Source organism: Gossypium raimondii, chromosome 13 (assembly GCF_025698545.1).
Source record: "Gossypium raimondii isolate GPD5lz chromosome 13, ASM2569854v1, whole genome shotgun sequence".
Taxonomy (NCBI): domain Eukaryota; kingdom Viridiplantae; phylum Streptophyta; class Magnoliopsida; order Malvales; family Malvaceae; genus Gossypium; species Gossypium raimondii.
Genome location: NC_068577.1, coordinates 13,908,447 through 13,980,535, shown reverse-complemented (window position 1 = coordinate 13,980,535; position 72,089 = coordinate 13,908,447). Strand labels below are relative to the sequence as shown.

General features: G+C 34.4%; 4 protein-coding genes across 6 annotated transcripts in view; 2 read left to right on the top strand and 2 right to left on the bottom strand.

Moving 5' to 3' along the window:
• LOC128036136 (uncharacterized mitochondrial protein AtMg00860-like) overlaps positions 1–170 on the bottom strand; it is a 990-nt gene extending 820 nt beyond the window's left edge. The window contains exon 1 of the mRNA XM_052627015.1: positions 48–170. Coding sequence (XP_052482975.1) covers positions 48–170 — 123 coding nt within the window. The remainder of the gene's footprint in view (positions 1–47) is intronic.
• Positions 171–29,593: 29,423 nt separating this feature from the next.
• Positions 29,594–32,065, top strand: LOC105783621 (26S proteasome non-ATPase regulatory subunit 11 homolog). Of its 2 annotated transcripts, none has more exons than XM_012609183.2 (2): positions 29,594–29,757; positions 30,529–32,065. In XM_012609183.2, the coding sequence occupies exon 2, from the start codon at positions 30,543–30,545 to the stop codon at positions 31,809–31,811; it is 1,269 nt and encodes a 422-aa protein (XP_012464637.1). In that variant the 5' UTR covers positions 29,594–29,757; positions 30,529–30,542; the 3' UTR covers positions 31,812–32,065. The 2 variants fall into 2 exon arrangements, with proteins under 2 accessions (XP_012464637.1, XP_012464638.1); XM_012609184.2 differs by having other exon boundaries at positions 29,614–29,784.
• A 695-nt stretch (positions 32,066–32,760) lies between these two features.
• LOC105783944 (integrin-linked protein kinase 1) lies at positions 32,761–37,655 on the top strand. Of its 2 annotated transcripts, none has more exons than XM_012609659.2 (11): positions 32,761–33,279; positions 33,375–33,449; positions 34,072–34,188; positions 35,065–35,159; positions 35,515–35,635; positions 35,738–35,817; positions 36,115–36,174; positions 36,446–36,567; positions 36,646–36,731; positions 36,816–36,931; positions 37,265–37,655. In XM_012609659.2, the coding sequence occupies exons 1-11, from the start codon at positions 32,965–32,967 to the stop codon at positions 37,344–37,346; spliced, it is 1,269 nt and encodes a 422-aa protein (XP_012465113.1). In that variant the 5' UTR covers positions 32,761–32,964; the 3' UTR covers positions 37,347–37,655. The 2 variants fall into 2 exon arrangements, with proteins under 2 accessions (XP_012465113.1, XP_052482306.1); XM_052626346.1 differs by having other exon boundaries at positions 33,144–33,279; positions 33,391–33,449.
• Positions 37,656–38,345: 690 nt separating this feature from the next.
• Positions 38,346–40,528, bottom strand: LOC105783597 (transmembrane emp24 domain-containing protein p24delta9). Its single transcript, XM_012609151.1, has 4 exons — positions 40,220–40,528; positions 39,914–40,123; positions 38,879–38,955; positions 38,346–38,743 (listed from the first exon to the last, which is right to left on the bottom strand). Exons 1-4 carry the CDS (start codon positions 40,424–40,426, stop codon positions 38,599–38,601), a joined length of 639 nt encoding a protein of 212 aa, XP_012464605.1. The 5' UTR covers positions 40,427–40,528; the 3' UTR covers positions 38,346–38,598.
• Between the last annotated feature and the right edge of the window lie 31,561 nt (positions 40,529–72,089).

The following is a 72,089-nucleotide window of genomic DNA, read 5'->3' as shown; positions in this document are numbered from 1 at the left end:
AGTTCCATAAGCCCTTTAGGCATCATGTGGTAGAGAATAATGGACACTGGAGCTGTATCAGGCAATAGATCAATTCCAAATTCAACCTCGTGCTTCTCAGGTAATCCAAGTAACTCTTTTAGAAAGACGTCGACAAATCCATCATTGTACGAATGCTCTCCACAGTTCATTCACTAACATTTGTGTCCAGAATATAAGCCAACTAGGATTCGCATCCCTTACGTACCAACTTTTTGGCCAATAGATTGAAGATCACATTAAATGAGTAATATCTATGCTCTCCAACTATCACTATCTCCTTTCCAACAGAAGTCTTCAAAGTAACCCTCTTTGAAGCGCAGTCCAAACTGAATTGGTGTTCCACCATCTAGTCTATACCAAGAATAAAATCAAATTCTCTGAAGGGTAATTCCATCAAGTCTGCCGGAAATACTTCTCCTTGAATTTCTGGCAGACACCTCTTGTAAATTTTGTTCACGCAAACAGATAATCCTAGGGGATTGAGTATAGTTATGTCACTAACAGTTTCTTCTACCCTAATCCCCAATTTATCAACCATCAAGAAAGAAACATATGTGTGGGTTAAACCAATATCAATCAAAACGAGGTACTGAACATAATTAATCATAAAAGTACCTGCTACGACGTCGGTTACGTCACAGTCCTCCCTACGTCTAGCCGCATAAACAAGTACAGCCTGTCTTGCATCGACTCAATTAGCACCTTGATATAGTGCTCTCTGTCTCTATCTAACATTACCACCTCTATCCAGACCCTGACCTTTCTTAGGTTGCTTTCTAGCTCTCTAGTTCTGAGCTCTGTTCTACTCTTAAGCTTGCATCTGCTCATTACAAAGTCGACAATCCTTGATCTTATGATCCAAAGACCCACATCTCAAGCATGCGCCCAAATTCCTTCAACACTCTCCTAAATTCCTTTTACCACAAATAGTACAGTTTTGAGTTTTGCCTCTATCACCAACTATGTTATTCTATCGAGGTTTATCATCTCTGGCCTACTTATTGGGTCACGGAGCCTGAGCGGTAAGACCAACATCTCTCTTAATAGGAACTTTAGCTTTATCCTTTCTCTTGCATTCTATAAGCTTAACCTCCTCTGTAACACCCTAAGCCCGGTCTAAAGGTTATGGCCGAATCTGGCAATGTCACATTGTAACACCCCTTACCCGTATTCGACACCGGAATAGGGTACGAGGCATTACCAAAACACATACATTTATAAACATATTAAATTGAGTTAAAAAATTTCATACAAATTAAAACTTTCAAATTATTATCTTCGAATCGCTAATTAGGGCTTTCAAGACCCAATATATATACTCATTCGATCCAAGCCTTATAGCTATCACCATTTGTTCATTTCATAGCCATATATGAACTTATAATCCTTCACTTTATCGTCATATGAATTTATCAATTATTACTTGCTTCTCGCGAGTACTTGAATTGATCCGTATCATTTTATATTCTCGTATCATCATATTTTTCCTATTAAACCATTGTAATATATTAAATATTCAATATCTTATAAAGATTCGCTAATCTATCCCATATACTTTCACACAGATTAATTCATAATTCACAAGTCTTATTATTTCAAAGCTTATAAGACACATGTACATATCTATAATAACTCGTATGAGTCTCATACTCATTCATATGCTCAATAAATTAGTTAAATCATTTCAACATCGAAGAATCCACATTATGTCGAAACAATACTAATAACAATCTTAAATCTTTTCATATTAATTTCATATATCACTTCCTGAACTTCAAATATCATTTTATAAATATGTAACTCACTAACACATCTTGCCATATACAATATCCAATTGGTGAAATCACTTAATTAAATTCAACTTCAACAATCACAATAAATCTATCACTTGAGTGTGAGTCCATGTAACACTTACCAACTTTGTCAAATTAGTGAACGTCTTATGGAATTGAGTACTTTATTTTCTCGATGCCATAGTCCAACTATGGTCTTACACGTAATCACATAACATATGCCAATGCCATAGCCCAGCTATGGTTGTACACGGAATTACATATCACTTATTGCTATGGTCCATCCACGGTATTTTTCGTCAATTCGTCTTTATCACTGAACGAAAGTACTCAACCCTGCGTTCTACTCAATTTGAACTTTCTTTCCAATTTATCTATCTTTCTCAACAATCATAATTCAACCATGAATATATATATAGAATAATACATTATTTCATGCATAATACTAACAAATAATTGTTTGGTTTCATCCATATGAATTTACAATTCAATTCATAATAACTAATTGAAATGAAACATTATGTCATTTCTAATTCAACATTTATCAAATATAATCGGCATATGACCAATTTATATACAAATTATTCATATATTTTATTTTTCCTCCTCCTCTTCCTCTCCATTCCACATCCTTAATGTACATAACACTCTTACAAATAACATTTTCTATAATTTTACTATTCAATCACACGTATAAGCAAAGTTGTTTATTCGAGTCAAAGTCACTAAATTATTTTTATCCTAAGCTACAGAGCTCCATATTAAGATCTGTTAATTTTCCCTAAAACTAGATTCACATATCTTCTTACCATAAAATTTTTAGAATTTTTGGCTTAGCCAATAAGTACAGTTTATTTTTTAAAGTTTCCCCTGTTTCACTGCTCGACAGTTCTGACCTCTCTTCACTAAAAATTAATTATCTCTCTGTACAGAATTCGGATGTTACTTACGTTTATTTAACTTGAAAATATACTTATTCAGGGTTCTAAAAATATAAAGTTTAGCCCATAATTATTTTTGTACAATTATTAACAATTTTCCAAATTCAGAATAGGGGATTCCAAACTCATTCTGACCCTATCTCACTAAACTTAAAATATCTCAAAATATATAAGTCTTTTGCTTGCTCTGTTTATTTTATGTAAAAATAGACTAATTAAGCTTTCATTTCATATCTTATTCACTCTCTATTTAGATTTCCACCATTTATGGTGATTTTTGAAATTTACACAACTGTTTCTGTCCAAAACTATTTTGTTTCTAATTCTACTATTTCATAATTTCACTTTTTCACTTTCGATCACTATTCAATTCAATTCCACACATATATTCATCATTCAATTACACTTAATTGTTACATGATCTCATGTATTTTCACTTAGTCAATTTCTCGTTGAACACTCAGAATATACACGGATACGTAGAGAATGAGCACATAAGTGCCACACTGATATGTAGCCGAAGCTACCGTTGATATGTAGCCGTAGCTACCACTAAAATGTAGCCGAAGCTACCACTGAAATGTAGCCGTAGCTACCATTGAAATGTAGCCGAAGCTACCACTGATACGTAGCTGTAGCTACCACTAAAATGTAGCCGTAGCTACCATTGAAATGTAGCTGAAGCTACCACTGATCAATAACACTGGAAATGTCCACGGGCCTGCTCACACAAGCTGTCAGGTATCTACAACACATGCTAGATCACCCAGCACTCGAGACTCACTGTAATATTGTAACACTGTAACACTGGTCTCTAGTGACATGTCACTTGTATCCACTTCTATTCCTAAGTTCAACCGGGAATTTACACTTAACACTTTATTTTAAACACTTTATCACTTGAATAATTCATGAAAAATTTTCCTTCCGCATTCAATATTAATTCACATATCAAATATAATTCACAATTTATAAAAATATATTGCTATTATTTACACGTAACTTACTTTAGTGCAACAATATAAAAATTTAGCAATTTAGTCTTTAATCTTTTCTTTTCTCCGATCAAGGTCGATTCCACTTCTTTCTTGATCTATAATAACACATTTGACTTATTTAATACTCACATTTATCAAAATAGTCCTTGACTAAAACTTTGGCAAAATTACAATTTTGCCCCTAAACTTTTGCATATTTACACTTTTGCCCCAAATCTCGTAAATTAAACTTCATCGATTATTCTTATGTATTATGACATGCTAAACATTTTTCCCTTCTATGTCAACATTGAATTCCCACTCTAACACTTACTTATGAACATTAGGTATTTTTACCGATTATGTATTTTTACTCGTTTTCACTTAAAATCGCTTAGCAAAAGTTGTTTAGCATAATTTCAAGCTTCATATTCTACCATAAAACATCAAAATAAACACATTTCACCTATGATAATTTGTCCAAATATAAATTCTAGGTTAAATTATAGCTAGAATAAGCTAAATCAAGTTACCGAGATTCTAAAAACGTAAAGAACATTAAAAATCGGGATTGGAATCACTTACTATGGAGCTTGGAAGCTTGAAAACTCTAACTATGGCTCCCCCTTGTGAAATTCAGCCAAGGCTTGAAGATGGACAAATTTTTGGCTATTTTGGCATTTTTAATTCTTTTAATTACTAAATAACCAAAATGCCCCCAACTTAAAAATATCCTATTTCACTTATCTCATGTCCAGTTTTGTCCAAAAAGTTAACAAATGGTTTAATTTTCATTTAAGAACCTCTAATTTAAAATTTCATAACAATTGGACACTTTTAACATGTAGAACTCAACTTTTTCACTTTTTACAATTTAGTCCTTTTTACTAAATTGAGTGCCCAAACGTCAAAATTTTCGAACGAAATTTTCAAAAAATCATTCCATGGAACCGTAGACCATAAAAATATAATAAAAACAATTTTTTTACTCTTCAAATTTGTGGTCTCGAAACCACTATTTTGACTAGGCCCGAAATCGGGTTATTACATCCTCGACTATCTTGGTTTATTCCACCAAAGTTTCGAAAACCCTTTTTTGATGAGGGGCTACCATCATCATCAAGTCATACCTCAATTCATTCTCAAACCTAGCGCACTTATCCTACTCTGTCGCGATCATCCCTTGGGTGTAGCGGCTTAGCCTTAAGAATTTGGCCTCCTATTCAACCACGAACCTATCTCCCTATTTAAGCTCAATGAACTCTAACCTTCGAGCCTCGACATACCTGGTATCCACGTACTTATTCTGGAAAGCATATAGAAAGTATTCCCACGTCAGCCTCTCTGTTTGAGTACCTCTCATAACAACCTACCACCAACGTTAAGCCTCATCTCTAAGCAACGATACAACACCTCTTAATTTCTACTTGGGGGTACACTCCAAATCATCCAAGATTCTCTCCATAGCCTGTAACCAATATTCAGCTACCATTGGGGTCGTCCCAGCAATGCCTCTAAATAATTTAGATCTATTAGAATGAAACCTCTCAGCTATAGTTCCTCAACTACTCTTTCCAAAATGAGCTCCAATTACTTGTTGTAGCACCTTATGCATGGGCTGTGATATAGCATCATCAGCAGGCTCATGTTGGTTCTCATCAACAGTAAGTGCATGCTATACATGGGCCATTGGCTCAGGAGTGCGCACTTGCGACGTAGACGAATCGACTTGGGTCTCTTGACTTTGCTCTTCTCGAGCTTTAATACCTCGTATTCGTACACCATGAGTATTCATTGATGTCTAAATTTTATGAATTTATTTGAAAATTTAGAAACAAGTTTTCGTTATTAATATTGAATGTTTCACTCTAATAGTTTAGTCACAGTTTCCTATCTATAGTTTCATAGTCTATAGTTTCACAATCTAAAGTTTCAGTGTATAAGAAACACTTATCTTGGGCTGACTTCAGAGTCTTGGATTTTTGACAAAAACACAACTTTTGTAAAAAGTAGATTTCTAGTTGTGGCATGAATTTTTCCAAAATACCCCTCTATTATATATGCATGCAATCTTTGAAAATAAACCACAGCCCGAGTTTTGAAGCATCCCATGTTCATTGCTCCCTATATATGGACTTATTTTCAAATGATAAATACATATTTATTTAAGATTGAAAACTTGATAAAGATCTCCATAATGTGAAATATTGATAATACATTATATATTAAAAAAGAGATGCTAAATTCAAAAAAAAAAAGGGGAATACTCAAGCAAGTACTTCGAACTGATCATTTTGTGAATGTATGTTATAATTGATTTGATTTAATGATTGTTGTGAAATTATGTGTACATACCAATTCTCATGAATGTGATTTTATGACAATATTGGTTATGCATGATATATATAAATCATGCCACTGTTATAATAATTGAGATATGATTCGCATGTTAAGCATGCCCATTAAAAATACTATTCATATGTCATATCACATACATGGGGTTGGGATGATTATGAAATGAGGAAGACGTTGGCAGTTTTATTGCAATATTAAGTGGTTTGGCCACAACGTTATTGAGTGGCTTTACGACAATGTGCAGCTTCTCTGCGATATTGAGTGGCTTGGCCACAACGTATAGCTTGATTGCAATATAGAGTGGCTTGGACACAACGTGAGGTGTTTTTGGATGGACATGTAACGGGGAACTCTTTATTGGTGTGTAGCGGAGATGGATATGAATGTTTTTGAAAAACTTGCACTGATTTCTGAAAAAGCTCTGGATTGACATTTTCATGCACCTTGCCATATGTGAAATTATGTTGAAATACAAGTGTTACTATATTTATGAAACGTACGACTTAAATACTATTTTCTTTTATGTTAAATTCACACTGGGCTTTAAAAGCTCACCCCTTCAAATTCTTAACTTTTCAGATAACCCACGAGGTTAGGACATGAGCTTGGCTTACGGAGGAGTACTCGCACATTTTTGCATATAAACTTTTATACTTTATTATTTGGTATTTTTAGGACTATTTATTTATTATTTACGGATTGTGGCATTGGAAGTTGATTTTGGATTTTGGATAATATTGCATGATTTGGTTTAAAAACAATTATAAACAAATGGTTTATCAAATCAATACAAAGAACTGGATTTTTCAACATAATTATAATTTCGACCCAATGATTTTATTTCAAACTCAAGAATACATTTTAAAAACTTAAATCTATTTATTCACTTATTCAATAATTAATGATATGTAGCAAATTACGATTTTTTATCAACAAATAAGATTTAGTAAATTTTCTACAGCGACATTTTCAAAGTAAAATATTTTCTTCAAATGTTAAAAACTTGAACTTTTCAAAGCTATTCTGTTTCTAATAATTTCTTTCCAAAGAAAATCAAAGACATTACTTTGGTTTTCTCAAGCAAATTAACACGTTGATTTTAAATGAAAGAGATAACGATTTTTTAAAGAAAATAGCTAAACGTTTTCCGTGACATTATTATGACTAATGTGATCTTCGGGATTCGAACATAACGTCTAGATCAAGTATAGGGGGTTACATATATCTTTTCAATTTATATTTTATCTGTCTTTTAATCTGCTTTTTAATCATTTTTATAATAAAAAAATAAAAGGGGCATGTTCATGTAATTATTTTCAGCTTAATTAATTCCAGAAAATATAAGTAATTGGCCGTAAATACCTTTGCAAAGTACTATCAAATATTACGAATTGCAAAGTACTAGCAAATATTACGAATGGACTCTTAATGGAGACAACTATTTTTGACACAATATTAGGGATGATGGATGGAGTCACGTGTTTATATTTGTGCTTAACAAGAATTTTAACCCTTTATATAAGTCAAAATAAACTTTCCATTTTGTAAATAATATAAAATCATAACATAATATTGATATGGTATATTTTACAATTTGGTTCGCAATTATATAGTATTTTCAACTCCTTTTATTATTACTTTTGTTCAATCTATAAATAAGATAACTTTCTTATATGGGAATACAAAACTAAATCACATTGAAAGTAAAGCATTCTGTTGCGGAATTAATAGAATGATATAATAAGAAAAAGCAAAGGTTTCCAACCTTTACATTTGTTCGTAATTTATTTTTCAATCTCTATTCTCGGCTTTTTCACCTAAATAATATAAAAAAAAATTAATAATTGAAATGGTATGCCCATAAGATTATTTACTAAAATGATATGGTTTTACTGGTGTCACCTGTCAAATTGGCGGCACCGGACTAAAATGTAATGATCTAAAGTATTCAATGACTTAATATGCAATTTTTTCATTTTGAGTGGCAGCTGGAAAAAAAAGTGAAAGGGTGCAGCCTGACAGTGTGGCGACACGAAACCTTAAATGTGGCTAATTGCCTTATAAGCCCTCTTTATTTATTATTTTCTTTTTATTCCCCTTCAACTCACTATATTGTATTTAAACAAGCCCTTAACCTATTTTTGTAGTTAAATAAGCCATTAACTTATGATTTTTACTCATAAAATCCCTTTACTTTAATATTAAAGTAAATATATTTTACCCAAAGTAAAACTATTTAAAAATATAAATTAATTCACATTTTATGCTAATGTGAATTTGATGAGAATAGTCTATTAAATAAAAGAATAAAATTTTAAAATTTCTTGAGAGTGCTTACATACATGATGTTCTTAACTACTCTTTTCAAATTTTGATTACTTTTTAGATTTTATGTTGATGTTAAAGTGTATATAATTTTATTGCATCAACAAAAAAATTAAGATAAGAGCTTGAAATTCAAAATATATTTACTTTAATATTAAAATAAAGAGCTTTTATAACTAAAAATCATAAGTTAAGGACTTACAAAAATAAAATAAAAATAGGTTAAGGGCTTGTTTAAACACAAGATAGTGAGTTGAAGGGGAATAAAAATAAAATAATAAATAATGAGGGCTTACAAGGGAATTAGCCACATTTAAGGTTTGGTGTTGCCACACTGCCAACGACACCCTTTCACTTTTTTTTAGCAGCCACTCAAAATGGAAAATTTGCATCCCAAGTCCTTAAATACTTTAGGTCATTACATTTCAGTCTAGTGCCGCCAATTTGACAGGCGGAACCAATAAAACCATACCATTTTGGTAAATAATCTAATGGGCATGCCGTTTCAATTATTAATTTTATTTTTTTGTATTATTTAGGTAAAAAAAAAGCCTCTATTCTCCTTTCAAGGTTATTTTTTGATATATAAGATTTTTTCTATTTTACAACATTCATTTTTTAATATTAATTTACTCTAAATTAATTTTAATATTTTATTAATATACATCTTTTCTTAATATATTATATAGACTGTTGGAAGGTGGACCACTATTTTGAACAGTAGTTTGATCCTTTATAATTAAATTTAGGCATAATGCCAAAAATAGCGCCTAACGTTTGATCGTTTGGTCACTTTAGCCCTTAATCTTTTTTTTTTTTGAGAACTTTAACCCTTAACGTCTACTTTTTTGTCAAATTGGTCTATTTTTAACGGACATGATGACGTGGTTGTTAGTTGACTAACGACGTTGATGTGAAAAATTTTCTTTGGTGAGTCTCAATCTATCTACAAAACCTCATTATTTCAATGGTGCTAACTATTCCCATTGGAAGACAAGGATGATGTTGTTCATCTAAGAAAATAATCTTGCCGTATAAGACATTATTATGGATGGTCATTCAATTCCATTCAAACAAGAAAGAAAGCTTTTAGTTCCAAAAAATAAGAAGGAATGGAACGAGAAAGATAAGAGAAGCATTGAACTCAATGCCAAGGCAATGCACATTCTATTTTGTGCACTTGGTACGGATGAGTATAGTAGAGTTTTGTCTTGTTCAAACACCAAGAATGTATGAGACAAGATTGAAGTCACCCATGAAGGCATTAACCAAGTGAATAAGTCTAAATTTGAAGTCCTTACACTCAACTACGAAACTTTCAAGATGAAGCTCGAAGAGGATATTAAGGAAATGTCTGATCGGTTCACAATCATCATAAATGGATTGAAGTCTTATAGAAAGATTTATCCAAATGAATAGGTGGTAAGAAAGATGCTTCAAAGCTTACCTAAATCGTAGGAAGCCAAGGTGATTGCAATTAAAGAAGCAAAAAATTTAGAAACATTGACTTTGGATGAGCTTTTCGGTTCTTTACTTACACATAAGATGAGACTCAACTAAGGGGTTGAAGAAGAAAAGGTTGTGAAGAAGAAGGCTGGTATTGCTCTAAAATCCACCAGAAATGAAGATAGTGAATCTAGTGAAGAGGTGGATGAAGACAAAGAGATGGAGATGTTTGCTAGGAGATTCAAGAGGTTCATGAAGTCCAATAAAGGAAGAAGATTCCAAAAGATGGAGGAATTGAAGCTTGAATCTACCAAGGAGAAAGATCATTATTTGTTATGAGTGCAAGAACTTGAACAAATCAAGTTTGATTGTCCTCAATGGAAGAACAATGGATCAAGCAAACAAAAGCTTAAAGCTAATGTGGCTACTTGGAGTGATGAGGATTCCTACGATGATGAAGATCAAGAAGTAGTCAACCTTTGCCTTATGGCTATAGAAGATTTTAAGGTAACTTATAACTCATCTACTTCAAATCCTTATTCTTTTAATGAGTTACAAGATGCCTATGATGAATTAGGCTTGGAGTTTAAATTAATGGTTTCAAAAGAAAAATTATTTCAAAACTAAAAAAATGAAAATAATTCACTCTCCAAAGTCAAGCATGAACTTGAAAGTAAAATAAATGACATGTAAGTTATTATAAATGATTTTGAGAAATAGTTTTGTGACTTGCATAATTTACTTTCTAAAGTTCATGATGATCATCAAAAGCAACTAGAGTTTCTTAAGAGTGAAAAAGCTCACTCTAACAAAGTTTTTGAAAAAGGAGAAAGTTCAAAACAAAACTTTTTTAAAACTAGCATTATTTTCTATAAACATAGAGGTCCTCCAAGTTTTTAAACATTAAAAATTGTTAAAAGTGTATGGGTCCCCAAAGGACTCATAACTACTAAAGATAAGGATATCCTTTCTATACCTAAAGGGACTAGAATCTTGGAAACTAATGCTTATGGACCTAAAAGAAATTGGGAAACAAAAACAAAAATTTAATTCTATATTTTTAATAAAAGGTGCATTGCTTTAAGGAGAACATTACTAATGCATATTCTATATGATTGCAACTTAATGTTTTCTTTGTATGTTAGTTCACTTGTTCCTTATTTTTAATATCTATCTTTGGACTAACCACTTTCTTTTCCTCTTAAGCTTTATTTGATTATTTTTATATAACAAAAAGGGGAGAAGAGAAAGGTAAATTTAATGGTTGATTGATTATGATTAGTTGATTTTATGCCCAATTAGTGACCATTTTTCAAAGTAAAATGAATGTAAAATTTGATCTTATGTCATTTTTAATCCTTCAATTGAAAATGACTTTGATATAGGGGAGCAATTTATTCAAAAACAAATTTACAAACTATTTTGTTACATGAAAAAGGGGGAGATTGTTAAACTAGTTTTATTTGATAATATGTCTATTTGAGCTCAAGTGTATTCTTGTTTATTTTAGCTTTATTGGCAAGCATTTTGATCTTGTAAGGGTTATTTCTTTGTTTGTTTGTTTATATTTCTTTGAGAGGGTTAAATCTTAAGGTTTGGGTAGAAACCGTAAGGGAGCTGCAATCTTAAGATTTTGGGTAAAAATCTTAAGGGATATTGTAAGGTTAAACTTTTTCCTCAAAGGTTATAAAATTAGTGAAATTGGAAAAATCCTTAGTTGTGGAAAGCTAAGGTAGTTGAGTACGCAATTGAGGCTGAACGACTCTAAATTATTGTATTCATTGTTCCATATTCTTTCATTGCTTCCACCATTTTTCTTAAAGGCCAATTCTTCTTCCCTCTTAACAATTTTGAGTTGAATTATCGATCTAACAAGAAGGAAACTTAAAATAATCAATAATGAATCAAATAGGGTTAGAGTTAAATACATTGCATTTAAAAAGTGTAAATGGATAATATTTGCAAGTTACAGTAGCATGTCTAGGTGCCTGCAAATGAAAAATTTCATGATGAGCACAAATGTTGTGTTAGTTTTAGAAACAAAATGGTTAATGTAAAAGTAATTACAGAACATTTTGAAGCTACTATTAGAAACCACCCAAAAATGAATTTGAGGAAGATACAAAGAAAGGTAGGTTCAGAAATGAATGCGAATGTTAATATGACAAGGTGTAGAAGGGTCGAGAAAATGGTAAAGAATAAGTTGGCAGGAAACTTTGTAGAGGAATTTACTATGCTGTGGGATTATGCTGATGAGTTGAGACTAAAGAATCTTAGAAGTACTATAAAGATGGCAGTGAATAGAGTAATACCTGAATCTCCACCACATTTCAAGAAGTTTTATTTATGTTTTGAAGTACTGAAAAGATGTTATAAAGAAGTGTCTAGGCCTATACTATGTTTGGATGGTTGCTTCTTAAAAGGTCCATCTAAGGGTGAGATGTTGTCTACTTGTGAGAGAGATGGAAACAATCAGATGTACCCAATTGCCTGAGCTATTGTTGAGGGGGAATCACTGATTCTTAGTCATGGCATCTTAGTCTTTTGATGGCAAACTTTGGAATGAAAGATGGGTTTGGGTATATCATCATCAGTGACCAACAAAAGGTAAAAAATGCTATGTTATTTGCACCAATTTATTACTGTTGTGAACATGTTTGTTAGATTTTTTTAATTTTGTTTTGTAAATTATTTTTCAGGGTCTTGAGATAGCCATTAAAGACATTTTTCCTAGAGTAGAACATAAAAATTGTGCTAAGCATGTCTTAGAAAACTGGTTTGGAAGGAAGAAAGGAAATGCATATGAATTTTCTTTTTGAAAAACTGTGAAGTCTACAGCAGAAAGTGAGTGGGAACAAAACAAAGAAGAATTGTATAAGATTGATGTAGGTGTTGCAAAGGAATTTTTCTCTAAGAATTCAAAAGCTTAGACCAAGGCCTTCAAGGGTTACACTCGGTGTCAAGTATTGTTGACAGTAACCTTTGTGAAGCATTTAACTCCAGCATCATGGAGTCTAGATTTAAGAGTATAACAACCATGTTAAAGGAAATCAAAGTTAAAATTAGGACCAAAATACTAGATAAGAGGAAGCAATACATTTCATGGAAATACAATTATGGTCCACTAATAAAGAATAAATTTGATTACAGGAAGAAGAAAGGTGTTGATTAGAAGATGATCTAGAAAGCGAAAAATAGATGTGATGTTAAGAAAGGTAGAAAACATTATATAGTAAATGTAGAGGATAGAACCTACAGTTGTTGAAGCTGACAATTATCTGGGATCCCTTGTCCCCATGCCTACTTTGTTATATGACATCTTTAACAAGAACCTTATGACTACTTACATAGGTACTACCACAAGGAGACATATTTGAAAGCATATGCATATGCTTTACAACCCATAAATGGATCACATGAGTGGAGAAAAATTGGTATTGAGCCCGTGCCTCCACCAGTTGAAAAAATAATGTCTGGTAGGCCCAAGAATAATAGAAGGAAGGCAAAAAATGAACAAAAAAAAGTGAGGCCTAGAGAACTTAATAGGGCTGGTTTGATTATGAGATAAGAAAACGTGATGGTGAGGGCTACAAAAGAAGATCATGCAATCAACCTAACACAACTGGACCATAGGTGTAACATAAACACTTTTTCACTGTCAAGTTTCAAAATATTTTAATGTAATTTGGGGTTGTGCATTTTTTTCTCAGTCTGGTATGAGTACAAGAACTAGAAGCCAAAAAAGGATGGCATATAAGGATCTTATCAGCACACAAGAATCCACTGTAGCAAAGAAGATGAAGAAATTAATTGAGATGTTGTTCTGACTAAACTTTTTGTTTGTTTGTTGAAATAGTTGCCTAAGATATGTTTTGTTTGTAACGCCATAAATTTTCTTTAGTATGGAAAGTTAAATTATGATAAGTAATATAATTTGGTTTAGTGGTTATGTGTTTTGTATGTGTGTGTGAGGTCCTAAGTTCAAATTCTACCTCTTGAAATTTTGTTAATTTTTGTCTCTAATCCTATCTCTAGTCTTTTAGACTTAAATGTTATTTCCATTCAAGTTATGATAGAATGAGCTTACTGGTTTGGTGGTAAGATGTTTGTTAGCTTACCCTTTAATCTTGTGTTCAAACCTTGTGGTGCGTAATTTTGATAATATTTTGCTATTTGCCATTTGTTGGAGGTTGAATTCAATTTTGAACTCTAGTAAATCTGATGAGTTAAGATTTAGTTGGAATTAAGGTATTTTGAATATCTTTTATTTTTTAAAAATAATCCCAAATCCCAATTTCCCTCATCCATTAGTCGTCTACCTCTTTCCCCTTTTTGCATGTTTCTACTTTTTGTTTTTTCCTTCCCTTTTCACGTTTCTGGTTCTTTTCTCTTCCTTTCTTCCTTAAGTTCCATTTTTCTTCCTTTTTTTGCTACCTTATTTTTTGCCATTAAGTGGTTGTGGATTGTTTCGTTAATTCTTCGGTGGTATTCGGAAATCCAAGCAACGTGTAAGTTTGTCATTTACTTTTCTACTATTGAATTTAAATTCGTTCTTTGGGGCAAGATAGGTGTTGGTTTGGTGTTCATGTTGATTCTTGTTGTGTTAAGTGTTTTCGTGGTCCTTGGTTAGGCGAAGGAAACGATAACCGTGTCCCACTAGCAAAGTAATTCTCATGTTAGACGCTGTTTTTGAATGGTAAGTACTCAAACTTTACTTTAGGGATTGAAATATTGATTTAAGGAATGTGATTTTTGGTGGTAGTTTGATGATTAATTAGTTTAATTAGATGAACGATTATAGGATTCTTGGGTTCTCGGTTGCGTATTTAATCAGAAATACACCCGAAACATCGATTGAAACTCAAAAAAATTACAAGACATGGGTTGTTTTCAAAATTACCTAGCACCACACAGTTGTGTGGTAGGCCATGTGTCACACTATGTGCACCACAGGGCCATGTGGTACACCGTGTGCTAGGTCGTGTATGATACACGGTCTGGATTGGTAGGCTGTTTGGACTATACGGACTGGCTTGTTAGGCCATGTAGGCCTTTTTGGCCAATTTTGAAGCTCGTTTTAGGGCCGATTTAGGGACTTAAAAATTAGATTCGTGGGCATTTTGGTAGGCCTATAAAAGTGGAAAATTAGGTATGTTGTCCATAAATAAACTTAGGGAGCATGTTATGTAAGTTCGCTTTGTTTATGTTTTGTATCATGTTATGTTCTGTAAATATATGTTTAGACATGTACACTATGTAAGTTACATGATACATATTTGTGTCTGTTAGCATGTTTGTACATATGCTCTAGGGTGGGTTTGATATGTTGGAGGAAGTGTATAAAGTAGTTTTATTGTAATTATGGAAGTTAGACCGCAAATTTCCATTTAGTAGCTCAGCTGCATATTTATGAGTGGCATACCGCCACATATCGGTGTGAATGGATGGATGGACTTGTGTAGTCCTAATGGTGTGATTGGTGGGTTAGAGATGGTATGTAGCGAATGGGGTAGGACATGTTCTGCTATGTTATGTGTTATGTTCTGATAAGTTATATGATATGCTGTAATATGTTACATATTATGACTCTGGTATGATATATGATAAGAAACATCGATTTGGTACAAACTTTATAAGTACAAGCAAAATATGGGTCAAATCACACACTGAGCGTAAAGCTCACTCGTTTGTTTGTCTGTTTCAGGTGATCCTCGGGCTTAGGATTAGACGATGAATCTGGAGCTCAGATTTCACATTATTGGTTCAATATGTTGTGGACTAAAATTTTATGGACTTTTTAGACATTTGGACATTTTTGGTTGGTTGGGACTTTAAAATTTGTTTGATAATTGTTTTGCGAAAATCTCAAATTTTAATCGATGATTTAAACAAGACGACACGCTAAATAATAAACTAAGGGATAAGACTGAATAGTTATAATGAACTTCTGCTGCTAAGTTTTTGACTAAGTTTTCACAATGTTTTTATGCGAATGATTAGGCAAATTTAGGTTTGTTTTAAATAAGTCAATATAACACGATTTGGTCAAAATGCTCACGAAATTTTCGGAATATGTAAGTTTTTAACGTTTAAACCTATTCTGAATCTTTTTAAGATAAAAATGAGTTTTACTTTAGAAATTAAGCTTCAACGATTTCGCGATTGATGTAACCTTCATAATCCGACCGTAATGTTTAGGCTGAGTTTGGGGTGTTACATTTAGTGGTATCAGAGTCATGTTGCAAAACTCAGGCTGTGTATTTTTTGGTCCAAAATGTTTTGGAAAGATAAATTTTTGTTTTAAACAAAAATTTCATGAAAAATTTTTTAATTAATTTTTTATTTTCGAAAACTGAAACTGAGACTCTAATACCGATCTAAGTAAGAAATCTGAACTTTAGTTTTGCTTTAGTTATGCTTTTGTATGTAACGCTTTAGTATAAGCATCTGCCTTTAAAGACTGTAGTGCAATAATCTCTAAATATTGATATGTACTCCGATAAAACATTAAAATTAAGGTTTTAACATTTAAGCTGGTCCATAAAATTTTGAAAATTATAGATAAGATAATAAGTACTCGTGGATTTCGAGGACATGGTATCCATGGGCGCAGTCGGCGCCGACGAGGGGCTCGAGTTGAGTTTTTTTGATGGGTAGTATGCCCCAATTGGATACGAGTGAAACTGCTAGAACTCTGACTACCGAAATTGGGTATGAGGATCAGACTACCGTGGACAATGCACTATCCTAATCAATGTTGAGGGTTTTCGAGAGGATCGTTGGGACCCACACTAGATTTGGGAGCCAAGGGTCAGTAACTGAATGACTCTGGTCTAATGGAGCTGAACTATTTAGGGGTGTCAATGGGTCGTCCCAACTGTGGCTGAGTATTGGTTGGTGGCCACAAAAAGAATTATAAATGATTTAAACTGCACCCTCTAGCAGAAACTGAAGGGTGCAGTATCTTTGCTTTGTTATGATGCGTATGAGTGGTGGTTGAAAATTGAGGAGGGTACTTAGCCTGAGCAGTTAACTTGGGATTACTTTCAGGGTGCCTTCCAAAATAAGTATTTAGGGGCGAGCTATGTTGAGGCCCATAGACGTAAGTTTATGGGGCTAACTTAAAGGGATAGATCGGTGGCCAAGTATAAGGACGAGTTCTTGAGATTGAGTAGATATGCTTGCAGTTTGGTAGCAACTGATTATTGTAAGAGTATCTGGTTCGAGGAGGGTTTGAGGTATGACATAAAGGTTCTGATAGCTTACCAGAAGAAGTGAGTCTTTATAAATTTCGTGGAGAAAGCTAAAATCACTAAGGATATTAAATGCGTTGAGCGTGAGAAAAGGGAGAAAGAGAAAAATTAGAACAAGTTCAAGAGGGATTTGGGTCCTTCTAATTCTTCTCAATGGCCTATGAAACGGCTAGGTTTCAGAGACCTCAGCAAATAGGCTTAATTACTAGAGTTGAGTCGATTCCTAGGGTCGAACAGGTTTTGATTTGTGGGTTCTATAATAGATGCCACCCTAACCGACTGTTAGAGGAGGATTGGGGCTTTATATAGATGTGGGTCCTCTGAGCATAAGATTAGTGAGTGTCCTCGAATGGTTGATTCGGTTCAGGTATCAGTTTAAGGTCAGAATCCTCAAAGGATGGGTCAGTTGCATGTTAGGGGCTACGGTTAGCTAAGGAAAGGTAATGGTGGTGGTTGTGTTCAGAGAGCACTAGGCAGAGGTGCAGTTCAGACTAAGGCTAGACAACTAGCCTTAGTTTTTACAGTGAGGCATTGAGATGACCAGGATGTGGCTTATGTGATTGTCAGCACGTTTGTTATGCATTCTTTAGCTTATTTTGCATTGATTGATTGTGGTTCCACGCACTCTTACATATCTAGCAATATATCGGGAAATTTCGAGATTTTGGCTGAGGACACTTGTTGTGAACTTTTTATGATTAGTCCTTTGGGTCAGTCTGTCTGAGTTAATAAAGTGTTTAGAAGGTTTTCACTTGAGGTTAGGGTCTAATATTCCCAGCTGATTTGATGGAGTAGTTGTTTAGAGAGTTCAATCTGATTTTTGGTATGGATTGGTTGGTGGAGCATCTGGTTGGATTAGATTGTCAATCTAAGAGAGTGACCTTTAAGGTTGGGGATGGAGAAGAGGTTGTGATGGTCGGCGAACGTTAAGATTACCTCTATAATGTGATCTCTGCTCTTGTAGCTGAAAAGTTAGTTCGTAAGGGATGTGATGCATATTTAGCATGTGCATGATAAAAGTATCGTAGGTTCGACTATGAAAGGGATTCGTATTATTAAGGATTTTACTGATGTCTTTCTTGAGGAGTTGTCGGGTTTCCCTTTGGATAGGAAGGCTGAGTTCGGAATTGAAGTTCTGCCAGGGACTGCTTTGGTATCTATAGCCTCATATCAAATGGCATCGAATGAGCAAAATGAGTTAAATTTGTAGCTTCAGGAACTCTTGGATAGGGGGTTCATTTGGCCTAGTGTGTCCCCCTAGGGAGCACCGGTCCTCTTTTTCAAAAAAAAAAGATGGTTCTATGAGAACATGTGTAGATTATCATCAGTTAGACAAATTTATGGTAAAAAAAATGTACCCACTTACGATGATTGATGACTTCTTTGATCAGTTTTGTGGGGCATCTGTATTTTTAAAAATCGATCTTCGTACGGGGTATCATCAATTGAAGGTTAAGGAGGCCGGTGTGTATAATACTACCTTTAGGACTTATTATGGGCATTACGAGTTCCTTATCGTGCCCTTTGGTTTGACTAATGCTCTGGCAGCATTCGTGGATCTTATGAACTGGGTTTTTCATCCATATTTGGATTAGTTCGTCGTATATTTATCGACGACATTTTGGTTTACTCTAAGATCAAGGATGAGCACAATGAGCATCTCGGGGTAGTTTTTCAGATTCTCCGTGAGAAGGAACTCTATGTCAGGTTAAGTAAACGTGAATTCTATTTGAGCAAAGTTATGTTTCTAGGGCATGTGGTTTCGGCTGAGGGGTATTCGAGTAGACCCTGAGAAGATAGAGACTATTCTGGATTGGAAGCAGCCTAGAAATGGGACTGAGCTTTAGAGTTTCTTGGGTCTAGCGGGTTACTATTGGAGGTTTGTTGAGGGTTTTCACTGATAACAACTCTTTTGACTAAGTTGCAACGCAAGAACGTTCCATTTGTTTGGGTTGTTAAGCAGCAATTGAGCTTTGAGAAGCTCAAATCGGTTTTGACTCAAGCACTCGTTCTGATTCAGCCTAAATTTTGGAAGGAGTTCGTTATGTATAGCGATGCATCTCATACTGATGCAAGAAGGTAAGGTGGTAGCGTATGCGTCTAGACAGCTTAAGCAGCATGAGAGCAATTATCCGACGCATGACCTCGAGCTTGTCGTTGTTGTCTTTGCATTTAAGATTTGGAGGCATTATTTGTATGGTGAGAGGTGCATAATTTACATCGATCATCAAAGTCTTAAGTACCTCCTCACTCAAAAGGAGTTGAATCTTAGGCAACATCATTGGATTAAGTTGCTTAAGGATTATGACTCTTCGATAGAGTATCATCTCAGTAAGACCAATGTGGTGGCCGATGCTCTTAGTCGTAGATCTATGTCTGAGTTGAGGGCAATGTTTGCTCACCCAAGTTTGTTTGATAATGGTGGGATTCTGGCTGAGTTGCAAGTTAAACCGTCTTGGTTGGATAAGATTAAGAGTAAACAGCTTCTAGATGAGTCTTTGGTCAGTCGGGTTCAGCAGATTGATGACGGTAAGACTTGAGAATTAGGGTTTAACAGTGATGGTATTTTGTGCTTTCAAGGTCGAATTTGTGTGCCTAGTGATGTGGATTTGAGGCAATCTATTCTGTGGGAGGCATATAGTAGCTCTTATGCTATGTATCTTGGTGGCAATAATATGTATCGTGACCTCTGAGAGTTATACTGATGGTTTGGGCTAAAACATGAGGTAACCGATTTTGTGTCACATTATTTAACGTGTCAGCAAGTTAAGGCTAAGCACAAACTTCCTTCTAGATTACTTCAACCCATTAAGATTCCACTGTGGAAATAGGAACGGGTAACTATTGACTTTGTTAGTGGATTGCCTTTGACACCTACTAAAAAGGACTCGGTTTAGGTTATTGTGGATCGGTTCACTAATTTTGCTCATTTCATTCCTGTTAGGAGCAATTACTCCTTACAAAAGTTAGTGAAGCTATATGTATTTGAGGTTTTTAAACTTTATAGGGTTTTGGTATTGATTATTTCAGGCCGAGATCCTCTGTTTACTTCTCGTTTCTAGAAAAAATTACATGAGGCTCTCGAAACTCGACTAGATTTCAGTACGACATTTCATCCACAGACCGATGGTCATTCTGAGAGGGTAATTTAGATTTTGGGGATATACTTCGGAGTTGTGTTATTGATTTTCGAGATAGTTGGAAGGATTTTTAACTGCTACTTGAATTTTCTTACAATAATAACTTTCAATTTAGCCTTCAGGAGTCCCCTTATGAGGCACTCTATGGTCGAAAATTTCGCACTCCACTATGCTGGAACGAGTTAGGTGAGAGGAAGGTTTTGGGTCATGAGTTAGTGGCTGAGGTTGAGGATAAGTTTCGTTTGATTTGGGATCGACTTAAGGTTGCTTCTGATAGACAGAAGTCTTATGCAAACTTTTAGAGGAGGGATATTGAGTTCGAGGTTGGGGATCGTGTCTTTCTTAAAGTGTCTTGATGGAAGAAAGTTCTTAGATTTAGATGTAAGGGAAAGTTAAGCCCTCGGTTCATTGGGTTGTATCGAGTTTTGAGGTATATTGGGTCGATTGCTTATCAGTTAGATTTGCCTCCGAAATTGGATTGCATTCATGATGTATTTCACATGTCCAAGTTGAGACATTATCGATTAATCGTTCCCATATGGTTCCAGTGTTACACAACACCCCTAGTCCAGCCTAAACGTTATGATTGAATTTGAAAGTGTTACGAGGGAGGGTTTTGAAACCGATGATACTTCGATAAAACCATGTTTAGTTATTTGATAAAGCATTCAAGTATTACATAACATGTTCATTTATTTCGCAGGGGAAGTTTGGAAATCGTTTAAAAAAAAACCAAGCTCGTATTTCTAAAAACCATTTGTTAAAATCATTTTTTTGCGTAATGTATTTTGTCAACGTTGCAGAAAAGAAAGCAAAACGAAATCCAAATCCAAAAGTTAAAACCATACAGTCCAGAGAGTCTCAAACATTTCAAACTCTCAAGAAAACCAGATTTAAAATAAAACCATTATTACTAAGTAAGAACAGATTTCGGTCATGTGGTCACTGCTGAGCCTCCGTCGCACCGACCCACCTAAGCCTGTGGATTACCTGAACAAAATAGATAAACAGATGTGAGTTTTCATAAACTTAATATGCAACCTAACAGAATACAGATATAGAAATATCACGCTTAACATTCTCGCATACAGATAACATATATACTCAAACGGAACAGTCAGACATACATATCAGTGTTCTACTCAGAGCAGACTATCAGAATATTAGATTACATGATTTAGGGTTTGGTTAGCCCTTACTAACCCTACGGAAGGCCCACAGTTGACCGGAACGACCCGTGCGACCATAGGGAAGATTTTAGCATTTTTGGGCCCACATGCCCGTGTAGGTCCACACACCCATGTGGCCTACACGCCCAAATTAACCTTATCCGCTGGCCCACACGGCCTGGCCCAAAACCCACACGCCCAACTTGGCCTAGCCCGTGTGGCTTACATGGCCACATTCACACCGTCACATGACTGTGTCTTGTGCACGGCCATGCCTTCATCAGTCACACGACCATCTCTCGCACACGGCCAACCACACGGCCAGCCACACGCCCATGTGACGTCGACAGACTCCATTTTTTGGCTTTTACTGAAGCTCAATTTTTTGTGTCAGGAGTACACACCTGGTTTGATTTTGATGCGAAAACACTCCCAAGACCACCAGAACCTATAATCGACATGACAAACTTTCAAAATCAGTCTATTTCCCAATTAAACTAAACTAACGAAACCGACAACGGTGAAATTCGAGTGATCAACGCTTACCCGATTTCTCAAACGACTCCAACTACGATTTTGCAAGAGAAGAACTCTGCACCTCTCGGTTCTCTGCTGCCAAAATCACAAATTCAATACCAACGAAAAAGACAACATCGTTCTAAAACGGCTTTAAAGAAAATTCTCCCTAACTCGAGCAAAAATATAATACCACCACTTACCAAAACATATGAAAACAGGGAACCGAAATACCGTAATTTGGAAGAACAATTTTGACAGATCAAGGAAAAAGTAAAAAAAATTTCGTTGGGAAGAAAACACAAAGAAAAAACGTCAGAATTGGAAAAGGGAGAGATTTTTGGAAAATAGAAGAAAAATAAAAAGCTTGACCCAAATCCCACTACATCCACATCCATAACCATCTAACTAACTTAGAATCCTACTACTACTGAACCATTATCAACCATGGAAGTAAAATTATCATCTACGCTCACATAGGAAATCGAATACAGGACCTCCAACAAGCTAACTCCTTACCACCCGAACCAGCAAGCTCATTCTAATATGAGTTTACTACAGATAAAAATAACCCAACCCACCAAGGATAAGGTTAGAACAAAAAATAATACAATTTTCCAAATGTGGGACTTGAACCCAAGACCTCTCAGACATACCCAGAACACTTAGCCACTGAAGTAGGTACATATTTATGTCAAATTTCACAAAAATAGACTTAAATTATTTAAGGCATTACAAGTGGAGAAGGTTGAGTTAAGGACGGACTTGTCTTTTGAGGAGAAGCCAGTACAGATTTTGGATCGTAAAGTTAATGTCTTAAGGAGGAAGACCATTCTGTTAGTTAAGGTTCTGTGGCAAAATCATGGTTCATAGAAGGCCACTTGGGAGCTTGAGGACTCAATTCGTCAGTAGTAACCCTATCTTTTTTAGTCAGGTAAAATTTCAAGGTCGAAATTTCTTAAAGGAGGGAAGAGTTGTAGCGCCTCAAATTTTCTTTAATATGGAAAGTTAAATTATGACAAGTAATTTAATTTGGTTTAGTGGTTATGTGTTCTATATGTGTGTGTGAGGTCTTAAGTTCAAATCCTACCTTTTGAAATTTTGTTAATTTTTGTCTCTAATGTTATCCCTAGTCTTTTAGGCTTAAATGTTATTTCCATTCAAGTTATGATAGAATGAGTCTGTTGGTTTGATGGTAAGGTGTTTGTTAGCTTACTTTTTGGTCTTGCGTTTGAATCTTGTGGTGCGCAATTTCGAAAATATTTTGCTATTTGCCATTTGTTGGAGGTTGAATTCACTTTGAACTCTAGTAAATCTGATGGGTTAGGATTTAGTTGGAATTAAGGTATTTTGAATATATTTTATTTTAAAAAAAATTATCCCAAATCCCTATTTTCCCTTACCCATTGCCGTCCAACTTTTTCCCCTTTTTGCACGTTTCTACTTTTTGGTCTTTCCCTTCCCTTGTCACGTTTATGTTTCTTTTCTCTCCCTTTCTTCTTTGAGTTCCATTTTCCTTCTTCTTTTTTTTGCTACCTTTGTAACACCCTAAACTCGGCCTGGATGTTATGGCTGAATCTGGTGATGTCACATGGTAATGTGTCCGAAATCGTAGGTTGTGTTGGAAAATCGTAACTTTGCTTAAAACAATTTTCACTTAGAAACTTTTAAGTATTACTTATTAATTCTAAAGTCGTGTTAATTAATCAGTTGAAAATTTTTAAAACATTTATTCTATGCGGAAGCTTTTAAAATAATTTGCATGTGCGTGGTATTTTCATAAAACATTCATCTATTTTGAAAACCTGATTTTTACCTATTTCTTGCATATATAACCAGAAAACAGTATAAAATTCAAATTTTAGGTAAAAATCCTTAGAGGCCATTATTACAGAAAAATATCCCAAAATAAAACTTAAAATCGTAAATAAGTATAGCAAAAAGGAGTCGTGTGGCCACCGCTGAGTCCTCCGCCACACCAATCTACCTATATCTAGGGATTACTTGTATAGATTAAACAGAAGGGGTGAGTTTACGAAAACTCAGTGTATAATCCCCATGCAAACTAACAGATAATCTCGGTTTGGGCCTAAGCCCTTTTCAATATCAGTATTAGTATCAGTTTAGACCTTAGCCCATTTCAGTAACAGTAAGCATTAGGGCCATAGCCCATCATAGTACAATAACAGTGACAGTTATGTAGTTACCAAATCCTACCCAACCAGCCTATACACTCCATCTCCGTCCAACCCTACACTCCATGTGGGGATATAATCAACCCACCCATCCCTACACTCTAAATAGTACCGAATGCGGTACTAGACAGTAGTTGCAGCTGAACTGCCAGTAAGTTAGGCTTAAAGCCTTTCAATACACTTCCTCCAATCAATATCAATTCCCAACCTAATGCAATGCATCATACAGACATGTCATTGTATCATGTATAATCAGTATAGTGTATATAGCATGCTCAACATACAGACATACATAGCTATCTTATATAGGCATATAACAATCTTTCAATCATTTCAGTCAATTAGGGATCTAGGTAAACCTATCCACCTTACAGTAGGTTTACAGTCAACTTGGGTGACCCGTGCAACCTTAGTAGTCAAATAGTGAAAATGGGCCCACGACCCATGTTGCATGCCCATGTGGGCCTACACGGCCCAAAATGGCCTTGGCCGTATGGATCTCACGGCCTGGCCCAATATTCCCACACGTCCGTGTGGTTCACCCGTGTGGGGCCCATGTACCTGTGTGGCCCACACGACCCAATTCGGCTCGGCCCATGAATCATACATGGCCAGCCTCGTCGATCGCACGCCCATGTTCGATCACATAGCCTACCACACAAGCGGCCGCACACCCGTGTGGCGTCGACAATCACATTTCTCGACTTTTTGTCGATTTTTGTTTTGAGAGTTGTGTTTACACACCTGATTCATTTGTCACTTAAAAGCACTTCCGATGTCACCAGCACCTTTAAAACTGAGCAACCCCCAACTACGAATCCGAGCAAGATAGGTCACCACTCCCACAATTCGCTGCCGACGATTCTGAAAGACCTAATGTTAACAACAATTCACATCTTTATAATCAAGAGAATAGAAAAACTTCCCCTAATTCACAAAACATAACCACCTTACCTACTAAACGAGTAACAGTGGAACCACACTACTCCAACGCTAATCAAATTGCTCCAGCCCTTAACCTTCAACAAAGAAACGGTTGACAGATTTAACAAGAATCCATAAATCAAAATACACCACAGTTACGAAACTTACCACCAATGTACGAAAGCAAATCGGAGCTGAAAAAATGCGGCAACAAAGATTAAAGAATGAATGGACTAATGGAGAAACTAAAGCAGAGAGAAGAGAAGAAAAAATTCAACAAGCAGTCGGCAGCAAACAAAAAGAAGAAAATGAAAGTCGACAAGAGAGGATTCAAGGAGAATTTCAACAATAGTGAAAGAAAAGAAAAACAAGATTGAAGAGGGAGATTAGAGAATTTCGGCAATGTGCAAAGTGACACATAAAAAAATCAGAATTTGGAATTGGAGAGAGAGAAAACAAATTTTCCAAAAAGAGAGAAAAAAAAGAAAATCTAAATTAAATCAGATAACCCCTCAATCCCTCAATCTGCTCCCACACTCCCTCACAACTACTCAAAAAACTATCCACCACTCTCTCTCCCTATCCAAAATCCCTTAATTTTCTCTCCTCACTTCCCACTACACCTCTACCAGGTATTTCAGTTCTACTCAAACTCTCCAAGACACCACTAGCAAAAATATATCCCCCTTGCTAGGGCAAAGACTTGAACTCCAAACCCCTCACGCACCAACTAACACCTTAGCCACCAAACCAATAAGCCCATTTTGATATATTTTACCAACATATATTTATAAGCCTATTGATTAGAGATAGGGGTTTATTCATTTAAAAACAAAAATTTACCCAAGCTAGGGCTTAAACTTGGGACCTCTCAATCACTTACCAGAACACTTAACCACTGAAGCAAACATACAATTTGTGTGTCACAAAGATACAGAAAAATATATAAGATATTTTGGAGCGTTACAACCTTATTTGTTCCCATTAAGTGGTTGTAGATTGTTTCGTTGATTCTTCAGTGGTATTCGTAAATCCAAGCAAAATGTAAGTTATGTCGTTTATTTTTCTACTATTGAATTTAAATTCGTTCTTTGGGGAAAGATAAGTGTTGGTTTAGTGTTTATGTTGATTCTTGTTGTGTTAAGCATTTTCGTGGTCCTTGGTTAGGTGAAGGAAATGATAATTGTGTCCCACCAGCGGAGTAATTCTCATGTTGGATGTTGTTTTTGAGTGGTAAGTACTCGAGCTTCGCTTTAGGGATTGAAATGTTGATTTAAGGAATGTGATTTTGGGTGGTAGTTTGATGATTAATCGGTTTAATTGGATGAATGATTATAGGATTCTTGGGTTCCCGGTTGCGTGGTTAATAGAAAATACTGTCAGGTGTAAGAAACTAACCCGAAACATCAATCAAAACTCAAAAAACTTACAAAATAGGGTCTGGTTTCAAATGTCACACGGTCGTGTGGCAGGCCGTGCAGAAGACTGTGTGCATCATACAACCGTGTGGTAGGCCGTGTGTGATTACATGGCCTGGATTGGTAGACCGTATGGACCACACAAGTTCACTTGTTGGGCCATGTAGCATTCTATTGTTTGGCAACTTTTCCATTTTAAAATATGATAAAAATATGATGCTCTACCTTCAAAAGACTTAAAAAAAATCTTTATAACATAATTTTATTTCTATTTGAATTAAATTACATAAATTAATATTTGCACATATATACTTCAATTACAATACCACTCTTTAGTTAAAAGACCCACTATTAAAAGAAAACTTCATTGCAGGTAATCCATTGAAACATACCATCTATGAATATCAACATATCGTCCCAATAAAATTGGAGACAAGTTTCTCTAAAAAAGGAGTTGGTGGGATCATTTTCTTCAAAACCTTGAACTTCGATGAAGAACCCAACCTTCACACATTCCATGTAAACATGAATTAGGATAATCTCCACCATATGATCATGAAACTCAAAACCTCAAAAACCTTTGCAATTCGCACACCTGTCAATGCTTCAATTAATATCAATATTAACAAATATACCAATTAGATTTATTTTTATTTTTGAAAACTAAAGTATATATTTATTGAGAAAACTAAGAAACAGAATGTCACAAGGAATTAAATAGACATATCATTACCATTCAGAAACATGCACCAGACACACATCAATGGATTAATAATGTAAAATTACCAGATAAACTCTACGTGCGTCACAACTCCCAACAGATTCCTAGAACTCAAATCAAGCCAACACAGGTGCACTAACCAATTTACATACTGATGATTTGTCTGTGCAGCAAAACAAAAATGAATCGCCAATGTAAAAGTGATGCTGAAGACAAAGTCAACTAGACACTTAAATGGGCAATAAAAGAATCAAAATTGGCCTTTGATAAATCTAATCTACGAAGTATTCATCTTATATAATAAGGAAATACATCAATCTAAAAGATTAGTAAAGCTTAAAAAATCACAAGACTAGTAAAACTTAGGAAAGCCTTGCCATTTCATCACCTAATTATCACAAGCAGAATTAGCAACAATTACAATTTAAAAAAAAATAGAAAAAAAATCAAATAGAAGCAAGCAAACAAATCATATAATTTCAAAATAATTCTTAATTTCTCATTATTTCCCATAGGTAATTGTCTCACTGTCCATTTTGACAATTGAATTTCGAACTTGAACCAACTGATTTCACTTAAAGTAGCAAATCACTGAAGAGAAATGAATGAAGAAATTGAACAGAGAAAATCACCTAATTGTTGAGAGTTCCATTTCTGAAAAGAGTAGAAATGGCTAGGGCTTCTCTTTTTTTTTTTCTTTTTTTTTTGTCAACAAAACTACTACTTTTCTAGCACAGAAATGGAATCAAAGAAGAAAAAACAAGAAAGTGAGAAACTTAACGAGAGTAGATAGAAAGACGAGATAAAATTGTGTAAAATGTCGTACGGATATTTTTTGTATCCCTTAATAATCTCAACTGATTTGTTACCATAATATTGAAATTAATAAACTTAATTAATTTAATCTCTTTCAAGATTTTAAAATTTTATTTTATATTTTTAGGTTATCTTTAACAAAATAAACTCATATAACTTATATTTAATTATAGGTGAGCAAAACTCGATTCGATTCAAAAAAATAAAAAAAAATTGAATTTCGAGTTAATCAAATCAATTTATTCAAATTATTCGAGTCAACTCGGACAAATAATTCAAGTTACGAGTTTCGAGTTCGAATCAAGTTGAATTTTACAATTCGAATAATTCGAATAGCAGATTGGTATAAATACCCTTTTGGTTCTTGTTAAGTTTGAAAATGAGCAAATTGATATCTCTCTCAACAAAATTACAAAACATTAAAAAATAATTTTTTTAAAATTCTAAAATTTAAAAAATTCTAAAAATATATAAAAAGTTAAAAATTAAAATTTTTCTAGAATAATAATTTTGGGGATCTAAATAAGTTAATTAATGATTCAAGTTTATCATACTAAAGTATTTTTATTATTATTTTGCTTTGAAAAGTTTTGCTTTGAAAAATTTTTCAAATATATATATAGTTTCAAATTTATGAGTTCTAACATGAAATTAGTTATACTATAACAAAATTTTAATTTGACATGTTTAATTTTTTAATTTAACTCGAACAATTTCACTTGATTAGACTCAACTCGAATTTCATTTCAGTTGACTCAATTTGAAAAAAAAATCAAATCCAGTTAGAATGATAAAATATGAGTCATTAACTCGAAATTTTTTCACTCGTTTCGACTCAATTCAATTGAACGCTCACCCCTATATTTAATAATTGTCTATGAAACTTAAGTTTATTTTAATTATGTAATCTCAAATCTTCCGTGCTAAGCTAAAAATAAAAAAAAATCCTTACAATTAATTACTTGTTTTTGTGTGGGTAAAGAAGTAATGAAAAAATTAGATTTTATTTGACATGGAAGATAAAATTAATTAATTTAATTAAGTACAAAGATTTTTTTCTTTGCGTTTAGCTTAATAAGAAAGATTTAATATCATATAATAAAAAGAAATTTGAATTTTGTAGGCAATTATTAAAGATGAGTTATTTGAGTTGACACTATGGAGAGAGAAAAATTTCACAATTTATTTAATTGATTTTGATATTCTGAAATTTAAATTTTCAATATTGAAAAAATAGAACTTTTGGCAAGGGATAAACAAGTATAATTTAATAATTTTAATACATTATTTTAGTTTCTATAATTATTCACTTTAATCTTTAATATATTTTTTACCTCAATTAACACTCAATTAACACTTAAAAGAAGATTTTTTTATATGACCAAAATGAAAGCAACACAAAATTTAGGTGAGCAAATGAAACTATAAAGATGATTTAAGTATATAATCAATCGTAATAAGATATTTAACGCTTGAATTATTAAAATAAAAGCGTCCAGAAGATTGGATGAATTATAACATGTGATTTTAAGTAACCAAAATGAAAGCACAATGACTAACTGAGCAGTTTACCCATATATAAATATAGGGTTACTCCAATTTTTTTTGTTCATTTATTTGAATACCCTTCTCTGTCGTCTCTGCAAATCAGTTTTCTTCTCCTCTCATCTCAGTTCTCACCCACCTCCGTGTCCGCTGGTTTTCGCCGGATCTGACCCGTGTCCCGTGTCGGATCGTGTCGGCACAGGTACTGCACCCCAAATTGCAAGTCCGGGTAACGAACGGGGCTTCTATTGATGGCTTAGCTCTTTCTTTCCATATTAGCGATAAATAGAACATTGAATAGCTAATAATTGGGTTTCTAATATCTTTCATATTCAAACTTCTCAAAGAAAACTATGACACTTTTGATTTGTCATCATTTTATTGAAAACTATAAGGGTTTATATATACTTTTGGTAGTGCTAATTAGCATTTGTTGTTTCTTCTGTGAGAAACTTTATTGCTGTCCATAGTAATTTGAGGCCAACTTCAATGAGATTTGAGTGGCAAGTGGTGATCAGGAAATATTGATATGCCTTTTTATTCTTGTTCATTTGCAATAGGTTGATACCAATAGCAAGCGACATGCTTTGTAGTTGAAGCTAACATGGTACATGGAACGACAAACGATTTTCTAGACCGTCAATGCATGTTCAAAGGGATTGAACAAGAAAAGTTTTTATTTTCAAAATTTAGGATGAATTGTTTTATGGCCTTTGAAGTATGGAATTGGCTTTGTAAGAATACTTGTGTTTTTATCAAAAAGCCAAGTTGTTTGATGATGCTTGTCTTTTAAATTCCCATCAACTGCTGCATTCAGTGGGTTGGTTTAGTATAAGATTTATTGACTAAAATGGCTACAATCCATGCTGTCAAATTAGGTAGTAACTTCTTGGGATACTTGTATCCCTTTTGTAATGGAATTTTTTTATTTCTGCAAGTTCATCTATGTCAAACTGACTTGTTGGTTTTGCAGGATCTGGAATTACAATGTCTTCATCATATCTTCCAGCAACCACCGATTCAATTGCTCGGGCCCTAGAAGCCAAAACACCATCTGAAGCCATCTCAATCCTCTATCGTGTATTACAAAATCCTTCATCTGCTCCTGATGCTGTGCGGATTAAAGAGCAGGCCATAACAAATCTGTCTGATCTTCTCAGACAAGAGAACCGAGCAGAGGAGCTCAAAAGTCTTCTGGCCCAATTGAGGCCCTTTTTTGCGTTGATTCCAAAGGCAAAAACTGCCAAAATTGTTCGTGGTATAATTGATGATGTAGCGAAAATACCTGGAACATCAGATCTCCAGATTTCTCTTTGCAAAGAAGTGGTGCAGTGGACTCGTGCCGAGAAGCGAACTTTCCTACGCCAACGAGTTGAAGCTAAACTTGCAGGCCTTTTGATGGAGAACAAGGAGTACTCGGAAGCACTTAATCTCCTTTCTGGCCTAATTAAGGAGGTGAGAAGGTTGGATGACAAGCTGCTTCTTGTGGACATAGACTTGTTGGAGAGTAAGCTTCATTTCTCTCTCCGAAACCTTCCAAAAGCCAAGGCATCTTTAACAGCTGCAAGAACAGCAGCAAATGCGATTTATGTCCCACCAGCTCAACAGGGTAATATAGATTTGCAGAGTGGAATCCTCCATGCAGAGGAGAAAGACTATAAAACTGCTTATAGTTATTTCTTCGAAGCATTTGAAGCTTTCAATGCTCTTGAAGATCCTCGAGCTGTCTTTAGCCTCAAGTATATGCTGTTGTGCAAAATAATGGTGAGCCAGGCTGATGATGTTGCTGGTATAATATCATCAAAAGCTGGGCTTCAATACGTGGGGCCTGAACTTGATGCCATGAAAGCTGTCGCTGATGCCCATGCAAAACGTTCCCTGAAGCTTTTCGAGATTGCTCTTTGTGATTTCAAGGCTCAACTAGAGGAAGATCCTATTGTCCACAGGCACCTTTCTTCCCTCTATGACACTCTACTGGAGCAGAATCTCTGCAGATTGATTGAGCCATTCTCAAGGGTTGAGATCGCTCATATTGCCGAACTCATTGAACTGCCTGTAGACCATGTGGAGAAGAAACTTTCTCAGATGATTTTAGATAAGAAGTTTGCAGGGACTCTGGATCAGGGTGCCGGATGTCTCGTTATATTTGACGATCCCAAGACCGATGCCATCTACCCCACAACATTGGAAACCATCTCCAACATTGGCAAGGTCGTAGACAGCCTCTATGTCAGGTCTGCTAAGATAATGGTGTAGGGTGTGATACCTAGGAATGGTTATATTATTAATCACTCTGCTTCGAGCCCGGGGAGAAAGTATGTTTGCGGATTGACATGTTTCAATGTTTCGGTTTTAATGGTGTATTGCGGAAGAACATTTGATTCAAATATGTGGTGTATTGCCTGATATGTTTCTAGAACTTTTTCTAAGTTGTCTTTCTTTGAATTTAGCTTGTTCACTTTATTTGGCAACATTAATTCTTTAATAGAACCACATCTTTTTAGGGATAAGTGGAACCAACTTTCTCATGACTTTAGAATTATATTCTCATCTAAACTTGGTTTTATCGGACAAGAAGAATAGGTATAGTTCAAAATTATCATTTTGATACAATGATTAGAATTATCTATGATCCCTTTTAACTTTTAAATAGGAAGATAAACGGGTTTCAGTGAGCTCGAATTCACATATTAATTTATCAATCAAGTTTTTTCCTTAATAATTGTCGATTTAACTATTAAATGCAATTTGAATTTCATACAAAGTAAATTTTAAACTTTTGATTGAATATGTTAAAAAGAAGATAGTAGTTAGCATTAATAAATTTGAAGGCATGTTAAATTTGAACTTTACATGTGAAAAATTTACAATTTGATTTGTGTCTTAGAGATGCTTTAATACAATAAGCTAAGGACTACACTAACAAATATTTTAATGTTCGAGAACTGATTAAAAATTAAACCATAATTTCGAGACTGTATAGTGTAACTAATCCTTCTTTCTATTCAACTCATTTTGATTGTCCTGAAATGATTTTTGTTTCCTTATTTTTCATATAGATTTTATATATACAACAAAATTATAACTGCAACAAAAATATTTTTATTAAAATATTTTTGAAGAAATTATGGAGATAATATGGTCCCTAATATCATATTAAATAATATGACCCCCAGTATTTTATCCGAACAATATGTGACTGCAATTTATGATCATAGGCACAGCTTCTAATTTTAGTATGGAAAACTGAAAATAGATCGGTCCACTCCAAAAGAAGAAGTTTTATTATTATTTTATTATTTTTACATTGACTCCGCCCAAACCGCACCAGAAAATATAAGCCACACAAAAAAACAAACAAACAAACAAACAAACATTTCCGATCCGGAAAAAAGTTAGATCGTTGACCATGAACTCCGGCACATCCGACGGAGAATTGGCGGCGAGTGGATCGAGCGGGAGGGTGAGCACCACATCGTCAGCAGACAAGAAAAAAGAGAAGGCAAGAGTGAGCCGCACGTCGATGATACTGTGGCATGCGCACCAAAACGACGCCGGCGCTGTCCGCAAGCTTCTCGAGGAAGATCGGGCTTTGGTCAACGCTAGAGATTACGACAGCCGTACGCCTCTCCACGTTGCTTCGCTCCACGGCTGGATCGACGTCGCCAAGTGCCTCCTTGAATATGGTGCCGATGTCAACTCCCAAGATCGCTGGAAGAATACGGTGCCGCTTTAAAGGCTTTCTTTCGTTTTCAATGTTCTAATATGGATTTAACCTGAATTTTGTTGATTCGATTTTTGTTCGCTTGATGATGATAGCCTTTAGCTGATGCAGAAGGAGCTAAAAAACATAATATGATTGAACTATTGAAGTCAAATGGTGGATTATCTTACGTAAGTTCAGAATTTTGTTTTGCAGTTTTCCATTAGAGTATTTTGCGAACTATTTTCTTTTGATATTTAGTCTAAATTTAAAGGACTTCTCAAAATACATGCTCTCTTAATCGCATTATTCGTTGTAATAAACCTTGATCGTGTGATGAATGATTATTTGCGGGGAATGACACTTTGATTTTATGCGATTACTCTGACTGTATCCAGTTTATGTTTCATTTTGGTCCACATTTATACATTTCATACTTGGTTCTAAGACTGAGGACCTATATATTGTGGCTGACTTGATGGTTGATATTATGGATTGTTTTATTTTTAAGAATTATTATTTTTTGAAAGCCTGGAAGGACGTCATATTGGATGTGGCTGTTTGGTCAGAACGTTGTTTAAAGTGATTCATATCCATTGATCTGATAACTTTTATTTTTGTTTTAAGTAATTCATGAACAGTTTCCTTAAAAAGTGAAATGGACCCTGCTTTTGGCTCTTAATAGTGCTTGTTAATTCTCTCTTATAATCTGATTGATTTTTGAGCTAGTAGAAATACTTGTAATTAAGACCTTGTTAGTTTTGCATTCTAACTTCTCTTGTGAGTTTTAAGTTAAAATTCTATTTGTTGCAGGGCCAAAGTGGAAGCCACTTTGAACCAAAGCCGGTTCTGCCCCCTCTACCAAACAAGTGTGACTGGGAAGTTGACCCTTCTGAGCTGGACTTCTCTAGTTCAAATATCATAGGAAAGGTGTGATTTCAATTTCTTACTATTGCTAACTTGCGGAGCAGAACAAAGCCCGCTTGCATGCATGCGAATTGCTTTTAAGTGTAAAGCGATTTTGAGAAAAACTGGTTGTTTTATTTTTGCATGATGCATCTACCTTGGTTTTTGGCTTTGCTTGGTAAAGAGGATGGAGAATGAGAAACCTAGAAATTTTTATCTAATTGTTAGGTTTCAGAACCACTTCTCAACTTTGTAGCTTAAGCATTGGAATAAAACTTTTTCCTTCCTCCTTGTGATCCTCCCAACCAAGCAAAGCCATAATTCTTATCATAACTAAGACTAATGTCTTCTATCATTTTTGGTGTCTGAAGTGCCTGTGATTCTTAGATAAATCAGAGGGTTTATCATGGATGTAGACATGTGGTGTGTGGCAAGAAAGGAAATAATAAAGACCTTATGACTAGCATAATTGTAATCTTCTCCATTGAAAGATAGTAACCATTTGATGAAATCAAGATTTACTATGTCTGAATTTGACAATCATCATGGACATTTACATCAAAATTGGCCCTTATCATGAAGTGGTCTTTAGAAGTATGATATCATCTCCCTGTACACAGAGATGGCTGAATGTATATGTCCTTTTCTGCTTAGTAGAAAGATTGATTACTATAAAAGCTCATACCTGAGATTATGTTTTTTGGGCTAATGTAAGTTTGAACTAGCTATCAAACTTCTTCAAATGGTTTAGATTGTTGGCGTGTCTCTCTGATGTGTAAGTTCCATTTGCCAGTTTCGAACTTGAGTTCATATGTAAGCTCCGTAATTTCTGGTTGTAAGCAAGTCAGCATGCAAGTATCTGGAATATGTGCTTTCTCTAATTATATCTCATATTGCCAGGGGTCATTTGGTGAGATTTTAAAAGCCAGTTGGCGAGGAACACCTGTAGCTGTCAAACGCATTCTTCCATCACTTTCAGATGATAGATTGGTTATGTAAGCCCGCGATGTTTTGAATGTATCTCTATAGTTTGCATCCAAAGCTCTTTCCCATAAAAGTTTCCTTCTTTGGTTTGTGTCCTATGCTGAAAAGGTGAATATGTTCTAATTGACAATGAAAAGCAGCCGAAGGAAAAGATAAACCGATTTGAGTTCACAGAAGAAGGCATGAAACATTTTCTTTAGTGACACATGCATCTCCTTCTTGTAATTAGCTTCAATTTTTGAAAGAAACTCCCATATGTTACCAGGTTAATTTGATGCTTGTTGTAGCATGATTAATTTCCTATCTATCCTGATTTTTTACTGAATTAAGAAGGCAACTTGTGTGTTTTCTGCTCTGCTGGTTCAGTCAGGATTTCCGGCATGAAGTGAATTTGCTTGTAAAGCTCCGCCATCCTAATATAGTTCAATTCCTTGGAGCTGTCACTGACAAGAAGCCCCTTATGTTAATTACTGAGTATTTAAAAGGGGTATGTGAATGTATATATGTTTCTCAATCCAGTTTCTCTTTAGAGTTTTGAAACTTTTGCTCTAATTACTCTTTCTTTAATCTATATTATGTTTTATTACAGGGTGATCTTCACCAGTATCTCAAGGAAAAGGGTTCGCTTAGTGCATCAACAGCCGTCAGCTTTGCTTTGGACATTGCGAGGTATATAAGAATGTTTCTAGGCTAAGTTGTATAGTCGGTGCAGCGCTATGTGTCCTGCTCTTGTATCAGAGTAAACCTTGGAGTAAAAGAGTGAGAAAATGCAGAACTGTATCGTAAATCACGTTACTTTTTTAATTAGGATAAAATCATTTGTTTTCTTTGGTTTTTATTTTTCTAACTTCACGTCCTTTTGACTGGGAGTTACTCCGCAGAACATGTGTTGGCTATGTGATAGCATTTAATTTTCTCTCATATGTACGGCTATTTTGCTAATCTGGATTTTATGATTGTGGCCAGGGGTATGGCTTATCTTCACAATGAGCCAAATGTTATAATTCATCGAGATCTAAAACCAAGGCAAGTCGGTTTCTATTTCAGTTTTGCTGAGCAAGTAATCCTGGTTTTTCTTCAACTAGCTATTTTTTGAGGATTCTATGCATTTCATAGACTGCGTGCGTGCTTATGTTGGGGATATTTCCTTCAAATTTGGAAGGGTTAATGAACTTGGCCTTCTGAAAGCACAAAAATCTTCCTCATTAGTTGAATTCTTTTCCCTTTTCTTCCATGGTTGAAAACTTTGAATTGCATCGACTTTTCATGTTATAATATTCCTTTTTTTTTTTGTCAGGAATGTGCTTTTGGTCAACTCCAGTGCTGATCATTTGAAAGTTGGAGACTTTGGACTGAGCAAACTCATCAAGGTTCAAAATTGTCATGATGTCTACAAAATGACTGGGGAAACAGGGAGTTGTGAGTGTTTGTGCAGGTTTCCTTTGGATAATAAATGATCCTCAGATTCTTAGGTTCTTTAATTTGCATTTGGGACAGATCGTTATATGGCACCTGAAGTTTTCAAGCACCGGAAATATGATAAAAAAGTGGATGTTTTTTCTTTCGCGATGATACTTTATGAGGTAATCTTCTTCCTCCTTCAAAATGACATTGATAGTAATCTATTTGAGATTAGTTCTAATGCATGATATTCTTACTTGGAGCAGATGCTTGAAGGAGAACCACCATTCTCGAATTATGAACCTTATGAAGCAGCTAAGTATGTTGCAGCAGGACACCGACCTTCTTTTCGTTCAAAATCATACCTCCCTGAACTCAGAGAGTAAGCCATCTCTATGATTCTTCTACTTTACTAGAAGGTTTCATGGCTTGTGCTACACCATGTACATGGTCAAACCACAACTTGAATTTTATAATGATAAGTAGGTTATATATAAGCTATAATATCTGCATGCAGATTTGCATATTGTTGACCTTAATACTGCCTTACATCTCCATCTTCCTAGCCTTTGGTATTATCCAACCTTTTAACTGCAAAATCTCTTCTCAAAGATGTTTAGCAATTAATGTTAATACAGTTACTTAACAAACAATTTGAGGTGCTGGACTTGGACAAGTGGAATTGCTGATTGTTTTCTTCTTGAATCTTTCTTAGCTTAACAGACAAATGTTGGGCTGCCGATATGAATCAAAGACCTTCTTTCTTGGATATTCTCAAGTGGCTTGAAAAGATGTAGGAAAAAAATGTATCCTCAGATCATTGTTTGAATATATACAATACATAGTGTTCAAGATTTGATGTAACTGATGATAAACCTCCCGTTTCCACCAATCACCTCCAAGCTCCCCCATTTGTGCCAATGGATGGTACTGTAAATAGACTCAGTAAGTTGCTTGTTATAGATTTTACCATAACTGGTTTTCCTCTATCCTCTTTCCAAATTCAGTCATAAAAGTATGTCTGCATTTCAATTTCAACTCTTTGGAGGTCACCCGAATTTGCATATAATAAAACGTTTCCTCATCGTACATAGTTTTACTTTTCATCCTTATCGCCATTCACCATTGATTACGAGGAGCAATAATAGGCAGGAAAATATCTATGTTGTTATATTAGTACTAATTTTTTAACTGGTTGGACAAAGTTTTCCTAGTTTGAGCTTTCAGGTTGAATTTCTGGATTTTGTTTTTTTGCTTAGGTATGCTTTTTGAATCATGGCTTGCTTCATGGTAGCTGTTGCTCATTTCCTGTTGTCAGACTTTACAATTCTTATCTGTCAACATTTGTATTATATTATTGTCATAACCAGGTTTAAGATATTTTATATTTATGTAATTTTAACATGTTAATATCTCTATTATATAATTTTAATTATTTTTCATTTTGTATTTGTCATATGATCTTGCTATGCCTGATATTGCCAGATCTGCCCGTTGCTTTAACTTTTATTCCTGTTTATTTTATGAAAAATTACATAATTCTTCTTCGGCATTCAGTCTTTTCATTCTAAGGTTCAATTTGGATTTGAGGAAACCTTAAGCGTTTGGGTGGGGATCTCAAATTTTGCCCTCAATCTTCATTTTGCAATCAGGTTGGGTTGCAAAATGTGATAGAAATTAAGTGATTTTCTATCATCATAAACGAAACAAAAGTGTCGGATATCAAAATGTATCCGACGGTTTTTGTATATTTAAAAGGTCATGCTTTCATACCCACATTCAAACATGTCCGAGTATGTGTTAGATATAAATGCTTTAAAAAAAATGAAGAGTATGAATAACATAGGTAATAATAACAACTACCAAGCTTGTCATTTTGTATCCCCTTACCTCACTCTCTCCCCAAACTTCATCCATTATAGAAGGTAGCCACAAAGATATTACACATTTCACATGACACAGACCCATTCCAGCTATGAGACCTAGAAAATTATTTTTGTCAAAATATTTTGTAACAGTACAGGGAAAAAAACCTATGGTCTTACGAACTTAAATAAGCTTCTTCTTCTCGAAGAAAGTTTTCAAATGCCAAAATTGTAATCCCGCTACTGATAGGCAAAGAAACAGTGAGAGGAACGACAACCAGAACATTTTGGAGGTTGTAGCTTTGTTCAGTTCCTGCATTTCTTCTTCTCTGGAACACACACACACACACACAAACACACACAAAAAGAATCATATGCAGAACCCAAAACAGTGAGTGAAGAAATAAGATTCCTTCAAGAGGAAGAGCTATGCAACAACGACGATGGATAAGATGTTTCCTTACCTCTCACGCAAATAAAACATTTCCTCATGAATGGATTGAATGGTATCATGCAGATTCTTCAGCTCAAGTTCCATCGCCTGGTATTTACAATAGAAATAAAAGAGAAAAACAATAAGGTTTTTCTTTTTTCCATCTAGGATTCAGGTAAGGGATTAGAACATAAGCACCAATTATGTTACACAGACTTGAGGTATGTGTTTGAAATGAGTATGGCAATTTTTGTGAAGTGTTTCTCATACCTATTGATGACAATAAAGAATCCGAGCATCAATGTTCCAAAGGCAGGCAGGTAGGTACTCCTAAAGGTATGAAAACAATAGGAATGCAAAAAACCTAGCATGCCTAATTGTTCTAGAAGAGTGATAGTGGGTTGGTGTTTGCTATCTAGGGTTTACTAATTAGAATGAAAAGAGACTCAACTGCTTTAGCACTAAGGAGAGATAAAAGGTTAATGTTACATTAATTGTATCTGGGTTAAGCATCAGGATCTTATACATATTAAACTATATTCTCAGACTGTTTTGCTTAGTAAGGGGGCAAATCAACAGCTGCAGAAACGACCATGTAAGAGAGTGTCCATCTAATTTACAAAAACCCAATCCGTAGCTCCAAAGATTGAACCGCAAGCAAGGAAGTTTTTGTTCATAGAAAAGGCCAAAGTCACAGAAATTGGCCTAGTGAACTTCATAACCAACATCTCATGATAAGTGAACATGATGGATCTGATGAAAAAAAAGAACATAACAAGCCTTGAACACTAAAGAAAAAGCAGTAATTTTCTATGGAAAACCGAGACCGAGAGACCCTGGTTTAAATCTTTTTCCAAGTAATTCCAATCAACCAAGATGATCCTAATGATCATTACAATAAATCTACGTAGCTTTCAACGCTTAGAACTACAAGCACTCTAAATTGAACCATTGTTACAAAGAACAACTCAACTATATATATTGTAGATGCAACAATTATGGTCCCTTCACCAGCCAACCCCCCCCCTAAAGCAACATATTCGTGGGAAGGGATTATAATACTTACATCGACTTGGCCTTTCTTGGCAACGTTAGTCCAGTCCTTGGTGTGGACTCCAGTCCTCCAATCGAAATCAACGGTGACCGTGATCGGCGGCGAATGCTCCGGCGCCCAAAAGCAAGCCATGTAATCACCTTGCTCCGTCGCCGTGAATGCAAACTGCCCATTCTCCACCTTTTCTGCCGAGTGAAAATTATTCCCATACGAAGACGTTACCTACAAGAATTTACAGCCCCAAAACATCTTAAACTACTCCCAAAACTCAAAACACAAAATTAGATAGAAAAAGGTTGGGTTTTTTTTTATGAGTACCCTGACGGTGAGCTTGTGAGAATCGGGCAAAGGATGATCTTCGTTAGGTTTAACAACGTGGTACTTTCCGACAGTCATTGAATTGCTCTTGATGTCTTCGGCGATGCATTTAGTTTGTCCCGATTGCAGATCGAAACGCAAAGATTGCGATGCACGGAATAAAACCCCCACCAACAGAACCAAGACCAATACTGACCGGAGAATCATGGTCAACGGCGAAGCTTTGATTCCACAAAACAAAGAACGCAGAATCAGTGGATGCAAAAAGAAGAAGAGATTGGGGAGGAAAAATAAAATTAATAATAATAGTAGTGCTAATAGTAATAAATAGAGGTCAAAATTAATAAAGACACGCGGTGGGATGGGATTGGAAGAGACACGTAACTGTGGAGACTTTTAGATACGATTAGGCTGTTTGATGTCCTAAAATCCCAGATCTGTCTTAACGTAACAGCACGTTTTATACAGATACGCACAACATTGGATCTGTATTTCACTGTTTTGTCTTTATTTTTTCAATAATAGTAATAATAATTCAGGGTTAAATTAGTTAGAAAGTCCGTTTCCATAATTAATTAAGAAATTAGGTTTTAAATAAATTTAGGAAATTAATTAATTTTGGAGCGAAAACAAAAACACATTTTGTTATACATGTTTTCATCGAACAATAACTTTTAATATAACAGCTAATTTATTTCCTATATATACTTCCATTTTCTTTCTTTTGCATTCAAATTCTATTCTCTCAACTATTTTATTATCATTTTTCATTCAATTTTTCTCAAATTTTATTGTCTTAATTTTATATTTCGTGATTTTTTATTTTATTTTATTTTATAATTTTTAAAATGATAATGCCACTTATACATTTAGATGACAAACACATTTCCAGCTTCCAATAGCAAATGACAAGAAACTATTATTTATTTTTTTAATTTTAATTAATATAATTATTAAGTTGTTAACATTATTAATTTTATAATTTTTTATATTAATATAACCAGACTGACGATTATATTATCGAGACGTACATACACAATTTAAATGCGAGGGCATCGCGCGTTATTAAACAACACTTACAAGAGGCGAGATTCTTGCATGTGTCTCGTATGCTAGGGGGACTAAATTGGATCCCACACTTATCAGCTCTTTGGTGGAAAGATGGAGACCCTAGACACACACATTTCATCTTCCGTACGGTGAGTGTACAATTACATTCAAGGATGTAGTATTTCAACTCGGTTTACCAGTTGATGGGGCAATCGTTATGGGGTTAGTGGGCATTGGTGATTGGAACGCAATTTATGACCAATTATTAGGGTGGGTTTGGATGGACGATACGTTTACCTGCAGTTAGTGTAAAAATAGTTGTGGCGATGAGATTAGATATTGTAGCGTAAGACAAAAAGTAAGCTAAAAGCACCACACCGTCCGTCCAAACCCACACTTAGGCAAGGTATTGGACAAGTTGAGTAGTAGTCGGATAGAGATGAAATGGTTAGAAGACAATTTTAATTATATTGACAACTCCGCTGGTGTCGTTGATAGACAACAATACACGCGAGTATTCATCCTGAAGTTAATCAAAGGTCTTCTAATGCTAAATAAATCTCAACATCTGGTAAATTTAAGGTGGCTCCTACAACTAGTTGACCTAAAAAAAGCGAGGTGACTCGGTTAAGGATCAGTTGTGTTGGCAACATGGTACCGAGAAATGTATCGGGCAACGAAAGCACAAAAAATTAAAATTGATGGTCGCATACTCCTTCAGTTACAGGCATGGTACCGCCTACCATTTTTACATCCCCAAGTAAACGCCCCTTATGAATTCTCACTTGTAATACGACAAAATTCATTTAATAATATAGTTATCATAATATTTTTTTTCATTATTATATTTTTGAAATAACATATTATTTGAATAGGTGAAACAATAACACGAGTCATGTGGGTATACCAGACAAGCTCGAAGATATTCAGTTATTACTACATCAACAATCATAAATCGATGTTAACTTTTGAAATTTTCAATTATATAATATTTACGTAAGGATTTGAAATTTAATATTAAGTACATAATAGAATTTATAATTCCATACTATAGTTTGAATGAATGTCATACTCTGATTCAAGAATTCAAGAATGCATCTCGGCCAAATTTTTGACAAATCGCAAAATTTGGCACATCAAAGTGTCATTGATAGCTTTTGCAATGGTCGAGATGCATGAATCACATCAAGTGATGCGCCAGTTTGTGTCTAAGCAAAATATTTCGCCTTCACCCCAAGAGCTCAATGAACTTCACAAGACCGACTTGCGCGGAAGGAAGGGGAATCAATGAAGATAAACCTAAATTCCATGTCAAATAAATCTACATTTGGGAACATAGGTATAGTTTCTTACCTATACACGAACCACTTCTCCCATTGGATTTGGCGACCTCTCTAGATTACATAACATGATTTAGACTTCATGGTAAGCCATATCTACTTCCGGAGGAGGAAAAGAGTAGGTAATGTCGTCATAGAAGGCCAAGACGACCCCACATGAGGCTGCTATCGAGAGTACATGCATTAATGGAATCATCATCAGCTCCAACCTCACATGAGGCACTGATAGGTGCCCCACTTCCCTATCAATATGGTTCATATTTTTATGTTACTTTTACTAACCCTATTTTTTTACATAGGCACCATATTATACACTATTATACCATGCATCAACACCTTCTCCAAGTATATTTTTTGCACCACCTCCATCCTCAAGACCATATTACACGCCACTGCCAACAACAACACCGCTGTATCTGTCATTACCTACAATTCCAACATCCTATCCACAATCGAGTTTTCTACACCATACAATTATTTGTCGATAGTGTCACAAACACCCCTAGCATCATTTTTTTCAGAGGTGAGTTATCTTGGCAACCACTTATTATGATATACGATGGGAACCTAGGACGTAAATGCACTAGAACACGAAAGAACGAGATGAATATGAAGATCAAAATAGAGGTGAAGGTGAAGATGATGATGAAGAAGATAAGGAGCTAGAATCCTGACTACAATGAAATCCTCCTCGAAATCGATACCTACTTGGGTGTGGCACACATTTGGGCTGACAACACTGATGGATTTTTTATTTTAAATTTTTCTCATGTAAATCATCATTTAGTTTGTTAATTTTTAATTTGTATTGTATTAAAATCTTCCATCCATAATGTACTTATTTCAATTTCCTCAAAAAAGTTCTATTGTATTTTACATCAATAATATATTTATTTACAGTTTACAAAAAATAAAAAAAATATATTCTATTGTATTATATATCAATAATATATACTTATTTACAATTTACTAAAAAATTAAAAAATTATTTGTAGTTTATTCTATTGTATGCATTCTCAATAATATACTTATTTACAATCTAAGAAAAAATGAAAAAAATTGTTTATATTGTATTTTGTTGCATTTTACATCAATAATATATACTTATTTACAATTTACCAAAAAATGAGAAACGATGGAAAAATGAACAAATTGTTTGTTTGTTTGTTTGTTTATAAAAACAATGAATAAATTTTTTTAATTAGGTCTTCTCCTCAATGATGCCCCTAAGTGTGGATATGTTGTTTTACTATGCCTAGATTCCTAAAATAACTACATAACCTCAGTTGGTTTATGCTATCTCGAATATCCATATTGTCGTGTATCCAAGTAGAATTCGGTTGACCTTTTGGCTTACGACACAACATAATATCTAGTACCAACTGGAATGGAGTGCTCGAGATAGACAGCCACATACTTTTATTTAGGAACGACGGGAATTCAGATACTTCGTGCATGTGTTTTAGTTTGTAAAATTCGTTAACATAACTCATGCAATTTAGACGTGCCAAGGCACATGCAACAATTGTATGTGCGCATGGAAAACAAAATGTTTGAAATCTCCTATAGTCGCAAGTCCTTGTGCTTAGGTATACAAAGTACGATCCTCCGATAATACCTTCTTCAGGTCTATGGAAGAACTCTGTAGCCCGAAATATTTGATTTGGATTCAAGTGACACACTGCAGGCATAAAGTTCGCTTTCTACATTTTCTCTAATATCTTTCATCACCTCTTCACACCAAATGTGATAGCCCTTTACCTGTCCAACATATTTTGCCGCTCGTTTTGGAAATAAGGCTGTTAAGCGTAAATATTTTTTTTGACCACCGACGTTATCGAAAAATGACATGTCCCTTTCAATACAGAATTTATGCATCCCGCTAGATTCGTTGTCATGTGCCTGTATCATAGACCTCTATCATATGATTGAGTTCATTGCCCATTGGGCATCCCATCAAGATATTCTGCATTATCTTTGTTTATAGCCTACAAGTTCTCTAACATTTCATGGAATCAATATTGGACAAGCTCGTATCCCATCGAAGGGAAAAAACCAATATCAATGAATGCAAACAATGTTTATGTTAAAGAATGATATAGAAAAGCATATTTACTACGTACCCGTGTTAATAACATGTTGTCGCTTAGCATCCTTATGATATCGACCCATGTAATTTGACTCTCTATGACGTATACAATACCTATGGTGTGCACGATCCTAGAGGCTTCCACATCAATCAATTGTAGCCTGTATTCTAGGCCCCCTATCAGAAATGATGCATATATCGGGTTACGACACAACATACCTTCTCAAGTTAGTCAAGAAGAAATCTCAAACATCAGCGATTTCTTCTTTAACAATTGCAATAGCTATTAACAAGATTTTTCGATTACCATTCTGTGCAATAGCCAACAATAAATGATGCTCATATCTTGCGTACATGAATGTGTCGTAAATTTGGACTAATGGTTTACAATACTAGAATATTGCGATGCATTGCCATAATGCACAAATTTCGTTTAAAAATCGATGATGATATCTAGGACATACTGATTTAGTACCTAACACCATTGTTATAAATCATTATATGATGTACAACATGGTGCAATTGTACTAACTACGAATATTGACAATCAAAATTGGCACTAGATTCCTAGGGCTCATTTTCACCATAGGTAAGATAATGTCAGAGATCATGTCAGAATCCAATTTCGAATGATCTTGTGGCATACCTGCAACAACACAAGTTTTTTAAAATAAGTAAGACAATGTTAGATATTAGGTTAGAATCCAATTTCAGATGATTCTGTGACATACCTGCAACAACATAAGTATGTTATATTTCTTAACTATTTAGAACCCAATCTTCTTTCTCACAGATGTCTTGATTTTTCCATGGACATCTTCTATCATGAATTGCACACTTGGCTTCAAATTTTTTTGATTGGGATTTTGTAACATGGAAGTTGACCCCATGCTTTATGTTATATTGTTTCACTACAGCAAAAAAAGACATCGTTGGAGGAAAACTCTATTCCAACTTGTAAATCACCGACATTTAACAAAGAACTTGCATGACTCAATATTCTATGAGAAAATTCTTGAAATTCTAACCCACTTCAGCATCAAGGTCGACATTAAGCATGTGGAGTGGAGGTGCATATGTCATGAAATCTGGATGGATTTGTCCAGCAATTTTCGGACCTTCACCTTCAAAACCACTTTCTTCTGGTTCACTGCAGCAACAAAAGCATCTTTAGAGGAAAACTTCATCCCAGCTTTTAAATCGTCAACATTTAATGAAAATGTAACACCCCAAACTCAGCCTAGACATTACGGTCGGATTGTGGAGGTTACATCGTATGTGAAAACTGTGTTACTTTAACTTTGGTGAAAACCCATTTTTTTAAGTCAAAGAAAATCAGATTGATTATCCCAATGAAAACATATCAATTCCAAAAACCCGTGAATACTCTAAGAAAGCACGACTTAATAACTTTAATAAAAAAATCTAATTTATTCAATTGATTAGTGTGATAAAACATTTTGTCGAATAATAAATAAAGACTTGACAACAGAATACATTTTAATAATCGATTTTATATACGCTTAGTTTATTGTTAATTGTCTTGATTTAATCACCGGTTTAAGAACTAGAACTTTTGCATGAAAAGAACCGAAAATAAGTTTTTAAGTCCTAAACAAATTAAAATGTCCCAAAATTTTGAAAAAGCCCATAAAAATATAAATCCATAACATATTAAATCAAAAGCGTGAAACCGGGCTCTAGTGTCGCCGTCCAATCCTAAGCTTGAAGGTCACCTAAAACAAGGTAAAAAAATACGTGAGCTTTACACCCAGTCTGTGATTTGACCCAAAAAATGCAGTATAAATATATATTTATATATCTGAATATACCATAGCACATCAGATTCCATATCGAAGCATATCTTATAACATATCATATCATACCATATTTCGTATCAAAGCATATCTTATAACATACCATATCCTACCCCCAACAGCTACACACTATCTTTGTCCAACCAATCACACCAATTAGGACTACAAGAGTCCATCCATCCAATCACACTAGTACATGACGGTGTGCTACTCATAAATATGCTGTTGAACTGCCAAACAGAAATTTGCAGTTTAGCCGCCATAATTGTAGTAAATATTGCCATATAACACTTCATCCATCATGTAAAATCCCACCCTAAAACATAGACATAATATCATACATGCATATAACACAAATTGTATGGCATGCGTTCACATATATTTTTATATGAAACATAACATAGCATATGGTACTCACAAATCATATAGTTTGCATAGCTAACGTACATATTTATAGAGCATATCATATCATATTAATATACTTATCAGAACTTATTTAACACGCTTCTTACTAGAGGTGAGCAAAACTTGATTCGACTCAAAAAAATTGAAAAGAATTTTAAATTTTGAGTTAAACAAATCGAATTATTCATGTTAACTCAAATTTTTTTTCGAATTTCGAGTTCGGAGATTGATTTTCGAATTCGAATAACTTGAATAATTCAAATAAATTAAATACCAAACTAAAATATTTTACATTTTTACCCCAAACTCTCAATCTTTTTTACTTTCCCCCCAATACTTTTACTCCTTCCCACTTTCCCCCAAAACTTTTACTTCCCCTCCCATCCCACCCCCATCTACCCTAAACCCATTTCCCCCTCAAATTTTTTTTGAATATTTCCCCCCATTTACTTTCCCCCTAAAATTTTACTCTATCAACCCTCAAAACTTTTTATTTTCCCCTTCATTTTTACTTTTCACCCTTCATCCCCAAATAAAAAATTATCCAAAAAAATCTCTAAACCTAAATAGTAATAATTTTATTTATATCTACTATTTATATTATTAAATTAAATTTCATATTTTGTACTATTTATATTATTAAATTTTTAATCATATTAAATCTTTATAAATTTCTTTTAAAATTGAATTATTGATGATGAAATAAAATATTCTTGTTAAAATTTTATGTTGGTACCAATTTCACATTTTATCTTTAAGATAACTTTTATTAAAATATTAAATTTTTATATTTAATATATTTTTAATTTGAAAATACATAATGACAAAAATCAAAAGATAATTGAAGCAACCAAGCAAGCAAATAAGCTAACTCGTATATAAAAGATTAATAAATAAACTTGAGGAGTGAAAGTTAATAACAAATTTGATTACGGTAGGTGATAGTAGTTACAAGGACCCGAAGTCATTTTTTTAATTTAACTCGAACAAATATATTCGACTCAATTCGATTTGAATTCCATTTCACTCGACTCGATTTGAGAATATTTAAAATCGAATTAGGATGATAAAATAGGATTCGTCAACTCGATTAACTCGAAATTTTTTCATTTGATTTGATCGAACGCTCACCCCTACTTCCTACGCATAGCTAAGTTTGCATACTGAAACTTACACTTTTTCGAGCCTACATAATGCCCACAGACCTAATTCTAGAGTCCCTTAATCGGCCCCTTTTTGGGCCTTAAAACTGGCCCAAGAGGCCCACACGACCGTGTGGCCCACATGACATAAAAATACAACTAGTGTGGTCCACACGGTCTACACATCTAGGTTGTGTAATTTCACATCTAGGCTGGGTGTAACACACGGCCTGGCACATGGGCGTGTATTCTAGCCGTGTGTCCCTTGCACCTTAAAATTTCAAAACAGAATACCCAGGTTTTTGTACACGGTCTAGCACACGGGCGTGTGGCTTGGCCGTGTGACCCCTGCACCTTGCACATGGCCTAGCACACGGGTGTGTGGTTGGCCGTGTGACCTAAGTCAGAGAGTTATACGGCTAAGGACACGGGTTGAGACACGGCCGTGTGCCTCACATCGAATGCTCACACGACCTAAGACAGAGGCGTTTCTCTTGCTCACACGGCCGTCCATACGGACATGTGTCCCCTACTTCTAAGAAAATTTTTGAGATTTTGGGAAAAATTCTCTAAGTATCTGGTTTAGTCCCGATTCATTTCTAAGGTGTATATTGGGCCTCGAGGGCCCATCTAAGGGACAATATGAGTGTTATATAATTGATTCTTAATATGAATAATAAAGGTTGTGAAATGTCCATATTCAATTCGTAAAGCCTGGTAATGCTTCATAATCCTATTCCGGTAACGGATAAGGGTTAGGGATGTTACATTTATTGGTATCAGAGATTTGATCTAGCCGATTCACGGAATGAATGTAGTGAGTGGAATGTCTAGAAATACATGACATATAAATCAGTGATAGTGTGATGTGTATGATCAGGTCTAACCCTTATTTTTCTTATATATTGTAAATATGTCAGATAGATCCGAACATGCTGAACGTGATGAGGTAATAGTAGAGTATAGACATCTGAGCACGGGACAAGTAGTAATGTCCCAATTTCTCCGGTTCAAGAACAAGAACTTAAAAATATGTTCTATGGGTTTATGAACCAATGGTTTAATAAATTTATGCAAGAAAGAGATAAGGTTCAACAACCTCCTCCCCCTACTGCACCATCTGAAATGCCTCCGGTAGTACCACCACCTCCTCTAGTAACTGAATCCAGTAAACGTGCTCTGATAGAAAAACTTAGAAAATGTGGAGCCGAATAATTCCGAGGTAGGTCGGATGATGATCCTGTGAAAGCTGAATATTGGCTACAGAACACGATAATATTTTTTAAAGAAATGACTTGTTCTCTAAATGATTATTTGAGATGTGCTGTGTCATTACTGAAATAAGAAGCTTATAACTGGTGGATGACTATAGCGGCCGTGGTGCCGAAAGAGAAAATCACTTGGGAATTCTTTCAAAATGAATTTAAAAAAGAAATACGTTGGCAAGAGGTATCTGGATAAAAAGAAGAGGGAATTTCTTGACTTGCGACAAGGGAATCGATCAGTAGCTGAATACGAGAGGAAATTTGTATACCTAAGCAAGTATGCTCGGGAAATTGTACCTACAGAGGAAGAGATGTGCATTCGGTTTGAGGAAAGGTTAAATGATGAAATCAGAACAATGATTGGGAGCACTGAAAAACAGGAATTTATCGTTGTATCAGATAATGCTCAGAAAATGGAAGAGGTATACAATAGAAAAATGCAATGAGATAGAAGGAATAAAGAATCCTATAAAAGAAGCTCATCCAAATCATTTTCAGCATTTCCGGCTAAAAATTCAAGAGATGATTTTAGTCGAGCCACTTCAATGTCGGAATGATCAAATAAGAATAAGGTGACTCAACAAGATTACGGGGTAACTATTAAATCTGCTGTTAGTGTGGGCAGTGTATAGAATGTGCCTAGACCTAAATGTAAATATTGTGGAAAATACCATCCCAATAAATGTAGAGGTAAAGCGGGAGCCTATTACAAATGTAGAGCTAGTGATCATTTCATCTGAAACTGTCCTCAATTGCAAAGAGAATAAAAATAGTAGAAAGAGAAACAATTGGCCACTCCTCAAAAAAGTAAACGTTCGTGCAAAAACAATGCTACTAGAACAGCTCGTTTGCGTATGAGGGATTTTGTTGCCCGGTCAGAGGCTAGGGCACCTGCACGTACTTATGCCATCTGAGCGAGAGAGAAAGCTACAGTTCCGGACGTGATTGCTGGTATATTCTATCTTTTTGATGTTACTGTATATGCATTAATTGACCCTGGGTCCACACATTCTTATGTTTGCATTGCATTAGTATCAGAAAAGAAATTATCCATTAGGTTAAACTGTGATAGTCAATTTAGTGTGTCGAAATTGTCCATTGAAAGTGGAAGACTGTGAATTCCCTGTTGATTTGATGTTGCTACCCTTTCGGGAATTTGATGTTATTCTGAGAATGGATTGGTTGTCGAAGCATGATGTTGTAATAAATTGTAGAGAAAAACAGATTGATCTGAAATGTCAAACAGGGGAAGTAATTTTGGTTGAGTTGGGAATACAACAAACATTGCTAGAATTATTTCAGCCTTTTCAGCTCAGAGATTGTTGCGTAAAGGTAATGAGACATTTTTAGCCTACATTTTGGATACTCAGGTTTTTGAATCGAAGATAGAACAGTTACCAATTGTTAATGCATTTGTTGACGTGTTTCCTGAAGAATTGTTGGGGTTACCACCTAATCGTGAAGTTGAGTTTGTAATTGATGTAATACCGAGAACAACTCCAATATCGATAACACCATACCATATGGCACCAGCTGAGTTAAAGGAATTAAAAATACAGTTGCAAGAATTACTAGACAAAGGGTTCATCAACCAAGTATGTCTCCTTGAGGTGCAGCTGTTCTATTTATGAAAAAAAGACGGATCTTTGAGATTTTGTATAGATTACAGACAGTTGAACAAAGTCACAATATAAAATAAATATCTTTTGCCTCATATTGATAACATGTTTGACCAACTTAAAGGTGTTGCAGTATTTTCGAAGATAGATCTCAGATCCGGGTATTATCAGTTGAAGGTTAAAGAGTGTGATTGTAACACCCCTTACCCGTGTCAGATGCCAGAACATGGTACGAGGCATTACCAGACTTAAACATAACTAATCATACAAAATCGAGTCATAAAATTTCATCCAAATTAAAACTTTTCATATTTCATCATAAAGTCCCTAATATGGGCTTACGAGACCCAATACATACTTTGAAAGTAGTTCGGGACCAAACCAAGAACTTTTGAAAACTTTGAAAAATTTCTTCAAAAATAGGGTTAGACGCCTTAAGCACATGGCCATGTGGCCAACCGTGTGGATGAAAGTTAGGCTATTTACCAAGTCTTTTTCCATCCAAACATTTACACACTTATACCAAATTTATCAACACACAACATGACATTATCATAAACGTACAACTTAACCAATAATAGCCAACATCAATGGCCTTATACAAAATGAACTATCAAATAACATAGGCAAAACATTTTAGGTCAAATCAATTATGACACATAAAAAAATAATCAAGTCCTCTATACATGCCATATTTCATAATATTGCTTTCAAAATACCAAAAGAGTGTGATAGTGTGGATGGATCTCCGACGATCTCTATACCCCGAGCTAGCTTGGTGATACTATAAGACAAGGGAAAGAAAAAGGGAGTAAACATATAGCTTAGTAAGTTGGTATGTAAAAAATAAAAAAATTTATTAACATGCTTTTATCAATCCTCATAATGTGTTCTCAAGATAATACAATCATATTTGCATATAGTTTCACTATTCACTCATGTTCGTATCAAGCTATCTACGTGAGTAATACTCAATAAATTATTTATATCTTGAGCTACGAAAATTTGAATTAAGATCCGCTAAATTTTTATGAAACTAGACTCATATATCTTCTTACCATTAAATTTTCAAAATTTATGGTTTGGCCAATAAGTACAGTTTATTCTTTAAAGTCATCCATGTTCTATTGTCTGATAGTTTCGACCCTTTTTCACTAAAAATTAATTATCTCCTTGTACAGGATTCAGATGATGTTCTTGTTTGTTTATATTGAAAATAGACTCATTAATAATTTTAAAGATATAAATTCTAACCCATAATTATTTTTATGCAATTTTTAATGAGTTTCCAAAGTCAGAATAGGGGATTTCGAAATCACTCTGACCCTGTCCCATAAAAATTCAAATATCTCATAATATGAAATTATCTTGCTTACACTGTTTCATCTATGTAAAACTAGACTCAATAAGCTTTAATTTCATATCTTATTCAACCTCTAATTCGATTTTCACAAATTTTGGTGATTTTTCAAAGTTATACAATGGCTACTATCCAAAATTATTTTATTAATAATTTCTCTTTCATGGTTTCTATGTATTAACTTTCATTTACACACACATAACACCAAGCTTGTCCATAGTTAGCCATTCCAATAGCTAGTCATTATCAAATATTTACAAGTCTTCATAGTCATACTTACTCCACATCAACCTTACCAAAATTCGATCACATATTAAGCACATTGCTCATGAATATATATATACACATGTACCTGCACTCATTCATCACATAATCACAATCATTTACTCTTCGTCATTTCCTGTTGAACACATCAGAATATTAACAGATACATCGAAATATTGCACATAGTGCCACACTTGTAGCCAAAGCTACTTCACACCACTTATCACAGTTAGGCTAGTTCTCGAGCTATTCACATTCGCGGGTCTACTCACACAAGCTGTCGGTCATTCGTAACTACTCAGTGCTGCTCACACAAGCTGTCAGGTATCCGCAACACATGTCGGATTACCCAGCCACTGGTACAACTTATAAGACCAGCACCCAGATTCACTTAGTCACAATTTCAAATAGTTTTCACATAGGTTCCTAATGACATGTCACTTGTATCCTATTCTATTCTTAACGTTCAACTGGGAAATTTCTCAGTTGTCGATATTTTGTGAAATACATCAAATATTCAGCCACATTTCACAAAATATATCAAAATATGAAAGCGTAAGTAAAAACGATGCATTATTTACATGTAAACTTACCTCGGTTCAAAATATCAAATGTTTGCGTCTTAGTCCACAACCTTGCCTTTTCCCCGGTCAAGGTCAATTCCTCGTCTTCTTGATATATAATAATACATTTAACTCATTTAATACACACATTTTCAATTCAGCCCCAAAAAAATCTTATGGCAAAAATTACATTTTTTCCCTAACTTTTCACATATTTACAATTTTGCCCCTAGGATCATAAAATGAAAAGTACTCATTTTTCTCATTACTCAAGCCTAGCCGATTCATATTCCCTCTTATGGCAGCCCACAATTTTCACTACATCACATTTTTTTTTACATATATTTTACAACTTTTACAAATAAGTCATTTTATGCAATTTCACTAAAAATCACTTAGTAAAAGTTGTTTATTACACTTTAAACTTTCATATTCTACCATAAAACATCAAAACACATGCAATTCATCCATGGGTAACTTTTTAAACACAAACCCTAGCTCAAAATAATGGTAGAAATAGCTAAACCAAGTTACAAGGATCTCAAAAATGTAAAGAACATTAAAAACGAGGTTAAAACGGACTTACAATTGAGCTTGGAAGCTTGAAAAACCCTAGCTATGTCTTCCTCATGTTAAATTCGGCCAAGGGGTTGAAGATGAGCAAAAATTGGCTTTTAATTTTGCTTTTTAATTCATTTAATCCCTAAATTACTAAAATACCTTTAACTTAAAAATATTTTATTTCACCTATTTCATGTCCATTTTTGTCCAAAAAAATTAACCCATGGAATAATTACCTTTTAAGGACCTCTAATTTAAAATTTCATAGCAATTAGACACCTCTGGCTTCTAGAACTAAGTTTTGCACTTTTTTTTTACAATTTAGTCCTTTTGACTAAATTGAGTGCCCAAATGTCAAAATTTTGGAATGAAATTTTTGTAAAATTATTTCGTACATCTGTAGATCATAGAATATAATAATATTAAAATTTTCCTCGTCGGATTAGTGGCCCCGAAACCACTGTTCCGATGAGGCCCAAAATCGGGCTGTTATAGTGATGTGCCAAAGACTGCTTTCAGAACTCGGTATGATCATTATGAGTTTTTAGTAATGCCATTCGGCTTGACTAATGCTCCTGCTACTGTTATGGATTTAATGAATCAAAATTTTCAACCTTATTTGGATAGATTTGTGGTTGTGTTTATTGATGAAATATTGATCTATTCCAAGTTAGAATACGAGCATGCACAACACTTGAGTATTGTGTTACAGACTTTGAGAGAGAAACAGTTGTATGCAAAGTTTAGCAAATGTGAATTTCGGCTACATGAGGTTGGATTTCTAGGTCATATTGTATCAAATGGAGGGATTTGAATGGATCCAAGTAAAGTATCTGCTATGGTCAATTGGAAAACTCCAAAGAATATTACAGAAGTGCGAATTTTCTAGGTTTAGCAGGTTATTACTGACATTTTTTCAAGAATTTTTTAATGGTTTCTTCACCGATGGCCCGATTATTGCAAAAGAATGTTAAATTTGTGTGGTCTGATGAGTGTCAACAGAGCTTTGATCAGTTAAAGAAGATGTTGACAAAAGTATCAGTTTTAACTTAGCCAGAATCAGGTATACTGTATGTTGTGTACAGTGATGCGTCTCTAAATGGATTGGGTTGTGTATTGATACAGTCATGAAAAGTGGTGGCTTATGCTTCTCGACAGCTAAAACCGCATGAGAAGAATTATCCTACACATGATCTTAAGTTGGTTGCAATCGTATTTGCTTTGAAAATATGGATACACTATTTATAGGGTGAGAAATGTTATGTGTACACAGATCATAAAAGTTTGAAATACTTAATGACTTAGAAAGAGCTGAATTTGAGATAGAGACGATGGTTAAAATTACTAAAAAACTATGACTTGGTTATTGACTACCATCCGAGAAAAGCTAATGTAGTTGCGGATGCACTTAGTCGAAAGCCATCTTTGTTTGCACTTCGAGCAATGAACCCTCATTTGTCTTTTAATGAGGATGGTTCTGTACTAGCAAAATTGAGAACGAAACCTTTGTTCCTCCGGCGAATTCGGGAGTTGCAAGATGAGAATCGAAAATTGAGACTGAAACGATAGATGGTTCGGGACAATTTGAGTTCAGAGTATAACATTGATGATAATGGTATGTTGCGATATCGCAATAGAATTTGTGTTCCAAATAATTCAAATTTGAAAAATGATATTCTTTCTGAAGCTCATAGTAGCATGTATTCTATTCATCCAGGTAGTACAAAGATGTATTGTGATTTGAAACAGATGTATTGGTAGCCGGGTATGAAACGGGAAATATATAAGTTTGTAGCTAAGTGTCTGATTTGTCAACAAGTGAAAGCAAAACATCAGGTACCAACAGGTTTGTTACAACCTGTTATGATTCCTGAGTGGAAATGGGAGCACGTCACGATGGATTTTGTATCAGGATTACCTGTGACTCCGAAAAAAAAGATTCGATCTGGGTGATTCTTGATAGATTGACTAAATCGACACATTTTATCCCAATCAGAACTGACTTTTCACTTGAGAAGTTTGCGGAATTATATATATCAGAGATTGTAAGATTACATGGGGTTCCTACATCCATGTTTTTGGATCGGGATCTGAGACCCCACATCCATGTTTTTGGATCGGGATCTGAGGTTTACCTCGAGATTTTAGAGTAAATTTTAAGAAGTTCTGGGTACAAAATTAAATTTCAGAACAGCATTTCATCCTCAGACTGACGGGCAATCAGAACGAGTGATTCAGATTCTGGAAGACATGTTGAGATGTTGTATACTTAATTTTGGAGGTAACTGGGAAAGGTATTTACCTTTGGTTGAATTTTCATATGATAATAGTTATTAATCTAGTCTCAAAATGACACCATTTGAAGCTCTTTATGGAAGAAAATGTAAGACTCCATTGTATTGGTCTGAATTGAGTGAATCCAAGTTAGTGGGAGTTGACTTGATTCGAGAAACTGAAGACAAAGTTTGAATAATCTGGAGCAGTTTGAAAGCTGCCTCTGACCGTCAGAAATCATATACAGATTTAAAAAGAAGAGAGATAGAATTTGATGTGGGTGATCACGTATTCTTAAAAGTTTCACCATGGAAGAAAGTATTGCGGTTTGGTAGAAAAGGGAAACTGAGCCTAAGATTTATCGGACCGTATGAAATTGTTGAAAGAATTGGCCTTGTGACTTATCGGTTAGCTTTGCCTCTAGAACTTGAGAAAATTCATAACGTGTTCCATTTATCGATGTTGAGACGGTACAGATCAGACCTTTCACACGTGATTCCTTACAGTGAAATTGAGCTTCAACCGGAAATGACGTACTCTGAAGAACCGGTAAAGATTTTGGCTCGAGAGGTTAAGAAATTATGAAATAAACGAGTTTCGCTAGTAGAAGTATTATGGCACCGTCATGGTTTGGAAGAGGCTACTTGGGAAGCAGAAGAATCGATGAGATTGCAGTATCCAAATTTATTCTCAGGTAACAAATTTTGAGGACGAAATTTTTTAAAGGGGGGAGAGTTGTAACAACCCAATTTTTACTGGTGTTGGAAACAATGATTCGAGGTCACTAAATCCGATGAGTGAGTTCGAAAATTTTATTAATTATTATTTATGAGTCAAGTGTGATTTTAGAAATATTCTTGAATTTGTGATTTATGTTTTTGAAGGAGTTATTAGGTAAAATGGTTTCAAAAAACCGAATCGTAAATATTTTTATAAATATTTATGGAGTGTCATTAAGTTAGTATTAAAGTTATGTTAGAAAATTTTAATGTTTTGATATTTAATTAATTAAAAGAGGACGAAATTGAAGAAGGTGTAAAACTTGCTAAAATGATTAAATAGCTTAAGTGTTAAATGAGGGAGGACTTAAAAGGCAAATTAGCCCAAACATGATGGCTTGGGCGGCATAGGCAGAGAAAAATCAAAGAATTAGTGTGAACAAGGGGTAAAATTGGAAATGAAATAAAATTAAATAGTTAAAAATGGGACTAAATTGAATTTCTAGACAATTCTTCACATTTCTTAAGCCAAAAACACCATAGAAGGTCCCTAAAAGCTGGTTTTTCATGTTTTGCTACAAGTGAGTTCAATTCTTTTTATTTTCTTGTAATTTTTGCATTTTTAAAACTGTTACAATTACATCCAACTATTTATTTCATTAGTTTTTTATTTCATGGGTAATTTTGAAAGTTACCATTGATGAGTGCTAGATGTTTATGATTAATTAACATGTAAGTGAAACTTTAATTTTGTTATATGATGATTTTATCAAGTAGTTTCAATAGAAATTGATTTTAAGGCCAAATTGTGAAAATGATTAAATTTTAGGGTTTAGTATTAAATTCTATTTATCAATGGTGTGTAATAGCTTGGAATATTTAGATAAAGTGTTAATTGAGAAAATTTAGCTTATTTGATAGGCTAATTAGTGAAGGACTAAATTGCAAATATAGTAAAAGTTTGGGTAATTATGTAATTTCAAAATTGAAGGGTATAAATTGTGGAATGAACTAAAACTGAAATATATACTAATAAATGAATAATTTTACATTTTAGATCAATTTCAGTAGACCAACAAGAAAAAGGGAAATTTGTAGAGTAGTCCCTAACTACTACAAACTTACAATTTATCCCAGGTAAGTTCATATGGTTAAGTTTTAATGTTATATGTTAATTGATGAATGATATTTTTTTATTTATTTGTAACATTTGTTGAAAATAAAATTACTATAAAATTTACTAAATTGAATCAAGAGTTCGAAGTGAACGGAACGCAGGATTGAGTACAGTCGTTCAGTGCAAAAGAGGAATTAACGGTAAATTACCCAAGTAAACCAAAGTTTAGCATTTGTTGCGAACACTCATGTTTGCTTTCCGTTTAGCTCTCATGAGCTTCAGTTAACTCATATTAGTTTCAATTTAACCCTTTTGGGTTTCAGTTCATCTCTTTTGAGCTTCAGTTTAACCCTAATGGGTTTCAGTTTAGCTTTTCTGAGCTTCGGTTTAACCCTTATAGGTTTCTGTTAAGCTCCTAGGAGCTTTCGTTCAACCCTTATGAGTTTCCGTTTAGCACTTATGTGCTTCTGTGCAGCCTTCGGGTTTTTATTTACGATGTACTCAAATTCGTAAGATGTTTTCCGATTTGATGAGGTTTGGTAAGTGCCATATGGAATTAATGTGGAAGAATTAAAGTTATTATTGATATAGAGCTCAAATAAGTGAAATTATTAATAGAAGTTTTGATTGGAAGGAGATGTTTTTGAAATGATTTACCTAAGTGAACTATTATAGTATGTTCGGTAAGATTTACGTTTATAGCCAACGAACTTACTAAGCTTCATTAAGCTTACTTGTGTCATTTAATGTTCTTTGAAGATTTTCAAGAAGTTTGAAGAATCGGATCAACGTATTGGGTCACACTATTCAGTTTGCTTTGGTAGATTTTGTTTTATACTTTCTGGTTTATATGGCATGTATAGTTTTGAAATTGAAAATAATTAAATTTTGAAGTATGGTTGTGAATGATATATATATATTTGTATGCATGTAATTAGTAGTAGATTTTGGTAAATCAATGATTGGAATTATTTTGGTAAGTATAGATAAATGAGTTTTGTGAAGTTATGTTATGTTTAAAACATGATTTTTTGCTTGTGTTATTTACTTGTTTGGGGCTATTTGATGTTTTGAAATGTTGTGTATAGGTTGATATAAAAAAGGGTGAGAATAGTGGCTTTAAAATAGCCTATTTTCGTTCACACGGGCAGAGACACGAGCGTGTGTCTCAGTCTTGTGTGACACACAGCCTGACACATGGGCGTGTAGTTTGGCCGTGTGTCCCTTGCACCTTAAAATTTCAAAATAGAATGCCTAGGTTTTTGCACACGGCCTAGCACACGGGTGTGTGGCTTGGCCGTGCGACCCAAGTCAGGGAGTTACACAGGTATGGACACGGGTTGGGACACGACCATGTGCCTCACATTGAATGCTCACACGGCCTAAGATTCGGGCGTGTCGGCCACACGGGCGTCTGTCCCCTACTTCTAAAAAAATTTTTGAGTTTTGGGAAAAATTCTCTGAGTAACTAGTTTAGTCCCGATTCACTTCTAAGGTGTATATTGGGCCTCGAGGGCCCATCTAAGGGACAATATGAGTGTTATATGATTGGTTCTTAATATGAATAATAGATGTTGTGAAATGTCCATACTTAATTCTTAAAGCCCAGTAATGCTTCGTAACCCTGTTCCGGCAACGGATAAAGGTTAGGGGTGTTATCGGTGCGCACAGTATGCCACACGGCTTGAGACACGGTCGTGTGGTGTTGGGAAATTTCAAAAACAACCCTTATTTAGTGATTTCTTGAGTTTCGAGCGAGGTTCCGGGTTAGTTTTGCACACCTGATTGTTAATTTGATTGACTATACCATTGGAACTTAAAAAAACCTACAATTGTTCATCAGTTATCACGAATTAACCAAGAGAAAATCCATCTAAAAACACATCCTCTAACCAAAATTTCAGACCCTAAACCAAAATTTGATTACTTACTTATCCAAAACATTGTCCAAAATCGAGCCTACTCTGCTGGAGAGTCTGGATTCACAACCCTTTCGCCTAAATAAGAAGCACGAAATCACTAATCACAATGACTAATGGAAAAATATACCAACTCATACCCAACTTGTTCAAGAAATGAACTAAAACTAAAACAATAATAAAAAGACAACAATGGTAACAAAATGAAACTTACACTGCAACGAAACACAATCCCAGCGACAAAACACACAAAATAATCGGTAGTATTCAAGAATAATTAAAGCTAAAAAAAATAAAGAAAAGGAAGAAACCAAGAGAAAAGGGAATAAAAATGGCAGAAGAGAGGAAACAAAATGGCAGTAATATGAAAAGGGGGAGGGGGAGATTGGACATTTGCAAGTGGAAGAAAGTAGGGATTTGATGAAATTAAAATTAGAATAAAATAAAATAAAATAAAATAAATTGAAGATTTAATTTGATCCAAATCCCACCCACTAGTTTTCTCAGAATTTAAATTAAACTCAATAACAATCAATTGTAAAGGAAAAAATATTACCCTCATGCGCAACACGAGATTCAAACACAAGACCTAGTGGTAAACTAAAGTCTTACCACTAAACCAATAGACTCATTCTTGTCACAATCCAACGAAGAATATAAAATAAGCCCAAAAGCTCAAGCTTGACATGATGCCAAAATTTAATAGAAAAATCCAAAATAAGGAATAGAACTTAAGACCTAAAGCATACTTTCCAAGCACTAAACCAACACACCGAATCAAATTATTAGACATGCTTGCATAGAATAAAACCAAGAATTTTTGGGGCATTACAGAAGAACTTGCATGGCTCGGTCTTTTATGAAAAAGTTCTGGAAATTCTAACCCACCTTCAGCATCAAGGTCGAAATTAAGCATGTGGGGTGAATGTGCATATGTCGTGAAATCCAAATGGGTTCCTCCAGCATTTTCTGGAATTCACCGTAGAACCAGTCTCTTCTAGTTCAGTAAGAACAAGCTCTAATTCAGAAAATAATGTGATTTTTGAGCCATCTAGTCCGGACTCCCGGATTGGATCATTATTGGTTTCAAATCCCTTTTTATTCTTAACTCCCTCTTCGTTATCAACCCTAGTTACATGTCCAGGGTTGGATGTGTTGGAAAAAATCTAGTTTGAAAATAGTTTTCTTGCACAGTTGGAAATTAAAATTTTGAAAATTGACCCAGTTTGTGTTATTTATAGCAATTAACTTTAGACTGAAATTGACTTGTGTTTTTAGATAAGCGAATCCTTGATGTTTTTCGGCTTTCAACCAAACGATCTTCTCTGCTATTCTTGTACCTTGAATTACGTCGAGTGTGGGCTCGAACTAATTGAATCAAAACACAGAACTAAATTTCTTTGTTTTGGGTGAAAACAAAAATTCTCTCTTCTTTAATAGAAACCGTAGAATTGCTTTTTTGGAAAAAAAATTTAATAGTTGAGAATAAATTCTCTCTATTTTTAGCAGAGTAACAATCTCTTAAAGTTGTGTAAATAACTCTACTGGTATCTGTAATACCCAATTTTAGCCTGGGCCCAAAATCATAGATAAATAAACAACAAATTAAAACAAAATAAAAAAAAAACCTAAATAAATGTCTAGTTTTATTACAACAGTAGGCCCAATTAATTTACCCAAGCCCAAAATAGCTTAACCCAGTTACAACACTTAGCCCACTAATCTAAACCCTAGCCCGATTACAGAAGCCCAACACCTAGCCTAACTGAGACTGAAACCCTAGTAGCAAGCAAACTCCCAGCACCGCAGCATCCCCAACTCCTCTGTGTATGCTATGCCACGTCTACCGCCTCCGTACGGCCGTACCTGCAACAAACAAAAAATAGACAACGCAGCACCAAACAAGCAGCAAACAGAAAGAGAGAAGAAAAATAACAAAATAGCAACAGAAAAGAAAAAATAGGAAAAAAATAGAAGAAAAAATGGATGTATTTTCGGGGCTATAAAACCCAATTTCTTTATTGTTTCGAGGATTTTTTTCCACAAATATTATATACAAAAAAAGAGAAAAAGATTCAGGGAAATAAAAAGGAGATTCGAAAGGTGATTTTCAGATTTTTCTTTTTTTTTTCTTTTGTTTCCTTCGATTGGTTTTGATTACAAACAAAAAGAGAAAAGAAAAGGAGGAGTTAGAAGATAAAACACTTACCTGGTGGCTGATCTTCCTTCTACTCCGTCGCAATCGGAGTCGGAGGGAAATTAAAGGCATGAAACGGCGCTAAAGGAGAGGGGAGTGATTAGGTTTTTGCTTTAAGTGGCTGATTGAATTTTGTTTAGGGTTATTTATTTATTTTATATCTGATTATTGAAACGGCACCATTTGAGGTTTGTTTCAATAGCCTCTAAACGGTATCGTTTCGATGGCCATGACCCGTGCTTGAACCCGACCCGAACGAGGCTAGATCCGTACCTTTTTGGATCAAGGGGAAATTTGCGCAATGAGCCCCTCCGTATTCTTTTTTGTTTCAATGCAGTTTTTCTTTGATTTTTTTAATTGTTACCTCACATTTGATACCAATTTCATTTGGATCCATGTTCAAACGGTGTCGTTTTCCACGTTTGATTTTGAATATCCGGATTTATGCGTTTAATTGCTGTTTTGATCCCTCAGTTTTAAATCAATTATCAAATTAGCTCGTTTTCTTTCTCTTTTAATTCTAGTAGCAATTTAGTTTTTTTATTTAATTCTAAATCTATTTAATTCTTATTTTGACATATTTATTTCTAGAAAATCTAATATTATTTTAATATTTAAATTTGATATTGTTTTAAAATTTATTATTAGTGTAATTTTAAAATATAATATGCCATTATTTTAATTTGTTAATTAATATTATTTAAATTTATTATACATTGATGTTTTAAATCCATTAGGTATTTTGTTTTAAATATAATATATTATTATTTATTTCATTATTAAGTATTTTATGTATTTTATTGGAGTGTATTGTAGTTTGAATAAATTTTTGATATTTTATTTTATATTGTTTTTAATTTTCTCTTTTTATATATATTCCTATATGGCATCTTTAGATAATAATATTTGTTATAATGCTATTATTTATATAAGTATATAGCTTATTAAATTATTTTGTAGTACGTATTAATGTTTTGATTTTATATGATAATTAATTTTAAGTGTTTTTTAATATATTTGCATATGTCTTTCAAATCTATTTTATTTATATATAATTAATTCCTTTTAAAATTTTGTAATATATTTTATTTACTGTTTTATATATTAGTATGTATGTATCATTATTTTTATATTTTTATGTCAAACTAATAAATATATATTGCTTACTTTAAATCTATTCCTAATTTGTTCCAAATACTAATTATTTAATATTTTTGAATTTATTTTGAAGTCATGTATGTAATTTTTCTTGAATTTTTGTATTAAGGATATATCGATTATAATTTTTTTCTTTTCATTGTTTTGAGGTATCTTTTAGGAGACTGATTATCAATTTGTTTGATGCTTAATTATTAATATTGGTATTTGCATAATATTAAAATCATTATTGCTATTTGTATTCACCTATCTTGCTTAATACTTCTTAGTGTAGGTTTGGGTTGCTATTTATCTTTTACATTATGTATTGTTATTAAATCATGTTTCATTTGTAAAAATTGTATTCTATTAAAGCACTACAATCCTTTCATTTCATAATTTTCAAAAAAGCTTGGTGTTCATAGTTATCGAGAGGATTGTGCCCTAACTTACTGGGTTTCAATTCTTCTCGATGAATCTAGATAGCCAAGTGGTTATTTTATTAAAACCATACAATTTTAAAATAAATCTTTTAAGATTTCAAAATGTTGGATCCTAACTTACTGGATATGACATTTTGTTATCTCAATTTTAAAGTAAAGGCAATATTTGATGTTTAGGAATTTCGAGAAATTGAACCCTAACTTACTAGATTCTGATTTCTCAATTGACCCTCAAAACATATGAATTTATAAAATTTAAAAAGACAAATCTAACTTCAAAGATTGAGCTGTTGCACCCTAACTCACTGAGTGTGACAATTTATTTCTTTGAAATGAGTCTTATTATCCAATTCGATTATTCAAGTTTTCATTTCAAGGGATCGTATTTTAAAATCTTTTCAAGTTTTGGCACTAAAACATTAAATAATCAATTCGGTACCAATTTTGGGCGTTACGAGGGTGCTAACCCTTCCTCGTGCGTAACCGACTCCCGAACCTATTTTTCTTTAAATATGTAGACCTAGAACCGTTTTAAGGTGATCCGATCACACCTCAATAAAAGATTGGTGGCGACTCCATTTTCAAAATCGATTCCCATTTTTTTCCTAAAAAAATGGTTTCGACAATATCTATTTATAGGGAGAGAAGATAAAACCCTTCTTGAATTGTAGATATTTATTTCAAATAGAAAAACAACTTTCTAGTCCAACTAGGAGAAGGAGATGGACTAATAGGGTATATTTCCCATCATATGTATTATGATGGGGATTCGAGCATCTCATTGTATTGGGCCCAATTATATGTGTTTTCTGGACTTTTAACTCAACACTTTATAATTTAATGCATCCCAATAAATATTTTTCTATTTTCCAAAATAAAAATTTATATTTTATAAAAAATTTTCTCATCCCTATTTTACGCCTAATAAAATTTGACCATTTTACCCTTGATAAAATTTGGAGAAAATAACTCAACATGTTCACTGTGACTGAATGGTTTATTTTCATTTTCGGGCTTCAAAACAATAAACATAAACTCATTCTTCTAATGAATTTTAAGTAATCCATATAGAATTGTAAACTAATCATTTCCTTTTCCATTTCCATTTCCTACATTCATTTCCAAATGATTCTATTTCTCCATTTCGAAAAAAAACCATAATCATTCCTAAATGTTTCTCATTTCTTATTTCCTATTCATTCCGTTCATTTCTATTCAAACACACAATTCATTTCTGGTTTCAACAAGCTAGCAGAGGGATCGATTGGACATATGTAGTTGAGGCTCAAATGATTTATAATTAAGTTTTGGCTTTTCGCCTATTAATTATAAACTCATTTATTCACAAAGTCATTCTACTATAGTATCGAGACTAAGCTCTACTCAACGACATACCATTACGAAAGCAACTACTCAGTGCTCATCCAATTGGATTTGATAGATGTCATATTAGTCTTTCAATTGGTTTGCTCATTTTCAATTAGACTAAGGACATGTTTAGGATCATCTAATAATACAAGCTATCTTTTTGTACTACGGTTTGACAACGTAATAATGCTTAGTATTATTTTAAACAATAGACAATCAATGAGCAACATTTGCTTCCATTTTGCTTTGTGTGCAAAAACCTTATGAGTACATTATACAAAGTATTAATGTAATTCATGAATAGTTTTATTAACCAATTTGTTCTAAAAAATATAAGTGTACTTAGAAAAAAATTACACTTAGGGCACCAGATCCAACAAGATGTCTTTTCATTGGTGCAAGTTGTAGGGAGTACATCAGCCGTTCTTGTAAAACCTATGTTAAAACCAAAATCACTTGCAAATCACCCACCAGTGTAACTTGTGGCATACTCGTATAAATGTTTCCAACATAGAACATCAGTGTTTGGAAGTTGAAATCAAAAGCACTCAAAGAATGTAGTGTCGGGGTGTTGATGTTTGGGTTACTAACTAACCCCGAATATTGGATGGACTGTACGAAAAAGTTGAATATGAATTGAGCATTGCCTCTGTAATACCCAAATTTTTCCCGGCCCGAGCCCAACTATTGAAGCCCACATACATTTCAGAAATAAATAAATAAATAAATAAATAAATCCCAAAGTCCAATTAACAGAAACCCAATACCTAAACTATTCAAACACTAGCCTAACCCGGTTTCACAAGCCCAACACCCTTGCCCAAAACGAATTCAGATGCAGAAACCCTAGCCCAGCCTCAACGCAAGCAAAAACCGGAAGCCTTAATGGTTGGTGCGCCGCTCCTGCCTTCAGCACGCATCGAGCCTCCGCGCCACGTCACCGTACGGCTCCGTACGCTAGCCGGCCTCCGTATCTGCAACAACCCAAACAAACAAAACCAAGCAACGAATGGAGAAGCAACAACACAACGAGCGGGGGGCGAAAACGGGAATACGAGAGAAAAAGTAAAAAAAAAAACAAAAAAGGGGTTTTTTCTGTATTTTATTTTTACAAAAAAAATGGCAAAATCTGTAAAAAAAAAGGGGGGGCTTCTTCTTTTTAAAAAAGGTTGGAATGTAAAATAAAATAGGGAGAGAACATAGAGAGAACGAAAAGACTGTATCAAAAAATGAAAGTTAATACAAAAAAAAGGTTTTCTTTTTTTTCCTCTTTTCGATCCTATTTTCCGATTACATTTTTTGTTTTTCGTTTGCTATTAAATAGATATATACAAGCATATAAAAAAGAAAAGAGGCAAAGAGTTTGAAAACATTACCTGAGTCGATGCGTCGCCGAATCCCCCTCCGTTCAGGCCAAGATTGAATACGCGAGGGGAGGCTTTTGATGCTAAAACGGCGCAGAGAGGGTTTCGAGAAGTCTGCTTGTTAACAGACGGTTTTAGGGTTCTGGAGGGGATCTTGTATAGCGCGTAAAACGGTGCCGTATTGACCGATTAATCCCAGCAACCCGCGCGGTGACCCGACCCGAGGGAAGGATCCGCATGTTTCATTTTAATAGTTTATTTGCGTGTTTAGTCCTTCTATTTTTTTATTTACTTCAGTTTAATCTTTTTATATTTTTTAATTTGGCCACATAATTCGATCTTGTTTTCAATTTCGTCCTCCTGTCAGTTGAGGAGACAAATGTCTGAAACGACGCCGTTTCCAATGATCTGACTTGAATGCCACATGGGATTTGTGCGTTTAATTTCGGTTCTAGTCACTCCGATTTCAAAAGAATTTCAATTCGGTCCCTTTCATTTCATTTTATTGCACGTTTTACCCATAAATTTCTGCTTTAATTCCAAATTAGTAATTTGTTATTTTTACTACTAAAATGATTACTTTAATATTCATTTATCATTGTTACTACTACAATTATTATTATTATTATTATTATTATTATTATTATTATTATTATTATTATTTCTTCTTTATATTTAAATTATGTCTTAACTTTAATTTGATTTTTCATAGTATAATTTTTAAATCAATTTAGTACTTATTTTAGTATAATTTTAAAATGTAATATACTATTATTTAAAGTTATTATTGATATGCTTTAAATTTATCATATATTTTAATATCTATTATATATTTCTATCTTCAAAATTGACATGTCATTATTTGATTCATTATTTATTAATATGTATATTTTAGAAGAATTTGGTATAATTTGTACATATTTTAATGTTTTGTTTAGGTTATATCTTAAAATTCATTTTGTATATCCATATGCTAAATGCTCATATAAATTTTTATACAATTTTTCAAGGTTGTTATTATTTTATTTCAAGTTTATTTTGAGTTCATGCTACAATTTGTTTTAAAACTTTTATATGTAGGACATTTTTTCATTTTTTATCTTGGTATATTCTTAAAATTGATGATAGATTTGTTTAGCTTTTGAACATCGATATTGGTATATTTTATGATTGAGATTATTATCGCCATGCTAGTTTGTATTTATTTATCATTCATGATTCGTTAACATGTGTTTTATTTTCAAATTATCACCTTTGCGCAATACGTTACCACTCAATCTCGTTACATCCGTTTAGGAAAATATTGAAATCGTTTATCCATAAGTTTTCAAATACTTGGTGCTCACGATTCTCAAGCAGATTATGCCCTAACTTACTGGGTTTTAATTTGTTCGTTAAATTTAGATAGCCGAATACCTTTTTCAAATAAAACTTACAAATTTTAAATAAAAAGCTCATCCTCAGGAATTTGACACGTTGTGTCCTAACGCATTGGATATGACATGTTGTTTTCTCGAGGCGAGGATTTTTCTAATAAATGAAAATAAAGGCAATATTTGATATTTAGGAGTTTTGTGAAATCGGGCCCTAACTTATTGGGTTTTGATTTTCTCATTTGACCCAAATAATCAAATATCCTTCTCAAAATGCATAAGTTTTAAGAGTCAAGAGATAAACTTAATGCTGCACTCTAACTTACTGAGTGTGACGATTTATTTCTTTGAAATAAGTGAGCCTCATCGTTCAATTCATTTCACTCAAATTTTCTTTTCAAAGGATCGTATTTTAAAATCTTTTCAAAATTTCGACATTAAGACTTTAAACAATCGATTCGATACCAATTTTGGGGGTTACGAGGGTGCTAATCCTTCCTCGTGCGTAACCGACTCCCGAACCTATTTTCTCAAAATTCGCAGACCTAAAATTATTTTCAAGGTGATCCGATCACACCACAATAAAAGATCAGTGGCGACTCCCATTTTCATTTTCATTTTTTTAAGTCGACAACAAACTTTTTTTCTTTTTTAAAAAAGTGGTTTCGACATCTTGGCGATTCCGCTGGGGAGCTTTAGAGAGTCAAGCCGTAAAATTGATTGTTTCTTGTCTTTTTATCGAAAATTTAAAATTTGATTTCAAAAATTATGATCCTCTCTTTGCATTTGTATAATTGCTGTTTTGTACCTTGGCATCATATTGCATAAAGACTGTTAGTCTTTCCCTTTTAAGTGAGAGTGAGAAGCTACTCCTTCGTGAGGTTTTCACCTCCGTGCAGGACAGTGGATCGCTTCCGGAATACATCTGTACCTATGTTTTCGTAAGATTTTCATCTCCGTGCAGCCATAGGAAAATTTATTCCCCTAAACCGAACTCAGTCTGTAAGAGCCTATAATGGGTGAGGATTGAGGCATCTGCTGGTTCGGGTACCTTGACCTTAGAACCAAACCCCATATAGTGGACTTAGGAACTTAACCTAGGTAGAGCCACTCCAAATTCCTAGTGGTTACCTGATTAGGTACTTTCTGTTTTCCTTGTTTACTTCTGTTTTGTACCAACCCTTTTTGTTGTGTTTTGATTATGATTGCATTGCATTGCATTTGCATCTTAGGAAAGAGATATTGATTCAAGTCCGATTACTAAATTAGAAAGCTTGTCATGGAATATAGATTCCTTGATAAAGTAGAAAATAATACGGCTGCCTGAATATATTATGAGAAACACAAGAAGAGCAATGGAAGAGTTCGTGACCTTGCTTCGTGGCCTGAGGATTCAAGGCAATTGTCTAAGAGCCTTCGACGTTCCAAATCCCTTAAAGAAGCTGACAAGCCTTATGAAGATGGGCAGATGATGGATCGCAACCAAGATCAAGAAAAGGAGTTAGCAGTGGCATCTATTGGAAGTTGGGGAGATTATCACAAACATTCGGATGAAGAAAAAATATTGTCTCTTGGAATATAAGGGCGAGGCCGTACATGCATCTACTTTTTGTAAAGGAATTTGCTTTCTAGAAAAGTTTCCTGAATGTAATTGAATCAGAATCAACGTCTCTTTAGGCATTCATTTCATACATTTGCATTACATTGCATTACATGCATTAAAATCCATTGAAAGAGTCTAAACAAGTAAATTTGTTTCAGCTAATCTGGAAAACCAATCAACCAAACATCCTTACGGTACTCGTCACAAAACTAAGGAAATGGATCAAAGATTAGAGAAATTGGAGCAAATGTAAAAGGATATGCAAGATCAGTTATAGAAACAAATGAAAGAGTAATTGGAAAAAATTCAATAGGACATGACAAAAAGGATACGAGAGTCTCAAAAGGACATGATGACTGAGCTGACGTAATTATTAAAAGGAATAAATAAGGGGAAATGCCCTATGGTAAATGATGAAAAAGACAAGACTGGACCTACTTATCTTCCAGGCTTTACGCCTCCGCATGTGCAGGTTCAGACTGAGGCTGGATCAGGTTCTAATCCTAGAGATAACCCAGTGAATCTTGTTATTCTCGATTTCGATAAATGGCTGAAAAAGGAAAGGCGATCGAAGAATTGCCAAAACAATGGGAGGATAGGTGTAAATGGTTGGAGGAAAAATTCAAAGCCCTGGAAAGCGCTGATAGTCACCATGGAATCGATGTAAAAGATCTGAGCTTGGGGCCAGACTTAATACTCCCTCACAAGTTTAAGATGCTTGAATTTGAGAAATATAGTGGGACCAGTTGCCCAGAAGCCTATATCACCATGTTCTGTAGGAGAATGACTAGGTATATTAACAATGATCAGCTATTAATACCTTGTTTTTAGGATAGCCTCATTGGAGCAGCGTCGAAATGGTACAATCAGTTGAGCCGTACTGAGATTGGTTCATGGAGGGACCTAGCGCAGGCATTCATGAAACAATACGGTCATGTAACGGATATGGTTCCCGACAAAATCACCTTGCAAAATTTAGAAATGAAATTGAATGAAAGCTTTAGACAGTATGCACAGAGGTGGAGAGAGGTTGCAGTCCAAGTCCAGCCGCCACTCCTAGAGAAAAAAACTACGATGCTCTTTATCAACACTTTGAAGGCCACGTTCATCACCACATGTTGGGAAGTGCTTCAAAGAGTTTCTCAGATATAATCATGAATGGTGAAATGATCGAAAATGCCATCAGAAATGGAAGAATAGAGGGTGGAGAGAGGAACCAAAAGTTAGTCTCAAGGAGAAAAGAAGATGAGATGAATAACATAGGTTATTCAAGGTCAGCAAGTCATCTAGGTAAAGGGGTCACTAGTCAACAAGGTTCATTGAGATAAGAATCAGGAATGAAATCAAGTACTGAGAAGCACCAGTTCACACCAATTCCGATGTCGTATAAGGAGCTGTATCAACGCTTATTCGATGCGCACATTGTTGCCCCTTTCTACTCAAAGCCCCTGCAACCTCCGTACCCCAAGTGGTATGATGCGAATGCACAGTGCGATTATCATGCGGGAATTGGGGGACATTCGATAGAAAATTGCACCGTCTATAAAAAGCTTGTTGAAAGGCTCATTAACATGGGTGTTGTCAAGTTTGATGACTTCAGTGCAAAAAATCCGTTACCCAATCATAATTGATAATGGAGTGAATGCAATGCATGAAGAAGAGTGGGAAATGTTCACATCGACGAAAAAGCAACTGAAAAAGGGACCTTGTTAGATGTCCGCCCTTATAAATTTGGGAGCGTTCTAAGCATTTGGCTTGCGGAAGAAATCCCGGTAGTTTTTAGAGCTTATCTAGAGTAATGTTCAGAACATTTTTGTTGTTTTTAGCTTAAAAATGATAGAAATTCCTTTGTGAAATAGGCTCATGTTTGAACGTTATTATTTTAATGAAATACATCTTTGCGATCATTGCTGAGCCAATATTTTCATTATTTACAAAGAATTCCATATTATTTCATTCTTTTGAATTGTTATTCATTCATTCATAATCATATTGTATAAATAATTATTCATAAATTTATACATTCTTTTGCATATTCTTTGGTACTTATTATGGGTCCTCAGATATCAATGACATGAATGACACTGCTACAGACTCAGACTTTCCTCTTGAGTGAGGCATGTGTTTAGACGAATCTCATTACTTTGGAAATGACATGGATTGTAGCCTACCTTCGGACTTGTTGAGGATGGCAGAATAAAAGAACCGACAGATCCTACCTCACAAGGAACCATTAAAAATTGTGGGCTTGATGAAGATTAGAATTGACCTGACCGCAAAGACGAAGCAACACCTTGTTGAGTGACCTCTAGAGTTCAAAGGTGTCTTTGTATGATCATACCAGGATATGCCGGGTTAAGCGCTAATAATGAAATCTGCGCAACAACACAATGACAAAATTTGCAGTGACGTAATGAAAATTCTTTGCCGGGGCAATGCCTCTCTCGCTGATTCAGCATAGCTTTGCCCATTTGAAGTCGAGTTTTCATCCCTTCAAGATGTTGTTGGATTTTATCCTGATGGAAGAGGAAGATCAAAAGTTTCCAGTTGTAGTTTCACCCCAAAGGGCCCTATAAAGGAAAATCCGATATCAGAGAAGATTCTTCGAAAGGGATAACAAGGACTTGCCTAATCCCAAGAGTTCAGATCCAATTCAAAAAGGGAGCAAAAGAAACTCAAAATCAAAACAAAAGAAGAAAAAAATCAAAGTCAAAAGTAAAAAAGAGAAATCAATCAAAGTCAAAATGAAAATGAAAAAAGAGAGAAGAAAGAAGGAAAAGAAAAGGAAAAGGAAAGGCCAAGGCGAAAACCTGCAAAGGGGCGCTTTGTGACCAAAGGTGGTTTTGAGTTGAAAACCCGAAAAGGGCGACTCAAATTTTGA

What these genes read in the sequence shown, in the direction of transcription:
- LOC105783621 (XM_012609183.2), top strand. Translation starts at nt 30,543, where the DNA reads ATGTCTTCATCATATCTTCCAGCAACCACCGATTCAATTGCTCGGGCC.
- LOC105783944 (XM_012609659.2), top strand. Translation starts at nt 32,965, where the DNA reads ATGAACTCCGGCACATCCGACGGAGAATTGGCGGCGAGTGGATCGAGC. An exon ending in TTACTGAGTATTTAAAAGGG is followed by an intron (nt 35,636 to 35,737) that starts GTATGTGAATGT and finishes GTTTTATTACAG; the next exon opens with GGTGATCTTCACCAGTATCT. An exon ending in TCGCGATGATACTTTATGAG is followed by an intron (nt 36,732 to 36,815) that starts GTAATCTTCTTC and finishes TACTTGGAGCAG; the next exon opens with ATGCTTGAAGGAGAACCACC.
- LOC105783597 (XM_012609151.1), bottom strand. Translation starts at nt 40,426, where the DNA reads ATGATTCTCCGGTCAGTATTGGTCTTGGTTCTGTTGGTGGGGGTTTTA. An exon ending in CCAAGAAAGGCCAAGTCGAT is followed by an intron (nt 38,956 to 39,913) that starts GTAAGTATTATA and finishes TGTAAATACCAG; the next exon opens with GCGATGGAACTTGAGCTGAA. An exon ending in ATGTTTTATTTGCGTGAGAG is followed by an intron (nt 38,744 to 38,878) that starts GTAAGGAAACAT and finishes TGTGTGTTCCAG; the next exon opens with AGAAGAAGAAATGCAGGAAC.